The sequence below is a fragment of the Numenius arquata genome, chromosome 7, assembly GCF_964106895.1.
Source record: "Numenius arquata chromosome 7, bNumArq3.hap1.1, whole genome shotgun sequence".
NCBI lineage: Eukaryota > Metazoa > Chordata > Aves > Charadriiformes > Scolopacidae > Numenius > Numenius arquata.
Window position 1 is genome coordinate 39524612 of NC_133582.1, and position 65782 is coordinate 39590393.

General features: G+C 41.4%; 1 protein-coding gene and 1 long non-coding RNA gene across 4 annotated transcripts; one reads left to right on the forward strand and one right to left on the reverse strand.

Moving 5' to 3' along the window:
- Positions 1 to 8639: 8639 nt before the first annotated feature.
- Positions 8640 to 42808, reverse strand: PDCD6IP (programmed cell death 6 interacting protein). 3 transcript variants are annotated; one of them, XM_074150137.1, is made up of 18 exons: positions 42450 to 42808; positions 34956 to 35010; positions 33105 to 33174; positions 29576 to 29703; positions 28844 to 28997; positions 25589 to 25689; positions 23442 to 23558; positions 21262 to 21484; positions 20373 to 20496; positions 19491 to 19668; positions 18968 to 19079; positions 17947 to 18116; positions 16506 to 16754; positions 15178 to 15312; positions 14100 to 14194; positions 12644 to 12776; positions 12062 to 12273; positions 8640 to 11264 (listed from the first exon to the last, which is right to left on the reverse strand). In XM_074150137.1, the coding sequence occupies exons 1-18, from the start codon at positions 42653 to 42655 to the stop codon at positions 11096 to 11098; spliced, it is 2631 nt and encodes an 876-aa protein (XP_074006238.1). In that variant the 5' UTR covers positions 42656 to 42808; the 3' UTR covers positions 8640 to 11095. The 3 variants fall into 3 exon arrangements, with proteins under 3 accessions (XP_074006238.1, XP_074006237.1, XP_074006239.1); XM_074150136.1 differs by having other exon boundaries at positions 23442 to 23573; XM_074150138.1 differs by having other exon boundaries at positions 12647 to 12776; positions 42450 to 42806.
- A 58-nt stretch (positions 42809 to 42866) lies between these two features.
- Positions 42867 to 48992, forward strand: LOC141466732 (uncharacterized). The gene is made up of 3 exons (XR_012463314.1): positions 42867 to 42931; positions 44596 to 44708; positions 46678 to 48992. It is a non-coding gene; the product is annotated as an uncharacterized lncRNA (long non-coding RNA).
- The last annotated feature ends 16790 nt before the right edge of the window (positions 48993 to 65782 follow it).

The following is a 65782-nucleotide window of genomic DNA, read 5'->3' on the forward strand; positions in this document are numbered from 1 at the left end:
ATCAGTGTCTTATGTGCCTTTCTGATACTCCCAGTGCTGGCATGAAGCAGGTGCTTGTTTCCGATTCAAAGACCAAGAACCGCCAGCACAGAGCCTGCTTCGGGCTACCTATTTCAGTGCCGCAGGGGCTGCTTTCTGTGGGATGTGGTTGCAAAGCAATCAACGCAGGTGAAGAATCCTTATGGTGAATTTCTGATCTCATCGAAGTGCTTCAGCAGCACACAGTGATGCAATGCAGCATTTTTCTTCAGAAGGAATAACAACAGGGGCTACTGCTGAGGGTCCTTCTTTGCGTCTAAGAGGAAAAGAGTACCAACAAAACACAATAAAATCCACAGTCTTTCAGAAATCCGTGAAGGCACAGGCAGACAGAGCATATAGATGAGAATAACCTTGTCCAAGATAGAAAAAACTTGTTAGATGAGTCTCTAATTTCCATTATTCAGTATTTTTAGCCTTGTTTCCATGGAAACAGCACTTGTGCGATGATGCTGTCCTGCAAAGGAGTGAGCGAATGCACACATATGTATGTACATCTGTGTATTCTTCTCCTGGCCTCCAGTAACTTTAAACAAATTTGCCAGGAAAGTTGAGATTCTGAGGATAATTAGGCACAAATAGTTTTGTGAAAGCATCCAGGTAAGGGATAACCGATCTTGTAAGCTCTCCAGCCAAAGAAATCTCATTAGACAGTAGAGAGACTACAAGAGAGGAGGATGAGGCCACCCCTGTAACTGCAGCATCTCCAGAAGGTGCTTCAGTAGGAAAGCTCCTGCTTGCTTGGACATCAAACACCATGACACACTGCCTGCCACAAGGCACAGATCCATGGGAAATCTGTTCTTGGGTTTGGAAGTCAAGGCTCCTGTTTAGAAACTGTCAAAACGCAAGACAACCTGCCTGAAGGTTTGGGATGCCAACAGAATAAGCAGCATCTGTCTTGCCTCTTGGCCATCTTTCGGGGTGCCTTGCCCTGCCACCTGCACTTGTCAGAAAAAGAAAATGAAGCAGTCAACCAAGTTTGACCCATACCTTCATTCTTTCAATATGAGCCACCACACTGCCTTTCACAGCCACACATGCAAGAAAAAGGACGGGTCAAATCATCAAGCTAAATTAGAGAGAATCTCTAATTTATAAATTCTAACCATCCATCACTACATTCTGTATTTCAGGAAGAGATGAAATCCTTTAGCATACCTTTATATTCATAGTTTTTATGCCCCTCTGTCACTGTTGCTAATCCAATTACAAGAACTAAGTGACACAAGACTGCACCCTAGTAGGCTGCAAGAGCATGCAAGTGCATAACCCGTACCTTTGTCTTTTACCACACTTTCTAATCTCTAATCCACTCTCTGTGAGACCTGGCAGCCGTCTCTCTGCTGGCTGCGGCAGAGGCTGTCAGCAGAGACACACGCCAGATGCTTTCCCACAGAGCCTGGTTTCGCTCTCGCCCTTACTCTACGGCTCTCAATCAGAATTCAAGGTCATTCCGATCGCAAATTTCTGTTTGTGTTTGGTCTTCCCCACGCACAGCGTTAACGCACAGTATGCAAAGCCATGCTGCCACAACAGGTACCACTCAGAGCACATATGGAGGCAGAAGGATGTGGTCGAATGAGACACCTGCTAGCTGCAGCATTTGCATTTATTCAAAAGCTTGAGGGGCTAGTTGATCACGTAGGATATTTGTGACAAAGCCCCATCAGCCTCTTCTTGAATATGCTTTAAGAAATGATCCATGCTTAAGGTTACCTGCAAAACCACTGTGACCTGTATTAATCAATGCTTCAGAAGAGGAAAATTCTGTTAACACCTGTGGTCATTTTCAAAGTGACCTGTATGACTACTGAGCAGTATTTCAGGATTATCCTCTTTGCAACATAGGCTTTGTACCTCCTGCTACACACACAGACAGGTTTAATAACCTGTATGTAGGTAACTTTCAGTTACAGGTAAAAATCTATTGAGTGTGCTCCAAACACCAGCATGTTTTCTGTGCCACGTGATATGAATATTATTGCAGCGGTGCAGGGAACGGATCTCTCCCCACACCCGCAGAAGACGGCAAGCACAGCTCGAGGGAATAATACACCAAGGCACAAGAAGTTTCTACTTGTATTACCCTGAGTTTCCAGCTCACCTCCTCACTCCCCACAGTGGATGAGAGGCCACACAAAAGACAGTCACAACAAAGCCATAGGAGGTAAAAAAATTAGCCCAGGTAAATTCACCCTGGGCACACACTGTTCCTCTACCATAACCAGCCTATTACAGCGTGTGTAATATTCAAGGTCCTACTCTCAGCTCTACATCATGGCAGAAAACAGTGAGCCTCCAATAGCACCGTCACACCTTTGGGACACTTTGCTTTTGTTACCCAACAGCATAAGCAGTTATCCAAAGTGGTGGCCCTTGTCCAGATGGCAGGAACAGAGGAAGGAGAAGACTCCTGTGTCCACTATTACCTCCTCTTCAGAGATATGGACAAGAATTTTATACTAGCAAAGTTATTAACTGATAATGTAGGTCATTGCTATCGGTATTTCACACCACCTACTGCCCTTCTGCCCCTTAATTAAAAATAATAGGCATGAGGTGTCACTTCACAGAACATTGGGGTGGGGGTAGAGGGGCTCCATTGTTAAGCCCCACTGACAACCCTGTGGTGAAATCAAAGGAGGATCAAAAATCTCTAAATCCAGAAAACTATCTTCTAGAGGTTTGCAGGTGGCGTTTTGATTTCTCTAATATCTTCACAACAACCTCTTTTTTGTAGCACAGCAAAACCTTCTCTTCTCTCAGCTTTGTATCATTTCATCTTGACCCTTAACAACATTGTTCGAAATTTTCCACACAAAGCTGCTGATGCCATTGAGATGCAGGGATTTAACAGCAGTGCAGTTGGGTGTTGGAGGAGTTGGGTTCGTGTTAATGTCTTTCCATATAATGCCACCTAGCGTGCGTTATATGGAAACTGCCAGATACTCTTGGTTAGTTATTTCTTCCTTACGTTTGGGGATTGGGAGTGCACTGCAAAGTTTTGTTTACTTCAAAGCAACAAGAAAAAGTGCTTCAACAAGGCCAATATGACAAGGCTGGAAAACAGCAACACACCGGGCAGGTTTGTTTTCCACCGGATCTACATCTGTTTCTGGGCTAGATCACATATTCCTTTCCTGCTTATGGAAATTAATACTTGCTGGAAACTATTGACTAATTAAAAATTTACTAATAGAATATGAAATGCTCCTTCACTTATGAAATATAACTAGTGGCAGCGAGAGGCTGAATAGAGAAGTCAGTGTACTTATTTTAAAAGAAACTCCATTTCCTTTGAGATACTCCTATCTACCACCAGTTCTTGGGCTCTTGCACCTTGACCCGCTGTCTCCCCTTTCCTTCATAGGCTGCAGGGTTCGTGTTGCCCCTTTTTGTCTCTAACAAAAATGGAGACTGGCGTGTAAGCAACTGCCTTGATTCCTCTATTCAGATTGGTCACTCCATGGATGATCTTACTCATTTCTAAGACCTGACTCCCCATTACAGCCAGCCTGTGCCAACGTTGTCAAATCCACCCAATCCGCTGTGTCTTCCCTCTTCCCTTTTAAAGACTCTCTCTCCCCATCACCAATTCCTAGCGTTCACCCAGCTCTCCAGACCCACTGGAAATCACCTTCTTGATTAACTCCTTTCCTTACCATTATACTTCTCCCCTCATGCAAGGACGAGGGGAAAAAAAATAGGTCCAATCACCTTTAAAATCCTTTTCTTGAACTCTTCCTCCCTGCCTGTACAGCTAAAGCTCCATCTCTTTTTTCCTTCCTCTGACTACCATTGCTCTTTTGTTTCAGTTAATTGTTAGGGCCTTTCAATTTGAATTCTATTTTCCTTCCACTGCCTAAAATGCTAGTTTATGCCTTCACGCTGTCAAAATCCTAGGGCCTTTCTTCCCTGCTCTCTTCTCTTCCTAAACTCATTTGATAAGGCCCCTGTTCCCTCAGCCACCAGCTGTCCCTCACCTTTTCCTCTGCTTTATCCTGGCTCTTTCTCCTCTCTGACCACTTTGGCACCTTCCCTCTCCAAGTGTTTTTCATCCCCCCGGTGCAACATCTGCTGTTAGCGGTGTAGCTGCCCCACAGTGACAAAACTGTTGCTGTCGACAGGCTTTTCTCCCACCAGCAATACATGCTCCTTTTTCTACTCCTGCTCTCAGAATAGGTCACAGTAACACCCTCCGTCCACTTTGCTCCAATGTCACTTCATGGCAGCAGCCGTTTCAACCTAATCAGGTCATTTTGCACTGCACCATGAAAGGTGTGCACACACCATCTTTCACTGACCACCATCAGATGAGGGGGGTGAGTTTAAACCATGCGGTGGGTTCAGAAAGAGACAGTCCAGGTACGCAAACTAAAAGTGGAAAATTCCCCAAAGCTACATAAACCTTGCAGAGCAATAAAGCAGTTTAGGATGACTGTGAAGTCTTACCTATCCCTCCACCTTCACAGAACAGCACTCTTGAGTCCGGTTTGCAGCTGGGCAGGATGGTGGACGTGGGCAGCTGATGTAGTCGTCCCCGCACTTGGCTGGTTCTACAGTCAGGCTCCAGGTCATCAACCAAGGAGTGTGCATGATATCCACATGCACTTAAAATTGCCAATGCTTCATTAAGAGCGATTTGCCTCTCATTCCACCAACATGAACTCAAAAATCTCTTTTTGCATACAGTCGCACCAAAAAAAGAGATGTGTAGAGCATTTCCCAGTTGCGCGATGTCAGCCTGCCCTCTGCTGCAGGTTCCGCACATGGCATCACATCGCCGCACACCCCACTGCCATTTATTTTCTGAGAAGGCCAACAGCATGGGCTGGCTCTATTTTATGTGAATACACAACTCAGAAAAGTTCAGTTTAAATCAGCAAAAATTAAGAGTTCCAACAAGGTGTGACAATGAGACTGTAAAATCATAAGTAGGAAATACAAAGCAGAGAAATGAGAGTTGTGTAGGCACGTTGTCCTGGTTTGAGCTACACAGGACTAATTTCTCTTTCAGTAATTTTTACTTGACAATAAAGTCCCTTCTAATGCTTGTGAAAACTGCACTTTTAGATGACTCTAGTGTCTGAATTTGTGAAAATATTTACTTCATAGCCAGCCATGGTATGTGGGTTACAAGGTCTCAGTGTGCCAGGTGCAGGGATATGGAGGAGCGAGACCCAGGCATTGACCCAGGCCAGCCAATAGTATTATTTCATATCATGAACATTCAATATAAATTAGAAAGTTTGCTGAGGAGTTTCTCTCTTACGTTATGGCTGTGATCCCAAGAACTCCTTGTCCCGGTGCTGGTCCCTGGGCCCTTCCCTTCCTCCCGAAGCCGTAGCACTCGCAGTGTCCGATGTTTGCTGTCCCCTGCTGGGAGTGCACGGCCTCCTGCTGAGAGAATGGGCCAAGTATAATCCTTGCATATTTCGTATTGGTATCAGGATCAATCCTGTTTCTTTAGTATTATTAATGCTTATTATTTAGTCTTATCCTATTAGATCTATTTACATTTCAACACTCCTATTTCCTTGTTTTTCCCCAATTCCCCTTGCCGGATGGGGAGGGGTCATCAGGTGAGAGAATAATTGTCTAAACAACAGTAAGTTGTTGTGGGTTGCTCAAACCCGTAACACCCATCTTCACAGAGACAGCGCTGTTGCCGATTTTCCAGTTGTAAGGTAGCTTCCATTGACACCATCGTCACCCTCACGCACAGAAAAGCGGGCGGACTGAGGGCAAACCCCGGTTAAATCCAAGTACCTGTAACGATTGCAGCGGCCCACACACAGGGTACTTCGGCACAGCCACTGCGAAGACTCACTGTGTTCAGGAGGTTACTGTTTGCCCTGAAAAATCCTTCTTCATTAAACTGCTGCTTGATTTGGAGGTACATTCCGGATACAAGATTTTGCCTGAGGATACTCTTTCACTGACAAACCTCCGCATCTCAGCGCGGTTGCTCCAGCGTCAGACACAGCGAAGCAACGGGCAGTGGGAGTCCCTGTTGCTCTCTGGCAGCCATTCCTTTCTCCCCGCGGCGGTCAGCGGGGGGCAGGCCTGGCCAAACTAACTGCTGCCAGCCCTCCTGCCCTCCGCCTCGGCCCCGGGGTGTCACCTCCCCGGGGGAACCGGCTGCCAGCGCTGAAGGTGGAGCAGGGGAGGCTGGAGCCGGGCCGGGCCGCAGGAAGCCATTTTGTCCCATGTTCCTCGAACGACGGCCCCGACCCCACCCCGGCTCCTCGAACGACGGCCCCGCCCCCCTCCCCTCAGCTCCTCGAACGACGCTGCTTCTCCCCAAAAAAATTCAAAGGTGGATTTTCTGAGCGAGCCCAGGCCAGGCTGTGTCTGTGTCAGGGGGAAACGGTTACTTGAGGTAAAAGGCTACCAGAGGTTAGAGGTCAAAGGTTACTGCCTCAGGCAGAGTTCCAGGGTAAGGCCAGACTGGCCTTTGTCCTAGGTCAAAAGATGCTTGAGGTCAAAGGACAGAGGTGACTTGGGGTCAAAGTTACATATCATTTTAAATCCTTCCCTCAAAAAAAAAAATCCTTCCCTCAAAAAAAAAAATCCTTCCCTCAAAAAAAAATCTTCAAAACGCCTAAAACCTCTAAAAAAATCTTCAAAAAAATAAAAAAACCTTTAAAAATCTAAAAAAAAAATAAAATCATTTTATATATAACCTCCAAAAGTCAAACAAAAATCCAAAAAGCTATCAGGTGGCTAATGCCAGTCAAAAGTAACAACAACAGCAGCCCCAATTCCTCCCCATAAACAATACAAAAAAGCACATTTGAGTGTTGTTCTCTGGTAATAGCTCATCTTTTCAAAGGGTAGAACTTTCAAAATAGTTTCTTTTAACCTAAACCCAGTGAAGTCTTGACAATTCTGGTAGCTTCACCCTGTAGTACACAACCACAGCCACTCAGCTTCATCTATTTTAACGTTCTGTCGGGATAAATACCTGCCAGAAAACACGTGCCGAGATGCAAGTCACTTCAGAACCACAAACAATTTAGTAACAAACAAGTACATCTCTCGGCTAACACCAAGAAAAAAAAATTTCTTTTCTCTTTCCAAAGATTTTTTTTGCCGCTTTCAGCTACCTGGCAACAAGTAACGTCGTTTCAGAAAGTCAAGGTCCAAATACTGCCTCAAGGTAGTTTGAGATAGCAATGGCGTACACCCAGTGTAATTCAGACTAGAGCCCACAGATCAGCCCTAAAAGCACCCAAAATAATCCTACATCCTGTTCAGGAGGATAGTGAAAGAACCATCGGCAATATCAAATTAGTGGTCAGGAAAGAAAACACTTTTTCAAAAAAGGGCTACAAAGATGCTGAGGGGCCTGCAGCATCTCTCTTAGGAGGAAAGGCTGAGAGACTTGGGGCTTTTTAGTCTGGAGAAGAGAAGACTGAAGGGGGATCTGATCAATGCCTATAAATACTTAAAGGATGGGTGTCAAGAGGATGGGGCCAGTCTTTTTTCAGTGGTGCCCAGGGACAGGACAAGAGGGAATGGGCACAAACTTGAACATAAGAAGTTCCACCTAAACATGAGGAGGAACTTCTTCACTTTGAGGGTGGCAGAGCCCTGGAAGAGGCTGCCCAGAGAGGTGGTGGAGTCTCCTTCTCTGGAGACATTCAAACCCCCCTGGACACGTTCCTGTGCAACCTGCTCTGGGTGGACCTGCTTTGGCAGGGGGGTTGGACTAGGTGATCTCCAGAGGTCCCTTCCAACCCCATAGCATTCTGTGATACATACGGGCTGAAACTACATTCAAAAAGGGAAAAAAAAAAAAAAAACACACACAAAAAAACCCCAAACAAAAACACAACAAAAAACCTAACACACCTCAGGAAAGACCTCCTAGCCCCGCAGTAGTTTCGTATTTCAGTGATGAATTGTAATTAGTTTGCTTCATAAGACTTGCTTTTCTCATTAATTGCAGTGAAAGCTTTTATGCAAGACATGATAAATGCTTGACTTCAAAGTCTCTGAGAGGACATACTGTAAACGTTTGTCTCCCCACAGCAACTGCAATAAGCATGGTGTTATACAGCCTTTTTCTGAAAAAAAAAAAAAAAAAAAAAAAAAAATTTAAAAAAATCAAATCAACTTCTCAGGGAGCGATTTATCTGCTGGGAAAAGTTAAGCCTTTAATCACTTTGCCTCCCAAACCCACGCTCCTGCGAGTCACACAAACCCCAGTCGAACGTGAGGGCATGAAAAGAAACTTTGATTCAGAGTTTGTTAAAGCAGCAGGACCTCACCATTTCCTCCTCATATATTTGGAAGGAAACACACTCCCTCAGCTTTGGAAATAAACCCAGCTACAAGGATGTAGACAGAGCTTTGGAAATAAACCCAGCTACAAGGATGTAGACAGAGCTTTGGAAATAAACCCAGCTACAAGGATGTAGACAGAGGGGTCACTGCCGAGCCGTACACACAGAGCAGCCGATGCGCTGAGCGCCTTCTACGCAGCACAAACTTATTTGGGGGCCCGCAACTTATTTCCATCCTTTCCCAAACAACACTCGAGAGAAAAAGCCAGGAAATCATGTTTTCTAACTGATTTTTTTTTTTTTTTTAATAAACTAGAGAAGAACAAGATAACATTTCAACCAAAGTCATGACAGTTGCATGCTTAAAAGCAGATACATACACGTCTCTGGATTTTTCTGTTCTCTTTAGAAAAAAAAAAAGAAAAAGAGAGAAAAATGGTCATGTGAAAGCTCAACATAATGCATAGATTTCTATACATATTCAAATAATAGCAGACTAAAGCAAGCAGTAACACAACTGGGAAAAAAAAAAAAATGTTTCAACCGTGATTCCAGATCTACCAAGTCTTAAAAGGAAATTTCAGTTGTAGGAATCTTTACCTTGAACCAAGTTACATTTTTATACAGCATTAAAGGAAGTTTTATAAATCGAGGCACTAGGAACAAACTTACTTACACAATAACTCAAATGCATCTAATGCACAAACTGAAAAAAAAAAAATCTACAGGCCATAGTGTACTAGAAATTTAGAACTTAAAAGGTTGCATTAGACTTGCACTTGCTCACGTTGACACAGTGAAAATTAATGGAAAACTACTGTTTTTCCAGTTAAAAGTAAAATCAGGTTCTGGTTGTTGGTTCCCAACAGTTACCTTCCTAGCTTTTTCTCACTGTCCTTCCTTGCCTCTTGTGTATTCTCATCGGGGGAAGAATATTGGAGAGGTTCCCGTGCCACCCCGTTCAGCAATTTTTATTAGGAAATGCAAAGCACCCGTGCTTGCGCACACTGGTATCGATGGTGCTGTATTCATCCTGTTCCCCCACATCACTGAGCTTCTACAGGTCTAATAAATTTGTTTAGAATTAGATATTCATGTTCTACAAGGGATGTTTATTTTTACGTTTTTGATCTACTTTTTCTGTTGGGGGGTTGGGGAGTATCGAAGACAAGTCGTGCTTACAAAGTCATAGGAGTGACTGCACAGTAAAGGAGAACTCGAGACAGAAAGAAAGGAGCTCATACGGATACGGATGCTGCTTTCTTTGAGGAAGAGTATTCAAGACCCAGGGAGGTTTCCACCCAGATGCTACAGTAACTGGCACCCTCTAAACCCCTACATTAAAATATACCTCAATATTTTAATCAGGCACTTAAATAGGAAAAAAAAAAACCCAAAGCAGTAACATTTAACATGGGTATTGTGACAACTATTCTGTAAGGCCAGAACATCTTGTACGAAGCACTCGGGAAATTCACCGTCCCATAGAACTAACTCACTCGTGTCAAGGGCTAAAGGAATAGTGAGTGCCTCACTCAACAAACATGTTTAAAAAAAAAAAAAAAAGACTAAAAGATGATTAGTAAATATTTGGTAGAAGCCATTAACCACAAATTATATTCTTCATTATCTATTGTAAAATGTAGTGCAAGGTTATTAATCCCTTGAGAAGATGGATCCAAAAGTAAACATTCAATCTGCTTTAATTTACAAGTTGGTTTTTTTTTTCTCCACCAAAACAAAAAGTTTCTCGACTGATAGCAAGCTCCCTGAGGGAATACATTAATTTTTTTCAAGGGAAAAAAAGCAATCACATAAAAACAATCTGAAAAGCTCCAACAATCAACAGTTGCCCTATTTTGAGCCATAACACATTTCTGATCAACATTTCTTTGGAAAAATGTGGGTTAGACCAACCAGTCCCTGGTCCTGTTAAGAGGGGCCCTGATCTCCCTTCTTTTAAGAAGTTTTCTGGAGATGAGAGTAATCATTCCTTTAAAACTGTAATGAACATATTTTACTCAAATACACTTCAAAGTTACAGGAAAATTCTACCTGCGAGACTTCATCTACCAACATTTAAATGGTTCATTCAAGATTCTGTCATAAAAATAGAGAATCAAGGAAAAGGAGGTGGAAATTCAGTTGTAAGGCTAAATGCTTGAGAAGTCACCTCTATGTTATGCAAGTCAAGGGACAAATGAAAGAATCTACAGCCACACAAAACACATTTTTACGGTAATGAGAATGCCAAGTATTTAAACCATTCTTAAGGAATTTATTTATTTTTTTTTTACTGACAATTTACAAGGCCTTGATTATTAGACAAAATAGCATAATTAACTAAAGTCAAAAAAATACAAACCAATAGAGTATAGAAGGAAACGCTGTATGGTTCTGTAGAATATATCACACCCAGTGCACGCACTGCTTCCCGTTTTCTCATCTGAACCCATTTGTTACTTCTAGGATTTTTGCAAAGAAATATTTTGGTCTAGCCAACACGTAGTGTACAGTTTCAAACCACTGAATTAGGCTCTAATTCTGGCGTTAGTCTACAGCCTAAACCACTGCAGCACATCTTTCCAAGTGTTTAGTGTAATCAAGAACTGATCTAGACATTTTTTGAGTGGTTAACAATAAACTGGAGTTATAGACTGCATACAGTTCAGTGTGGTACGTTAACCGAAGCTAAAACTTTTAGTATGCTTATTGCCAATTTCTCCCCCAATTTTAACAAGCAGAGCTTCTTTGCAGGTACATTATTGCTGAGGGTAAAAAGGCTGTTGAGGAAAAGGGTATCCAGGTTGTTGAGATGCCGGATATGGTGCTTGTCCAGGGTTTTGAAAGACAGGTGAGGGTGCATATGGCAGATTATATTGACCATACATGTATGGATTATAGGCCACTGGCATTGGCATCTGGCAATACCTGTGTGGGGGCGGGAGGGGGAAAAAAAAAAAAAAATCATACTTTTAGTTGCAAAACAATGACTATGTTAATTTGAAAATAACAACTCATTAATAGATACAAAAAGACATACAATCACTGCAAATGCTTTCCTTTCATTTCCCTTTCTGCACAGCAGAAAGCGTCGTAACTTTCAAGGATCAAACATGAAAAAAAACCCACCATAATGCATGGAACAGAAATGGAGACAGAAGGTGGACTGAAGGCAACCAGCCATACCAGAACTGATCTAAATTGATTCTCTTATGTTTAATATTATTGTACATATTTTAACATTTGCTGAGCCTGTTACTGAAGAAGAGAGCAGCTGCCTTCCATTCCTCCTGAGGACTCCAGAAAGATGGAAAAAAAATCAGAAGAAAGCACACTACTCAACTGGATTTTTTCCTGTATTTTTCATCATCTTCAGCAAGATACCAATAGTTGAAAAATGAGATATGCCGACACTTTTGAGATAAGCAACACCAGCTGATTACGAAAGGGCTGGCAATAGTCATAAACCACAGTTCAGAACTGCAGTCCTATCTCCCTTCTCCTCTAAAGAAGCCAAACTCCCAAACCTTAAAACGAACCCTACCACAAATGGTACCAGCAAATGATTCCAACAAGAATCACATGATTAAAACAAACAAACGAAAAAAATCACCTTGTCTCAAACACTAAACACATCTTCAATTATGGTAATAACTGATTTTAAAAAACAAGTGCTTTTAGGTATCAGGATAAGGAAGAAATGCTTAAGTACTCCCATAGCTTACCCTGGGTAACCTGGATAAGTTGGGTATGGAGGTCCCTGTGCCTGTGAAGGTGCAGTGTTTGCTGCAGGGGCACTGGCTCCTGGAGTAGGAGTAGGAGTAGGAGCAGCAGGAGGAGGTGCAGCTGTTCCAGAGGGTGCTGACGCAGAAGAGGAACTGCTCGCTGCAGAAATCACTGGTGGTGGTGGCCGTGCTGGTGGCTGTGGTTTAGTCCCCTAACAAGAGAAAGTGAATTAAGCCGGAGCTTCTTTCTGAAAGTCTCAAAATCAAAAGCTGTGGTTACATGACTAGTTCTTTTTTATTTTTAGTTTAAATGGACGTTCCATATGTAGTCTATACAGATAATAATGCAAAGCATGTAAAAAGCAATAAGCTTTCCATTTCAATTCTATAAATTACAAACACCAAGAGTACATAATACATCTCTCTGCAAAGCCTTTAGACTTTGCCCTCTATTTCACTTCAACGTATTTCCAAATACACCAATATATTAAGGAGCAGTAGACACAAATTACAGATCAGTTTGGAGATCCAAAGCGCGGACCTTCTATTTTTCAACCCACTAATTCCATAGGATGTATTTACCACCATGGTTCTGGGTGCTGGAGTCGGAGCTGACGATGCAGCAGGCTTACTTCCTCCGGCTGGCGTGGTCTGATATGTGGGCAGAGGAATAGAGGGAGCACTGGGTTCCCTAGCAATGCTTTGCTGCAAATCTCTATTAGAAAAACAAACAAGCAAACATACAGCTTAGTTTAAGAATTGTTTGTTACACACTTCAGCAAGCTAAGCTAAAAAAGATGCAACAGAGTAAATCTAGTATTTAAAGCATGGTCACTGAGCTAGCTCAAAATAAATCTGGAGTCCAAATCACTTCCACAGAAACAATCCTCTAGCCAAGCCTCTGATTAACTGTTACAGTTGTTTTCTTAATAATGTCTTTATGTTTCAACTCAATACTGGGTATAGATCACTGAATTAGCCAAAAGCTTTGGGATCAGAAATTATAGAATAATCAGAACATTTAGCAATTTAGAAGCTTTCCTGAGAACATAAGGAAGCTTCAAGGCTATGGAAAAAGTACATTTCAGTAATTTTGACATGTAAACAGATGCTCAAATACAGAAAAAAACCAAATGTTGCTTGTAGATTTCCCTAAATTAAATAATAGTGCATGCAAATACCATACATCTAACAGAACTGTTAAAAAAAAAAAAAAAAAAAGACTCCACTAGATAGTCTGCAATATTATTTATATCTGGATAAGCATAACTAGAAAAAAAAACCAAACCCTGGCAAAAATCTGAATGACTCAGCAAGCATATGAGCTGTCAAGTTCTCTGTTCTGTTACGCCTAGTGGTCAAATTACTCTTGGTAAGATACTTTGATAAGACACAAAGAGGCTTTGGTGTCAGGCTGTACTACGAGCTGCCATTGAACAGCGTAATTTTACAGTCAGCCTGCCATCAAGACTCCAAGGAAGCAGTTTTAAGTTCCATATTCAGAGGTATGTGGTGCATTTCTCAATGCAAGGATTCAATATTTGAGATGGGGCAGATTCTTCAGAGACTTGAGGAAACATTTAAGATTTCAGACAATTTTGCATAAAAATGACAGGCGAGCAATATGTAACAGTTAGAACTTGATACCTGGCGTTCTGAAACAGGAGACAGGGGAGGCTGACGAAGGAATACAGTCTAGTTCACAACAAACTACAGGCTCCTATTACACAGTGTGCAAAGGGGAGCTCCAAAGGAGGAGAACAAGCAAAAGTGGGAACTTTTGCAGAAACTTGGTACAAAAAACCAAGACCGAAACAAAAACTCCCAAGAAAACTGTCCTTGTATTTACCTCTTCAGTAAAAAGGAATGATGGAAAAAAAGCTAGAAATACTGTCTTGATGTTGTTATATATGCATATGTATCTCTCAAACTATTTCTCACAGGTAGTGGAGTAACTATTCATTTCATCAAGTACCATAATAAACATGTCCCCAAAGATTAATTTCTACAATGCTTAAATAAAACATTGAAGTCTTACTTGAGCAATTCATCTCTTTCAGTCTTGCGAGCAAAGACAATGTCACTGCATTTATTTTGGAATTTCAGCAGGATTTCTGTCAGCTCGTTGTAAAACTAGTGAAGGAAAAAACAAATAACACGCTCAATCAAAACCTTCAGAGTCCACACCAGCATATTTTTACATGTCGATCCCATTATAGGTGTTATATTATTAAGGCGCCCAGAACCTGCCATTCCAGTAAAGTTTTCTAGTGTATTTTATTCTGCTTTTCAAAAAAAAAAAAAAAAAAAAATAGTCAGCTGTTGTCCATCCCTTTAATATCCTAAGATTTGGGGGTGTGTGTGTTTTATATATATATATACATTTATACACACACACACAAATATATCTCCCTCTCTCTCCATGTGTATATAAATATAAAAATAGCTTAAGACAACTACAAAATGTATTGCAACCAGAATAAAATAGATCACTTCTGGTGATTAACTGTTTATTACCTAAAGGATAATTTTTTCTGTTTTCACTTTTACTGTCTTCAGTCAGTTCCATCCATTTCATTTGTATAGACGTTTCAGAGTTTTGTTTTCCTTTTTCCCCTCTAGGGAATTATCAATAAACCAGCAAAAAGTACTCAATAAAGATGCAATAAGACACCTTCCAGAAGCCCAGATCAAAAAAAGCAAGCTAAATAAAGCTCTCCTCATCTCTCCTCATGTATGCAGTAGCAGTGTATAAAACACAAATTTGATAAGGTGATTAAATACCATGGGAGAACAGAGGAAAGACTTCCTCAGATAAAATGGCTTATCTGGGTACTTCAGCATCAGTTACTCAGCTGTAATTAACACCTTTTCCTATTTTAATATAAAGCAATGCTCAGAAAAGCTTACTTTTCAGATAGGAACAAAGCAGGCTTTCACAGCTGTCAGAACAATCAAAATCCAAGCAACTCGCTGTCCTCACTTCAGTAGTAAAATCCTCAAAAAATGTACCGCTTACCTAGCAGGTCTGCAAAGTTTATTATGATTTTTGATTCATATCTCGTTGTGTAAATAAATAACAAAAAAGTTCTTCCAATCCCTTAAGCGTACCATACCTTTGTGCCTTCTTTTAAATTGGCTACAAGTTCCACGAAGTTGTCGTTTGCTACAGCTAAGTTCTTCAAAACTTCTTCTCTTAAATTTGATTCGTTGTTCGATTGTTTCATCTTTGAAAAATCCTGATGTGCATTCTTAGAAGGGGAAAAATAAGCATTGAAAATGATGCAAGCTAGTCCCATGTAAGACTGCATATCTTTGGGGTACTTTTCCTCTAACTCGTTGGCTTCTACCCCCTTTTCCCAGTATTTACCTTTCCTCACCTTCCATTGACACATTGTACTTCCCAATACTAGCTGTCTGCCAAGGGCAGTGCCTATTTCAGAACTATACATATATTAACTCGCTGGCAGTAGGTATTAGCTAATTATCTGTTCTGTTGTGGGCTGCCTCCAGCTAATTCTCAAGTTCATACTGCAGACTCTCAGAGGCTGTACTAATTAGGCTCTCTCCATTGATATTCATAAAATCATACTGAAAGTTAGTATTTTTAAGAAGTGCTACCTCAGATTTGGTTGACGTTGGCAAGCTACTAAAAGGACAGGGAAATGGAAAACTTACAGAAGGATCACATAGAGCTCATTTCTTTTGGGAAAATAAACAAGAATACTTAAGAAGATTACTCGCAACTTCTGACTGCAACTTGGATTGCAAGAATAAGACACTTTTCCACATGGAAAAAAACAATTTCTAAATGACCGTATGGCCCGTGTTTGTAAAGGATTTTATACTGAGATATCTTTTAACATAATAGACTTTTAAAATATTGATGGATATTCCTTTGATGTTCAAGTTTGGCTGCTTCTGGGAGCTGAAGTAATCTCGTGCACAAATAGGCCCCATTATTACTCAAGCCACTATTGTCACCTGTCCAAGCACCAAGACTTCCTCTTTTGCCACGTTTTAGGTGCCTATCTCCAGCATTATTGACAAATTAAGGCTGAATTTATAAATAAACTTTGGGAAATTCTCATTCATTTTTACTTTGGTGAGCTTTGTACACGCTGGAAATCAAGCACATTGTAAATAGCAATTAGGAATAAATCAAAACGTACTTCAGGGACCCAAAATGTCTTCTAGTAGAGAGTAAGGACAGGTGTCCTGCTACCCCAGAAAAAAGTATTAAGATGGGATATGGGGAAAAAAACAAGACGAAATCAAAAACTTCTTAACACACCAGTTAAGCTTCTTTCAAGGACAAAGCCATCTTCAGAAATAGGCCAAGAAAAGGTCCAAGAGAATTTACAGTGGAGCTCTGGGAGATTTCTAAAGCACTGGAGAGATCATTGCTCCTTAGTTTAAGAGGAAGACATACAAGCTGTTGTACCTGAATGTTTTTGATAAGTTCTTCCTGCTTTTTTAGGGATTCTTGAACTTTCTGTGTGTAACTTCCATAAATTCTGTCCAACTCTGTCACAGAGATAGCCTCCTCATTTATAGCACCATCCTGTGCAAGTGCGGTTAGGAATTTGCTTGTCATGTCAAAATTTACAGATTTCAGGTCATTTTCCAGTTGTTCTCTCTCCTTCTTAACTTCATCCAGATTGGCCAACAAAGTTCTTAAGACATTAACAACCTGGGTAAGAAAGATTGTCAGAAGTTTGCACGTTTAGAGGAATTATTCCAGAATTATACTCTATTATTTGTTTTCATCTTACACTCCTCACTGGTGCTGACAACACTACTGCATGACTATTTGTTTATAAATGTGTTTAAGATGACAAACCGGGACAAAACTCAACAAAACAAAGACCTTCAAGTATTTCTCATGCTATATTCTCCTTTAAGGATTTTCTTCCACTAATAACACTGAATTAATGCAAAGACTTAAAAGTCTTCTAAAAACTGATCGGATACCTTCTAATAGGATATTCTAAAAATGACAGTCAAAACATGGACTTCAAATGACTCCTATGAGAAAAACAATATTCCTGTAGATGAGACATTACTTTCTTGGAAAGTAAGTTGGTGTAATTGCCTGAAACTTTAAAATACTAGGCCGTGTCTTTTACATTGCCTAATTGCCCCAAGAACCTGAGCCCTACATCCCACCACCCTACACAACAAAAATATTCATCAAGGATTGCTCCTTTTGTAACAGTCAACCAGTCTTGCTGTCCCTGGGAACTGAACTTCCTCACACTAAGTGTAATGAAATATACTCAAGCAGATTTTAAACAAAAAGACAGTCTCTTTTCTAATTGTTAGTTACCTCCTGTATCAATTGTGACAGAAACAAGAGCAGCTAAGGATCAGCCTCCACACCAATTCATGTAAGTTTACTTCGTTAGATGAATTAGGCTGGAGCACCTCTCCTATAAAGACAGGCTGAGAGAGATGGGGTTGTTCAGCCTGGAGAAGAGAAGGCTCCGAGGAGACCTTATAACAGCCTTCCAGTACCTGAAGGGGGGCTACAGGAGAGATGGGGAGGGACTCTTCATCAGAGAGTGCGGCGATAGGATGAGGGGTAATGGTTTTAAATTGGAAGAGGGGAGATTTAGGTTAGATACTAGAAAGAAGTTCTTTCCTGTGAGGGTGGTGAGACACTGGAACAGGTTGCCCAGAGAAGCTGTGGATGCCCCATCCCTGGAGGTGTTCAAGGCCAGGCTGGATGGGGCTTTGAGCAACCTGGTCTGGTGGGAGGTGTCCCAGCCCAGGGCAGGGGGGTTGGAACTGGATGATCTTTAAGGTCCCTTCCAACTCTAACCATTCTATGATTCTATGAATAGCAGTTCTACTCAAAATAGAGACAAATTTCAGTGCTTTACCTCACTTCCTTGTAATGTTTTTGCTGGGTCGGCAGAAGGAATGGCAGCATTGAGTTCTGACTCAGGCTTACACAGAAGTGCAATTGTATCCCGGTGGGACTGATAGCGCTCTTTAACTTGGCCATCTGCTTGCACAGCTTTATTCAAAATATTATGGAAATTGGCTCCCTCTAGTGGTAGGAAGAAGGAAAAAAAAAAAAAAACGGTCGTTTATATCACTTCAAAACTTGTTTTATCCAAGACTTGCACCAGAGCAGCTTTCATGCTTTTCACAAGTCTTCATACATTATGAGCCTGCACATCCTGAAGTTATTAAGACTTACAAATAAAACTTAAGCTTCTAAGTTATGTTTTACATAGCGCATAAACTAGGCATCTATATTAATTCTCCAGAGAAGTATACAGAAGTACATTATATGAATGAACACTGGTTTGAGATACTCCTCAAATTTAAAAACTTTGCCAAACCAAGGCACTGGTATCAGTCCCTTGTTAGCTTCAAAACAACTCATATTACATGCACAGAAACCACGCTAGAGTCATAACCCTCAGTAGTTTGACTAACTGCTGGAGAAAAAAAAAAAAAAAAAAAAAAGAAAAAAAAAACAGTACACCAAATCAAAGAGAAAAGAACACTTTGATGGGAAATACAGATGGGAAAGACAGAATGTTAATTTACAAAAAAAAAAAAAAAATACAGTGAAATTAAGAGGGAATTGCAACCAGATTCTTAGAACAGCCATTTTTCATCACATATGCTTTCTGAAACTTTAGCATGCATGTGCATTCCAGGGGTGCAAAAGCAGCAGCAAGTTCTCTGCTGTGTCACGATGTCACATCATCTCTCAACTCCAAATAATGGTGCAGACTGCATAGGATATTTTGGTATAACCTCTCCTAAACTGAAATTGGTGTCTTTAAAGGTAATATCAGAGCACTGAAAACTACTTTAATTTATGCAATGAGAACGAACATTTGGTAGAGCATCCCCAGAATCCAACGCATGAAACATGAACTTTACCTGCCCTTAAAGGCTTATAGAGTTCGTTGGAGGGTGTTCTCTGCCAGCGCTCTTTGAATTTTGTTCGCAGGTCATTGTCTGTAGTTTCTTCTTCATCCAATAACCGCAGTGACTACAAGAGTAAAGTGTTACACACATTATAAGCCATTCTAAACATGAAATGACTACAAAACAAACAGCTAGTGTAGAAAATATAAAGAATGCTTATACAGCCTTTATAAATTTATTTAATTTGGCAAATAAAAAACAGGCATGAAAGGAACAAATCACACCAGTTTCTTGAGAATGCTTTCGCTCCCCTACCCCCGGCAATGTTAAAAACAAAATACTTGTAAGGGAACATCCACATGTGACAGAACAGTTTTTGTATGGACTAAACACTTAAATGACATATTTTTAAAGTGCTATTAAAGTTCAAAGCATTTTGGATAATAGTGCACTTCTTCTATTGCCGTTTAAAGAGAAAAAGTTCAGTTGTGGTGCATTTTAAGAATATTTGAGTATTAGCAGTTGCTGAGCTTACTTCATCTAAAATTTCTTTATTCCTTTGGAGCAGTTCAGGCAGATCTTTGATCAACTGATCAACAGTCTGAATTCCTCCCTGTTCAATCACGGACTTAGACTTGTTCAAAATAGACTGAGGAACAGTATCACCAGACACATCTTCGATAGCAGCAGGAAGATTGAGGGAAGCCAACACACTGAAAGAGTCAACATGTTAAACAGCAACTTGTTTGGAGCATTAGATGGTTTTATCCTGTAAATAGTGCTGCTATCCAGACAAACAACCACAGAGTCTATTATAATGGAAACAGAGTACAACGTATTCCTGGACAGAAACTGCAAACTGAAAACTCTAAACTTATTCCTAGTGTCTCTCTCACCAAAATAAGTTTCAAAGCTCTTAAAAAGCTAAACAAATCCTAGTTCTTTAGCACTTACAAAATATGGAAAACATTTTCAGTAGTAACTACCTGGCAGATAAAGAACCAACTGCCTTGAGTTACATTCCTATCTTTCAGCTTGATATAAATTTCTTATTTTTAAAGAACAAAACTTGGGGGGAAGAAGTATCACATTATTAAGTCCCTGGTACAATCAAGCTGACTGTTGGAATATGAAGATTAATGGAACTGGAACTTTTTCTGAGCAAGTGTCAGACTCCTAAAAAATGAGGAAATATTGAAGAAAATTAAATACCATTTGTTCTTAATATGGTTTCAGTCTTAACATCTGCAGAAAACTAGTTTGAAATACCCCTGCTATGGCTTAAGTTTGCCAGCCTACCATACAGTAATAAAAAGGTACTGTGATCTGAATGTCTGGAGGCAGAAAGGCAACCAGTGTTTATATATAGGCTGTTCCGTAAGTCCTCTTGATAAGTTTAACAAGAAGCCATACTTACCCATTTGCCAGATTTGTAGCTTCTCTCATCTGGGCTATTGACCTGTTTACTAGATCTGCCCTTCTCTGGTTATAAACACTCACAGATTGCTGAACTTGCAAGGGAACCATCTTCTCAAACAGGTCTGCAATTAAAGTGGCATAAATTACTCAAAGTTGCGCTGTTGAAGGTAAAAGGACACAAACATCTTCACAGCTCTTCTGTACAGGTTGTTCTACAGAGACTGATCTGAACAGTTTAAGATACTCTCCCACACTCCCCAAGATGCCTTAAAAAAAAAAAAACAAAAAAACCACCCAACTATTTCCACAGGTCTTTAGATGAGGTTTCAGTTTTTAAGACTGAAATTGATTTAGAAATAAATCGAAGTCATTACATTTAAAACAATTGTAGGATTACAAATCAGGCTTCATTTCTAATTCTGGTTTTTTAAAAGAGGACAATGAGAAACGGAAGAGGGGATCATTTTTCAGAACTCCTCCATACAGCCAGCAAACTGAAATTTTTCAGCTTTACAGGAAGGTCAGCAACTAGGTTAGTTAAGATTGTACAATTTGATGCTTCTCCCTGATATTAGTGTTTCTTCTGGAATTAAAAAAGTTGGTTTAATATAGAAAATACAGTTGCTGAGAAAATCCAAGAGAATCTTTAAGAGAAGGGCACACTGCAGATAATGATTTTCAACTTGTGGTTTATTCTTTCAGTACTTTTTATGATCAAGAAGTAGAGCAACAAACTGGAAAAGACAAATGGGACTTTCACAAACACTGCTGTACACCGAATACAATTCAAAAGTAAACATTTACTTCTTCATGGTATGAATGAACTTTGGTGGCCATATGTTTCACAAGGTAACAATTACCCTGGGCACTCCACACACTTCACTTACCAGTGAATTTCTGACTCAGGGGAACAGCAACTGGAGTAGACTTCACAAGACTGGCTTTTCCAATTGACTCCAAATCTTTCAGGTCAGGAACCCGGTCATGGTAAATGAAGTCATTGTCTTTTTTGGCAGCTGTAAGCGCACGGTTGATTTTGTCAACCAGATCTTTAACATTTATATATTCATCATAACGAGATGCAACTGTTTTCACCAAGTCTGCTGCATGCTAAAAAAATAAAAATAAAAACACAGTTAAAATTACAATAACTTTTCTTTCTTCCTTTCACAAATACTTAGGAAAACAGATGAGCTTCCCAGTTTGCCAAGTAACTACTGCCAATGCATATGACCAATAGTATTATTTCCTTAAGAAAATATTCTTCCCTCTTATGTATCAAAAAGGGAAAAGCAGATTGTACTCATTAAAATAATTCATTGGGGAAAAAAGATTAAAACAAACAAACAAAAAACAGTAACCAAGTTCATCTCTCAACATAGCTTCACTATGACCCCAAAATCCAAAAGTGATCATGAGTTAAATGCAATTAAAAAAAAAAAAGTAAGAAAGAAAGAAAGAAAGTGCCACCGTGTCGTTTTCATGTTGTTTCCTAAAACCCAGAGCTTGCAGTTGCAGGTATTGCAACTTGTTTCTTAAGCCTCGCTCACATTCATGAAGGAAGAAGCCAGAGTCCTGCACATCCGCCACTAGCACCCATCTAGCCTTGAGCTCAGAAGCTACAGAAATTATGCTGGAATCTTATTGCAAATTAAAATAAAATACAAGGTCTGCCGTCTCTTCACTTTTTTCTGCTTCGCCTAGATGATGCAACCCTGAGGTATCAGGTTTTCCAACATCCAATTTACTGCAGGAGAGATGCAAGACAAAATGTTGTCCTTTGATTGTATCTCTTTCAATCCTGATCACATTTGTTTTGTCAAAGTGTAAAAACAAAATACTAAGCAGCGATGCCAGTCGAGGTTTACATAAAGCCACAACAACTCAAAACCTCAGACTTCTTGGGATAGTGAAGTGGAACCCTGAGCTACGTTAGACGGAAAGTCTATTTGAAATTTGCTGGGATTTTTTTTGACACTTTCCATTGTGCCATAAATCACAAACGAGTAGTTTTGGTTTGATCCGGTTCTACAGTCTAACCAGCATTTGCCAGAAACAGAAAGCGAGAGGAGAAGAAACAGGGGTGCGCATATATACTTTAATTTGGAGAAATTTACATTATCATCCCCCCCCCCCCCAATTTAATCCATCTTTGTTCTAGCTTTTAAAAAGGGAAATAAAAAGAGAATACTAGTTTATAGCAACTGCATTTTTCAAAAACTCATCAAAAAGGATACTAAACCTCTAATTTAGATTAATTATGGAAGCAGTATTTTAGTAACAATGTAAAACAGGATTAAGTTTCATCTTACTAAATGCATTAAATAAGAAGCTACAGGATTTTAACTTCTGACTACATGCTGTTCACAAAGCAGCGCTAAAATAAGTAATATTGGAGTATTTCCCCTCAGACTCCCCTACAAAAAAACCAAACCAAAACAAAACCCAAAACATCAAAGCAACAAAAACAAAAAAACCACACACACAACACAAACCACCAAAACTTTTAACTACTCAGCATGAAGGGATATTTCCTGCAACACAACATGAAGAAAAAATCACAGACACAAGCTAATTTACTATACAACTTCACAATGATAGTAAATTTGATATAGCCAGACCTGCCAAGGGCGAGCACTAACCAGAAGACATTAGTATTCTATTGCAGAACAGTCCTAGAAAAGGAGATCTGCTAGGCAGATTTTTTTTTTTTAATAACATTATGGGATTCTTTTTTTTAATAACATTACTTAGGAAGATTTATTAACAGATCTGTTAGATTAGCTATATTGAGATAAGAAGCCTATACAAACATAAAGGTACGGACTTAATATGTCAAGCAGTAACAAACTGCCCAAAAATCATCAAAATACATCTTAATAAAAGCTACAGCGATACCTCTCGTCTTTGCAGCTGCTAATTATTTGATTCATGTGATAAACATGCTCTGTAATTTTTTAATACATTTTCATTCTGAAGTTACTTGAATTTTAGATCTCTGAGCTAGCTTTTCAGAGTTTAAAGGTTTCCCATATTTTTCAGAGGAAAAAAAAAAATAGTTACCCACCTGCAACCTTCCAATTTCTTCACCAAATTTCTTCTGCTGTTTTGCCAGGATAGATTGATGATACTCTGCATTGGCCTGCATAATGCAGTGCTTTGCAGCCAGAACAGGAAACACCTCCTGGAAATAAAAATACTGACCAGGGGAAAGTCCAACCACATTAACCACCACCACAGACAACATGGGATGCAGGAAGAAAAAGGAAGAAGAAAAGGAAATTAGAATCACCCAATTAATGGTTTAGATAGGTTAAAACATTAGAGGTAAATGTCAGAGACCACGTGACTTTGCATGTATTGAATCCAGTCTTTTTTTTTTTAATCTGTCGTTGCAAAATTCTTAGTACTCATTATTTTAGATGAACTACAATTTAAATTCAAGCCATGAAGTCGCAACATTTACTTCAAAGATTAGAAATGCATGCATATGTTAGAAAGGATAGTTGCAAGAACACACCCAAACGCTCCCAAGACAAAGTGTTCTTAAAAGAAGGGGAAGGGGAGAAGACAGGCCACTTTTTTCTTTTCTTTTAATTTAACGAAACGATTACACTTAAAACAGCAGCAGGCCTATCATGAAAGTAGCTCTAAAATTATGAAAGCAAAGAACAAATAAAGAGGACCAATAACTATGGACATAGAAAGCAATTTAAAAGATTTAAGTCCTTTTCAGACTCATACATATGCACTTATCTTTGCAGTTGTACCAACCAAGACATGAAGAAAACCTTATGCTGCAGCCCACAGTATAGGCATGGTCTTTGATCAAGGATTTGGTCTTAGAGATTTATTTCTTAAATCAAGGAGCACTGGAAAACCAGAGTGATGTTTTAAAGACCTCAGTATATAAAGACCTGCTTCTTCACATTTGTGCAAATTTGCTGCCCCCACAGAGACGGGAAAAAAAAGGAGGAGGGTAAATTTGGAAGAAAAAGTTGTCTGGGAGGCCTTGCAACTGGAACGTGACCCATCGGGTCAACCTCTACTTCACGGTCCTAAACACGTAACTGTTCTCAGAGTTGGTGTTAATTCATAGAACCAGCAAACCTTGTTATGTTCTTTCAGATAATCAATTGACAGATCACTGTGCAACTGCAACAGGGAGCAGATCTATGGCTTAGAAAGGTCCACAACAACAAAAGACAAAGCAATGGCTTTATTATATCACATTGCCTCTCAGAAATTCATCATAAGCATAATACCTAGAGGGAGAAATTACCCTATATTTAAAATCTAACTTTTACAAAGTGTTGGGTTTTTTTCAAAAATATATATAAAAAGTCACTGACTGGCCTACAAAGGCATTCGTGCAATTTATTGATTAAGAATAGAAATGCATACTTTTACTTTAATATAGCAGCCCTTACCCATACAGTTCCTATCATCAAGATTCTATTCTGCACTAGAAACCTATTATAAACCTAGCACTGCACAAAAGGGTTTGTACTATTTTATGATTCGAACATAATTGACACACTTGATACATTGAAAACCTGCTCATTTTTAAAGTACTTGTTATGCAGTATATATTCAAAGAGCATGAAAAAATAGCCTTCTGCATCTTCCAAAACCAACAGCACTTAAATGAACAGTCAAGTCTAATTTGAGATAGTTCACAAGTATCGAGAAAGTTTTAGGGTGGAGGAAGAGGAGAAGGCAGGCAGAAGGACAAAGGACACACACTGACTTTCAGTCATGTTTTTCATGACCAGGTAACTGAACGGTACCACTGTATTCATGCTGGACACAAGAGCAAGTTTCACATGAAAACATTAAGACTAGAAACCAATTAAGCCCCATTAGAAAGTGTTAGATTTAGAGACAGATTTAGTAAGGCATTAAGTACAAGAAGCCATACCTAAATGCTATCAGAAACATTTCACTTTCACTTTAAATGAAATAAGTTGCAAGTAAACACTTCACGTAATAGGATTTTACTTCTTAAAAACAACAAAAAAACCCACACGCTATCTTTTGCCTCCTAGATTCTTCACTGCTTTTCAAATTACAGGTTCATTTCTTTTAAATGTAGCAATACGTCAGCTTTTCTTAAGGATACATTTGAAGTGTATTTCATCAACTACATTATAAACAATAACAGTTATTCCCAATAACAGCAGATCCCAGATTATTTCCAGGGGAGGTACTAACCTTGGGCAAAGTATCTTTATATTGACACTGTTTGTAAGCATCACCATAGTAATCAGCAGCTTGATTAGCTAGTTTAGCTATGATACCATCTTTCATTTTATCTGGGAGAAAGGGGAGAAAAAACAAAGAACAGCGATGGTTATCATCAGTTTTTACAAGTGAACAGGTAAATGACTTCATCTTCAATCAGCAACAACCACATTCTAAGGGTATAGCTTTACATTATAGCTCAAAGGTGGGATCCCATTCTTCTCCCTTGACATCCAGCAGCAGTTCCCAGATTTCCTACTTCAATCGGGACACCGAAGGTTCGGTCAGTCGTACGAGAAATCTTTTGGCAGCTGCTGGCATTTACGGAGGATGAAGAATGATGCTCTACCTCAGAGGAATGGCAAGCTGCCAGCAAAAGCTGCTCTCCCACCCTGACGCCGGCAGCTTGTTCCAGCCCTGTGGCAGCACAAGCATTTGTGCAGCCATAGTCAAAGAATTTAGCTGGCATCTAGTTAGCAAAAAATAGTTAATTTTCAGTTAATTTCAGGATCTGTTCTCTAACACAACTCCATGACGGGACTCTCAAAAATTTGCAGAAGTGCAACCGAAGAGAAGGGGCTGGTCCCTTCCATGGCAGTCCACACCACTGTTAACTTACAGCAAGTACAGAAACGCCATTCCTAGACATAAATAACCGCAGTTCCTTCCAAGCGCTATGGAATACTCGGTATCGGAGCCGCATGTGCCTAGCGGCAGTGGTATTCCCTGCCTCACGTCCTCACCCTGTTCCTGAAGCCAAAGCTGTTAAAATAGGAACACGCATCTATCTTTATCCGCTTTTATAATCACCCCTGGCCTGCACTAGCCATTCAGCCTTCCAAAAGAAGGCAGGCAATCGATGCAAACTTTTACCGTCCCCTCTAAATAGCTGCCCTTACAAAGAAGTATCCTCTGACTCAGGTGATTCCTATGTACTGCCAGACTGGTAGGGTGGGGGTATAGGGAGATTAGGAAGTCTGCAGAGTACGCTTAATTGCCAAAATTAAATCAAAGGGATTCCCAAGCCGCCTGCTCATTCCAGCATATTCACACATCTATCTGCAACACTTCAGGCATGAGTTATGACGTAATATATTTACCTTCTATGAGGCAAATGCATTTAAGCTATGCCGGAAAGATCTTTTCACTGTGGAAGAGGATTTAGATGACAAACGGAGAAAAAGGAGCTTGATGAGATCTAGCAACTTACTTCTTTGCTAAAATGTTTCTGTCCCGTGCACTAAATATTTCAACAAAATAAAACAAATAAAATCTAAATAGACTGTTCTTCTAGCCCCACCTAGTGTGTGGTAGTTGTACCTTCCTTCATAGAGCTTGAGCCCCAAGAAAAGAAAATTTAAAAAATATTGGCACATTAACTACATTTCCATTAACAAAGGAAACGTTAGAGGAGACTCATTTGTCCATGCAGACAGCTCGGAATAGATCTTTCGCCATCAGAAGCTTTATTTTTTACTAACATATCTTTAAAATATTGCAGCGACAATGCAAGCCTTGAGATGGAATGCAGAATTAAAGACACTTAAAGAAAACACTAAGAAAGGCTCACAAATTAAAGAACTGATCTGTAGTTACGCAGTGGAGTTAGGTTTGACTGACCAATTTGGGTTTTGCCACACACGTGCTTTCAACTTGTGAATAAACTCAGTTCTATCAGAAATAATGTTATCAGCTGGTAAGCGGATCAATGGACTGTCTCACATGAGAGAAAAACAGAAAATTGCAATTAAGGTAAAGAGTCAATGCAGCAAGAAGCTAAATTTAAGTTCTAAGATCAAACTTAAAGGCATTTCCACTTGAAAAACAGGTTTCTGAAGTTAATCATGTTGTCAAGCATGATTCTTCACAGAAGAACCTTTCCATATCTGGCAAAATCTACAGCCTCCATAGTCAGAGGATAATTAACTTTACTTTCCTTCTAACACTGGCAGACTTGTGGGCTTGGGAGCAGTCACAAAAAATCTTCAGTTCACTGGTTACACATGGGGTTTGGATCATCCCTGCTTTATCTTTTTCACGTTTTTGAATAAGAAATCAGGTGAAGAAGAAAGAGGTGACAGAAAGATCTATTCCCCATGCGAAATGAGGTATCTGCTCCCGCTCTGAAGAAAAGTTTCAGGAGTTTGTTATACAAACTTATTTCAAAGCAACATCCAAATAGCCCGAGACTAAAATATTGCTAACAGCACGGCAAAGAACCTAAACATAATTTATCAGTTGGCTGAAGGACATCGGTTTCTCTTTGAGGTCCTCCTAAAGGCAGTGAAGCTACAAGAACGTTCAGAGATCTTCCCCGTTAAGAAAAGAAACAGAGATCCCAGTTAAGATAACCCCTGTCTTCCTCCATTGTATTCCAAACGTCAGGAGAGAGAAGAGTTGGTGGGCAATCACATATGATCTCTATGTCCTTAGTTCTACTTTAAGATATCTGTAACTTCTAGACAGACAACTTCTTGTAAATACAGACAGAAGAGCAGATTAGCGAAGAGTAAGAGATCTGTTCTACTGAAGACAGTACTGTTCCACAGGAAAATTCTTTGAAGCATATGTTCTTTAATAGTTGTATTAAAATATGCAGCCTCTGAATCAGTATTTCACAATCAGCCTTTAACAGTTAGAGACATAATTCTTTGTTCCACCTGCAGAATTTCACTTTCCAAGATAAACAGGGCATTCTCAAAGTTAGACTGGGTCAAAGAATTCCTCTCTTAGTAATAGGAGCAAACGGAACTTGTTTCCCCTAAACTCTTAGGAAATTTCCTTTGTTTCCTAGCACAGTTGTACCTTTCTTTCTAAATTCTCATGAAATCTTTCCACAAGCAGAGAAGGAGGGGAGTAATGGTAAAACCCTATGCACCACTTTTAGCACTCTCAGTTCTTTTAGAGAATTACTTTTATTCTCAAGGGGGAAAAGGAGAAAATAAAAACCAGCAAAATCCCTTGTAGAGATGAAGACTAATTGTTTTGGACATAAGAAGAAAGAAAAGGCAAATGGGACAACTGCATTGTCAGGTAAACCTCAGACAAGTTCTTAGGTGGCACCTGTGCTTAATGACCTGCAAGGGCGGGGGAGAAAACTAGTAAAGGCAAAAATGAAAACTTCTGAAAGGCCATTTACAAGCTCTTAATAACTTAAAACACTTGTAAGTTTTTGTGGAAATCGTAATGAGCACACAAATATACAAGCTGAAAATTAAGATATACCTCTTGTAGCTTTCAAAAAGAAGACTTCTTGGGCTTGAGCCAACATAATAAGACTGAGGGTTCCAACTGTGTCTGGAGAGATGTCCACTGTAGGTTCTCGATTCAAGGCTGACAAAACCGTGTCTTTAATGTGTTGGAAAGCACCACTTGCAAACTAAGTAAAACGAAATAATATATTACCATTCATGTTTCCAACAAGTTGTTTTCTCTTACAAATATAATGCATACAAGTATTTCAAAAAAACAGATGGTTTTGGGTATACAGTCTCCCATTTATTGTTTAGCCACTAAAACCAATTCCTTGTGACTTCTTGTTCTTGAAGCCACTTACACCAAACCATTTATCAACACGGTATACTGGCTATACCTAACGGCATCAGAACATGGAAATTTGAATGCATTCCACAAAGAAGAAAGTGATTATTACTGTATAACTTGTTAAAACTGAAATTTATACTAGCTAAAATTATTAAATCTTGAGCTGAAGGTTACTAGTTGCCAACATGCTTTGGGGAAGGGGTATGAGGAACTGTATGGAATTAAATCCTTCAAAGCTGGTAAATATGAGCCAGGACCAGGAACTTAGCCAATCCACCTTCGCAAGTAAGAGGGGGGAAATATGTGTATATATTTATGTATGTGTATATTTAGCTTTAAAATTGAGAGATATTTATTTGAGGTTCTGAGACGGATAATTCTGAATTCCTAAGCATAAGGAGGGAGCCTCTGTACCTGATAGTGCTTTGCTGCAGCTTTCAGTCCTTCATCATTATCTAGATTCTGTTCTGCTGCAATCTGGCTTGCCAATGCTCCACAGTTGAACAAAACACAGGTCTTCTCATAACCCAAACTTGCCAGAGCTGCAATCAAGACAGAGAGTTACCCATACTGTTAAAAAACAAACTTCAGTACTCTAGCATCCTACAGATGAGGCCAACACTACTAATATCTGTATTTAAAGGTATCAACGCTTTCAAATCCACCCCCCCCCAAAAAAAAAACAAACCAAACAAAAAAAAAACCAAAAAAAAACCAAAAAAAAAAAACCCAACAGACTGAACTTTTAAAGTCAGTCATTTTCATTCTGAAGGCTTTATATAGTTTAATTTAGTACTGCCACAAAATGTTTTGAAGTGGAACTATGGAGTGTGGCATTAAGCATAAAAGCAGTATGAAAATCTACACAATACATAAAATAGTTTGAAAGTCTTTCTAACTACAGTGCAGCTTTTTGGCTCCTAAAGATACAGAAACACGCACATTACTGAAGGATAATCTGAAATAGGAACTTCCATGGGTTAATCAGTCTGCAATAACCGCTTGATTACGTGGTCTTACTCTCTCAGGAATGCAGGATTAATTACCCTTCTCTCGTTGAGGCCAAAGGTTTTTGCATGCTCTGTCTTACTATCTATTGAAATGCAGGGAATTTTTCACCTCTGAAACCTACTGTTTCCAACTGAAAGTGCTGCCAAATTTCTCGGTTATGCATGTACTGAAACAGCTAAGGATTTACTTAATTAAAACTTGTGCTCACTAGACAGCAATGTGGCCTGTCCAGACTCAACTCCTGTAGTACTTCTCAGTCCCAGAGGATGGAGCCCACACTTCTAGAAACGTTAATACCTGAACAGGAACCATTTTGAATCTATCAACTGCTTTCAAAAGGTTATTGGCCATATACAAGCATTGGAAAAATCTAAAGACTGCAGATACTTGTTTCCTATTACTGTTAAAAAAAGTACACTCCTCTTGGGGAATACAGAAAACTCAACTAGTGAATTTTCAATTTCATAAACCCAGGTACAATTCCTTAGTTATCCTTAAAACATAAAGGTACTAAAGAGGCACAGTTTCATTTCACTAACATTCCGCCTCCTTACACAGCTACATATCTATCTAACACATCTCTGAAGTTTCTATGTTAGTGCTCCTTGACCTGCAGTAAATTTTCAGACAAGCGGCCACAAATTCAACATGCTGTTTTTCCCATTTTGTTTCCCTGAGTGAAAAGTGAGTTACAGTCACTGTATTTCATCCAGATAATAGTAATTTGTCTCGATCATCTCTCTTACGTAGTTTATTTTCCAGAATTCTTCTAAAGAGATGATTGTGTATAACTTACACATCATTGAACAGACTAAAAGAAACACAAGAAAGGAACGAAACTATGGCTTTAAAAGTTTCTGAAGTGCAAAATTACTTTATATGCAGAATTACTTTATACTCTGGATCACATCTCAAGTGTGATTTACTACAGTGAGAACAGCTGTTTAGCAATATAGATTTTCCTCAGACTCATCTGTTTATAGCTCTACCTATTAACTTAAGCCAACATATTTCAGATAACATGCAGTGCTGTGAAGAGGGTCACTTTTCAAGCAGCCGCAGTATCTGTTAGCCACCCCTGTGATATAGACTTTGGATTCAGGGGAAGATGGGAGGAAAACATCACCACAGCAAGAGCCAGAACTCTCAAGTCACACCCCTGCACTTTGGCCCCATGGAAGTCAAAGGAGTTTTACATTGAATTTCCATCTCGAGAGAGAATCGCCTCCTCTTAGAAGTCAACAGAAATATTGCTTCTTCAGTAACAGAAAACTTTGCTTTACACTGAGAAATCCCACTGCTAGTTCCGGGCTGAAGTAGATACACACACGCTATAGTTAATCTGGGGAGCAGCACCTGGATAAACTGCGATACAGCACTGTTAAGATACATACTTAAAGACTCCTTTTGTTAATTTCTTTCCATTAAGATCTGCTTTATAGTTTCAAAGTAAAATTTATTCCATTGCTTGTTAACTAGGCATTACTCACATCTCAGTTAAGAATGTCTTTGATATTTCACATGGACTGTTGCATAAATCTCTAGCCATCTGCCTCACAGATTATTTAGACTAGTATATAATTAACCTGCAGACAAGCAAGCTGTCTCAAGATGCTGTAACATCACATTTATTCAAATTCCCAGGGTAATCATCATTATGATTACTGATTCTTTTTCTCACAATTATTATAAATCTCTGGCGATCCACAGATTATGTTTAAGTCATAATGAAACATTCTGGACTTTACTATGAAACCGTTTCAATCATTGTGAAAAGCTAGCCCCAAAGACGACAGAACCAACCAAATTCTGAGAAAAAACCACAGCATATTCAGGAAGGTCTCCAGTTATCCAGAAAGACTTCTTAGAACAGTTAGGGAAAAAAAAGAGCAACAAAAGGTGTGCATCACCTGCTTACACATAGGAATATTGTTACACATATAGTTCACGCAAGCACAACTGTAGCACGTGTATTCAGCACATGGAAAATTGCAAAGACTTTCCGTAGTTGCTAGCAGAGAACTCTATAAAAGACATAAAAACTTGAAAAAAACCTGAAGAGATAAGTACTGTAAAATTTTTTCAAGCTTTGTCTGGAGCTTCAAAGTTGCAATCGTCATCCTGCAATGCTAGCCATGAAGAACACTTAGGTATAAATAGAAACACTAAAGAATGATGACACGTGACTGAAGAGCTCCTTGCTTAAATCAAAAGGATTTAATCTTAGTTTCTCTATTGGCGAGTGTTCCAAATCCATTTAATGATCTTGGATTTGCAGTGCAGAATTGTCCCTATATGACTAAAATGTATAATAGACTCAAACTCCTTACGTTTGCAGGAAACAAAAACAATTTTCTTTTTCTTTCCAAGTGTTCAAATCGGTAAGAAAATGTTTTTTAAAAAAGCAATAGGAGAATCATTTCAGGGCACAGGAAGATCCTTCTATTCTCTTGAACAAAATGTGGTATCAGATTAGGCCACTCAAGCCATCTACTATCACTTCCCTTCTTCTGGAGGGGACTCGCTCACTCACAAGCACATCTCAAGAGGATCTTATTCATTTAGAACAGTAAGAGCTGGATTACCAAAAACCTACTACTGAAATGTTAACTTGAACAATTGTGATTAATGTCAGTTGTGGTTGCTCCCAGAAAAAAGTCTGAGGAGCAGACAACACAGTTATTATCATCAGATTGCACATCTATTTGTGCCTCTGGAAAACTAGTATTAAATCTCCATTTTATTAAAATTCTTTGCATGGTGCCCATGTATTCATTACCACTGTTGAAGTGATTAATCTATTACCAATACAGTTGAACTCATTTAAAAGCTATGTTGAGAATACTAGAAAGACTATTAACAATTCAGCTATATAAAAATATTATCAGAATTTAATATCATTAATACTTGCACTTTTGATACATTCACATACCCAGTTTGGCAGATCCTCCAAAAAGTGATCCTTTATCAAAAGCATCCTTCCATGTAAATGTTACACAGACCTGAAAGTTGTGAAAAAGAAAGATCTTTATCTCTAAAATTAAATATGAGATCTTCAGAAAATATCCCAAATTTGCATGTTTATCCTTTTATATTTTAAATGCATAAAACAATTAAGTGACTTGTAACATTACAAACATCCTGGAAGTTTCAGGACATCATCAAGAGTTATTTAAAAAAAAAATTATTCTACCTTTTTTCTTTCTTGTTGGTTTGCTCAAAACATTTCAAGCAGACAAGACAGAAATTCTCAAAACAATCTTTCAGCTCTGCTCATATTCTGATTGACAGAAATTTATTTCCAAAATAAGGTATTTCTCTCCAAGGAAATCTGACAGTCTAGTAGAGTCACAGAACTACTCAATCAAGCAGTTTCCACTGTTCCAAATTACTAGCACATTTGGAACTGGTTTGTAATACCAAAATTCACCTGTTTTTATGAGTGAATCCAATAGCAGCATTATCAGGAAACGCACTCAGGAAAGAGAATGCAAGTGGAAACAGCGTGTTTCACATTACACTTCCAGCATATATTTCATAGACAACGTAAATACTACACAGAATCTATATTGAAATTCCACAATCCGATTCCTTATTCAGCTGATCACGCTAGCTGTAGGCAACTAGTGTTAAACTAGAAGTCAGCAAAATTCCTCCTTTTAAAGTAGTTGGGAAGAATAACTTCAGAAAGAGCACAGTACTGTTTGATAACGTGTTTTCCTCTAGCAGCAACGCTAGTTCAGGAAGTTCTGGTCCCCAGCAGTTCATTGCTGTTTCCACTGACTGCTTCTTCCCTTTGATGGAACAGTTTACAAATCCACAGAATTTGCTCTGGAAAGTTTTCCATGTCTCAGGATTTGCAGATCACAGTATCAAAACATTTGCACACTAAAAACCAAAGTGCAATTCCTGGCTACAAGTGAACACAGCCACATCCAAAACTCAAATCAATTTGAACTGCATTAAAACTATTCCCTTACTTGTATCCTGTAAGTCTGAAAGAAAAACTTTTTAATCATAACACTACCATCCAAATGGGATTTGATCAGCAAAAGAACGTAAATTCTGTCCTATTTGTAAACACATCCAAAGAAAACCTACATCTTTTTCCACCAAAATACAGGAGCCTAAAGATCTATTCCAGTCTCCACCTGGGGAAGGCTTCAGTAGGCAGAAGTTAAGCTGAACTTCTCAGAGACAGGATTCTAAAGAAATACAGCAGAAGAACAAACCCAAAACCACCTTAATGAACACCGTAGCTATATAAAAATGACGCAATTTGTAGATGCGGAGGCAGGAATAAAGTGGCACGCTCTGAAGTAGCTTATTCTGTTAGCTGTTGCGAATGAAACAGCTGTTCTACTTCAAAAACCAAAGATCATATTCCATCCATTACTAAAGGTTTTGTCATAGAAATTACATTTTTAAAAAGACTTTTTAACATAGTCTGAAACAACACTTCTTGGAAAAAGGAGAGTTGAAGAGGAATCAGCACAGTGCAACTCTTTCTGACCTAGAGAGCAGTGACCACTAGCCAAAGCTAAAATGTTTCTGAATCTGTGAAATAAAGGCAATTATGGCCACTAGAGGTGAAGCTCCAGCTTAGACTATATGTGAGCACTGACTAGAAAATAAATAGAGATTAGGAAAATAAGAGATTAAAACTCAAAGAGATTAAATGCCTTGCCCGAAATAAGTACTGTTTAACGGATTAGGTATAGGCTTGAAAGTCGTACATCGTAGTTGCCATGATTCAGTTTAATGGTTTGATAATTCTTCTTACCTGATTTTCAGAGAATGGAAACTTTGGTTCAATCGCACACAGCTGATCATAGTATCTACACAAAAAAAAAAAAAAAAAAGGCAGAAGCAGCTATTAGATGAATCAAATTAAGAGCTTTGTTTCCTACACTGGCATGCAAGGAAAAGGTGCAAGAATCCCCCCCACAAAAAAGTTGTGAAGCTCATTCGTAACAATGGAGGATTTGCCTGGACAAATATAAATTCTGCATAAAGGCATTTTTTTCAGTAGAGGAACAAGTGCAATATGAGGTAGTCTTCCACAGATGATGTGGAAACCCTTTCTCAGCTAGAAGTGGAAGAGTATCACGGATGAAAGGTGACGCATTCCACTTTCTGATGGGAGGATGGATTAGAAAAGAACATCACGTAAAGGAGCCCCTGTATACATACAGGAAGGCAAAGAGTACATTAGACATTAAGTCATGCTGCAAAAGTAAATTAAATACAGCATTTACCGTAGCATTAACAAGCTACACTGCACTTTCTTGATCCGAACATTACATCCCGCTCCCCTACAATTTATGACTCATCTGTTTAAACTTCAACGTCTTTGAAACAGATGCCATTTGCCTTTGCACAGTATCAACGGGAGAGCCTAATGCTTGATAAAATTATTTAGTTGTAAGCTAAGTTTTCATTAGAATATATTGTAGCAGTCAGTGAATTAAAACCAAAATTTTCTCTGTGCCAATATTTTGTCTACTCACAGCGGAAGATATTTAGGAAAGAATGCCAAAAAGATAATAGAGCAAGTATAGCACAGTCCCTCAGACAACAGTCAGCGATTCAAAGTTTCCCCGAGTTGTACCCTACGCTTGCCCCACTCATTAAGCATGACAGGCTGGATGCAGAACAGAGAAACTTTAAGCTCCCAACTGCCTAAAACACATAACATGTGAAACCCATTTCCTATACTCTTCCTGTAGCACTTGCCATATGGGCGTACGCCCAACGTCATATTGGTTAAATTCTTTTTTTAACAATTTCTATTCCCACTATACAAAACAACTTCCAGCGAGGAGTTTCAAGGTCTGTGAAATAGGGTTAACATTGTATGTGTATGTGAACAGTATAGTTCAAAGAAAAAAAAAACACAAACACAAAAACCAAACCTTAATGTAGATTTTAAAGCTAATGCCAATTTTTTTTCACTGTCTACACAGATCTATGGATGTGCATTCTACCTCCCCATACTTGAGCATTAAGGTTGCCAGCACAAGAGCCGCCATTATCAAGTCAGATTTCAAATACACCCCCACTGAGAGACTTAACTTTATACATCAAAGGTGTTTTTCAGAAAGCACTAAGATATAGGCAATAACAGGGTCTGATCATTTTAAACTATGTGATAGTAGTTTAATACAGTAACTAATATCTTCCAACTTTTATGAAGCTAGCACATAAAAGGCACTGGCTTTAAAAGAATCTATATTTATTTTTTGTAGAAGATTTTCATGTCTGTTTTCTTCATCTTTCATTTGATGGTCATACCTAAAAAGCGCTTACCACTTGAAATGAAGCAATAGTTAAATACAATTTAGTTAGAATTTTATATTTTTTTTTAAGTGACCTTACATCCAAGCCTTGATCTATAAAAATCATAGAGAACAACATCCCTTCTGTAGTTAAAGAAATTCAGCTTTGCATGTGGATGCTCTCTCACTCGTTTGGTCCGATTTATCACGCAATCACACTTTCCCCCCCCCCCCCCCATTTCCTAACCTAATTGGTTTAACTGATACAGATTAACACACGCAGTACAAAAATTAATTCAATACTAGCACTGAAGATCACTTTAACCAAGGTATATTTAAATGTATTTCCTTCACTGCCTTCAGCTGGTCTCAACACAGTCGTTTTCTTGTAGTATCACAAAGAAAATGAAACTTTCCAGGATGTCTCCTCCTGCATCAATTTAATTTGTTAACCAGAAGCCACCAGGAAAGCCGAGTTGTCTTCCCACGTCCCACGATTACTCTGTCTTCATCTGCCATGAGGGCAGCCAAGAAGTAAAGCTTGTTACACGGCCTTGTGAAGCCTGGTGCATTTGCAAACAGGCTATTCTTTGTACATCAAAAGAACCCCAAAGAAGAAGAAAAATAAGCCAAGGAGGTGTATTTTCCTCCCAAATATGCACATTGCTGCATTTAGCATCAATGAATACCAACAACACAGGACTACTTCTTTGGTTGGTTTTAAACAAGTTCAGAACTTAGGTTAGCATTTTCTTTACTATTTTAAGCATGTAGTATCATTGCTTTTTATTGAAGAACTTGAAATTCCACTCAAGATTTAAGAGCTCTTTAAAAGTCTGCAGACCAAAAAAAAACCCCAACATGTAAAATAATTTAGTTTGTTTAGCAGTAGCTGAACTTATATAAATACAATGGTATTTATAAACTAAACACATATAAATAAAATGGTAAATGAAGACGTTAACCACAAAACAGTGCAAAACTAGCACTACAAAGACAGAAAATAAATGTCAAAGGAATGGCCACATCTGATGCACAAGTCAGTTACACACTGAAAGATGAGGGTAAACATAAAGTTGTTATTTAAAACAAAATTTACAGTAATCTAACTATCAAGACACAAAGAACAGAAGTTGCTGCCCAACACAGATGAGTATTGTGTGTTTGGCTGTGCCAGAGTGATGAACTACAGAAAACCACACAAACATGCCTGAGTTCCAACCACAGTGATGAAAGGGAGGGCCGATGGCAGCAACACAGATCTGGTTCTCAAAGTACAGCTGTCTCCACCAAAACAGGCTTTACACACTCCTAAACGCTAGTAAAAATGAGTTACGGCAGTCAAACGAGTTGGAAGTCATGGTTTATATTTTAATTAAATTAAAATATATGTATTGCATTAGGAACCTTAAATCCTGTTCCTCCTTCAAAGAATCACAAAGAAAAATCTCCTTCAAAAGAACATAAAAGGGACCAAGATCTGCCTTCGCTCTCCTAGATAAGAACTGGAGTCCTGAACTCACAGCTGGAAACCAGAACTGCAACTTCCATCCCCCAGAGAATTTGACCATTCAGAATAAAACCACGCACCTCCTCTTCTCCCCTCTTCCCTTTTTGTATATTTTTTTTAAAAGAACTGCAAGAGTTGTTAGCAAAATTAAACCAATTAAACTTGCACCACCACCCCATCCCTCCAGAAAACGGAAATGAAGCCCAGGCTATCTTTAATATTAAGAAAGGAAGCCCTTGAAGCTATAATTATACTTGGAAGAAAAGAAAGAAAAATAAATTTAAAAAAAAAAACCAAACCACTAAATCAAATGTGCTATGACAGAATTTAAGGGGAAACATCTGTACCAAGCTCACCTACATCACCTTCAGAACACTCAGATTCTCAGAAAACAAAGAAAGCTTGGAAGCAGGCTGAGGTCCTTCCCAGTTACACTGTGCCCCTTTTCACTTAGTCCCTCAAATACTTCTCCAGGAGAAGCATTTGTGTTTAGCAGTCAAACAACACACTTCCAAAGCTTTACCGGGAAGCGTTCGCCTAGGAAATAGGGCTGCAACTCAGTTCATTATTTTTTTTCCCTAAAAGAAAAAATTCTGCAGTAACTATTCAGCAAAACAAGGCTTGTAAAGATTACAAAACCGGGGGCAAATCCTAGATTAATTAGCAGAAGATTAAGCCCTTGTTTCTTAACAGTTAAATGGTCTACAGTGCTCTACTAGGTATTATGGTCTATAAAAAGCTGCAAAGAAGTAAATGTATGCAAAGGGTATCCACATTATAATTAGCTCTTCCAACCTTACTTCTTTAAGAAATCTGTTTTAAACTCCAACTTTAATGAAAATCTTGCTAAAGTTGTTACTTAAACATAAGACTGAGTACAATTCTTAAACAGCAACAGAAAAATCCTGGAAGTTGGAGAGAGAAGGGAATTTTCAGAGGAAACGCATGGAAACACTTGTGCTCTTTCAATTATAAACTCAGCTGGATACTTCAAACTTCTGGGTGTACAGTCAGTCTGACTAAAGTAACTGTGCCTTACAGTATATCAACAGAATATATTGCAGAATACTCTTACTACAGAGTAAGAACAAAGTTATTTTCCAGCAACTGTAATGAATATAAACATTTGGTCACAGGGACAAACCACTCGTAACTTGTCACAGATAGGGTAAAACATACATCTCATTGGTTTATTTTCTCTAATTTACAGTTAATTCAGACCTTCATCTTATCTCACCTCCACTGAAAAGGGAACAAATACTCTCAAATGATACAATTTAAAACACAGGTGTTTTATGAGAGGAGCTTCTGTGGGCAGGGACATCACTTCTTGTTCACACATAAGGTGACACCAGCACGGAGCCACATTCAACAACTCCGGACTACTGCAACAGCACCTGGGCCAGCTGAAGACATCCGCTGATCAACAGCAGAGAGAACAGATCACTGCATATGGAATTGACTCAAAAGCAAAACCCTTAATTATGCAATTGCAAGTGGTTTCCCTTCATTATTCAGAGAGAAAACCTGAGGTGAAGTTACATACTATGGCTTGAATTACTTTAATGACCTATGAGCACTAAGAGAGGGGGGTCCCGCTTCGCCCCGTGGCTTTCAAGCAACACTATTTTTGTCCACTTTTGCCCCTGTTCCGGTGTTCATCCGACCTTCCACTAAACTCATTCAAGTTGCTCACACGTCACAAGCCTTTTGCCTTCCAGAAATGGTGTAAGGGAAGGACCAGAAATGAAGAGAGGGCTTCTTCCTTTTGGCAGCATACAGCTGTTAGACGGGGTAAAGTCATCCAGCATGGCTGGGCCAAACAGGGATTTCAGACAGAAACTAATCACAAACCTGAGTGGCACCATCAGAAAAAGCAGCTCAATTCCAGCATCCTGGGGTGCATCAGGAGGAGTGTGACCAGCAGGTCGAGGGAAGTTATCCTCCTCCTCTACTCTGCCCTGGGGAGGCCCCATCTGGAGCACTGTGTCCAATTCTGGGCTCCCCAGTTCAAGAAGGACAAGGAACTGCTGGAGAGGGTACAGCTATGAATACGTTCAGGGGCCAGGAGCATCTCTCCTATGAGGGGCTTGGGTCTTTTTAGTCTGGAGAAGAGAAGACTGAGGGGGGATCTGATCAACACCTATAAATACTTAAAGGGTGGGCGTCAGGAGAATGGGGCCAGTCTTTTTTCAGTGGTGCCCAGGGACAGGACAAGAGGGAACAGGCACAAACTTGAACATAAGAAGTTCCACCTAAACACAAGGAGGAACTTCTTTCCTGTGAGCATGGCAGAGCCCTGGAAGAGGCTGCCCAGAGAGGTGGTGGAGCCTCCATCTCTGGAGACATTCCAAACCCGCCTGGACATGTTCCTGTGCAACCTGCTGTGCGTGGACCTGCTTTGGCAGGGGGGTTGGACTAGGTGATCTCTAGAGGTCCCTTCCAACCCCATGTGATTCTGTGTGTGATTCAAGGGAAGGCAGTAATATGCCTTTCCATTTCCCTAGCAGAGTCCCTCTTTCAGCTTAGAGATGCTCATTATTTCCCTGACCTTCAAAAGGCACACGCAGCAGTACCTTCAAAAGCATACACAGTAACAAACAGGACTAGAACAGGAAGCCAGGAAGATAGTGCAAAATGTGACCAGTACAGTCATAGCTTTTATAGCCCAAACACCCAGCGAAGGGTTGATAACCTCAAAAAAACATCGGTAATTCATTTTACAAATCTTGCCTTCTTTTTAATATCACTTGTTTATTTTCCATTCCTCTTCATTTTTTTTAAGTTTAGAAATAAGACACTCTAGTGAACATCAGCGTATTCCTACTTGTTCATGATATAACAGAAACGTGTCGTGTCTACAAGCACCATTTCTTCCTATACTAGAAAATCCCTCTATCCTTCTTTCTGTCTTTAAAAAAGAATAAACTTGCTGCCACTATTTAAGAACTTACATTAAGAACTCGTATTAAGAACTGCAGATCTTTGATCCCAGCCTTGCAAATAGAAGTGTGTACTTAGTATTAACCTAGTGAATGAATCACAGTGACCTCAGTGAGTAGACGAGCTACAAACTGGGCTCAAAATGTTTCCAACAGAGGAACAGAACAACAGAATTACCTCAGTAAGTCAATAGTTCTAGAGAAATAGGAAAGAGCGAGTGCTTTTGTAGATGATGGAGCAGTCAGTCCTGAAGCAGGCTTTATGCAATTTACTGGGCAAAAGGCACAGGTCAATCTTTTGCTCACCTAAACTGTAATTCCAGCACAACAGAGGCACCAGTAAACTCTCTGATAGCAAACTTAGGTGTGTTAACCTAAGTGGTTAACACACCTACAGGCCCCTTCCCACAAAAAAGACATTGAGGGGCTGGAGCGGGTCCAGAGAAGGGCAACGGAGCTGGCAAGGGGTCTGGAGAACAAGTCTTGTGAGGAGAGGCTGAGGGAGCTGGGGGTGTTCAGCCTGGAGAAAAGGAGGCTGAGGGGAGACCTTCTCACTCTCTCCAACTCCCTGAAAGGAGGGTGTAGCCAGGGGGGCGTCGGTCTCTTCTCCCAAGTCCCAGGCCATGGGACAAGAGGAAATGGCCTCAAGTTGTGCCAGGGAAGGTTCAGATTGGATATTAGGAGAAATGTTTCCACGGAAAGGGTTATTGCACATTGGAATGGGCTGTCCAGGGAAGCAGTTGAGGCCCCATCCCTGGAGGGATTTCAAAGCCAGGTTGACATAGGGCTTAGAGACATGGTTTAGTGATGGTTTTGATCAGAGTTAGGTTGATGGTTGGACTAGATGATCCGAAAGGTCCCTTCCAACCTGGACAATTCTATGATTCTATGACTCTATATGTTAATTAGAAAATAAGGATGTGACTTTGTAAATACATTAAGAAGCTGCTAAATATAGAAGGAAAACACGACGGTGAAAAAAAAACAACAAACAAACAAAAAACCACCACTATTTAAAATTGAAAAGAAAGGTGTCAGCCCTAACAGCAAAACGTAAAACTGAAATAAGACAGGCCTGCTCTCCTCTAAGAAAACAAAACAGTCTGTCGCTCCTGCCAGGCTCCAGCTGTGACCGGCATGTCAGGGCCGCTCGGAAAGGGAAGTTGGTCGGGACAAGGCCTCCTCTCTCCGCCTCCCCCGCCGGCCCTGCGCTGCCATCATACGACGCCCCAGGCCGCGCCGTGAGGGGGACCTCGGGATGCCGCAGAGCCACCTGAGACGCTGGGGACGTGGGCCGGCGGCGGGGAGGCGGGCGCGCAACGCACAGGCCGCCGGAGCCGGCCCGGCAGCCTCGGCCGCTTCCTCACGGCGAACCGTCCGCCCCGCCCCGCCCACACCTGGCTCCGGCTCCGCCGCGCCCAAGACCTGGGCCCGGAGCGCCCGTCGGGGCCCCGCGGGGCACCGGGGAGTGTGTGTGGGGGGTTAAGCGGAGAAAGGGGAGAGGCGGCAGAGGGGCCGCTGAAGGGCCTGCACCGGCCCGGCCCTACCTGAGGAGGGTTTCCAGCGCGCTCTCGTGCTTGTCGAGCGGGCGGCCGAGCGCGCTCTTGCGGAGCTTGCTGAGCTCCTCGGCGGCGCGGCAGTGCTCGGCCTGGGCGTCGCCGCCCGGGTAGCTCTGCTGGATGAACTTGCACAGCGGCTTGGCCAAGTCCACCTCCGAGGCCTTCTTCAGCTGCACCGAGATGAAGTTCGTCATGGCGGCGTCCGCCGCCGCCGGTCAGCCGCAGCTCCGCGCCTCCCCTTCCCCTCTCCGGAGCGGTGCGGCCCAGCCCGGCCCGACCCGACCCGCCGCCTTCCCACACCGCGGCCGTCGCTCCACGCTTCCGGGATCGCCGCGCCCGGTGTCCCCGCCCCCCTCGCGCAGCCTCGCCGCGGCCGTTGCCGCCTGAGGGAGGCGCCGGCCTGACGGGAGGGCCGGGCCCGGCCTGACGGGAGGGCCAGGGCCCGGCCCCGGCGGCCGCCCCGAAGGGAGGTGGGTACGGCGCTGCTCGGATCAACCCCTTGGCCGGCTGCCGGAGGGTCAGCAGGGCGTTTGCACCGAGGGGAGCGGGCTCGGCGGCCGCGGGGCGGGCGGGTGGTGGAGGGGAAGGGGGCGCTTGGAGGCCGGGGTAGGCCGGGAGGTTGAGCGCTGCCTCTGGAGAAGGGCCGTTTAGGGAGAGACGTGATCGCGGAGCTCGGCTGTGGTGAGGGAAACTTGGCTAAGGCGGTAGCGCAGCCTGCGACACGCCGGTAAAAGTATCGGGTAGCGGGAAGTTGGTGAGACGTCGGGCTTGGAGTGCGTTAGGGGGGAGCAAGGGGTCCCGTGGAATCATAGAACCGTCTAGGTTGGAAAAGACCCTTAAGATCACCGAGTCAAACCATCACCAGAACACTGCCAGAACCATCACTAAACCATATCCCTAAGCACCACTTCTCCCCGTCTTTTACAAACCTCCAGGGGTGGCAGTTCAGCCACTTCCCTGGGCAGCCCATTCCAATGTGCAGTAACCCTTTCTGTGAAAACATTTTTTCCTAATACCCCATGTGAACCTCCCCTGGCTCCACTTGAGGCCGTTTCTTCTTGTCCTAGCTCAACCCACCCTAAGAATAGACGTTTTACATAAAAGGTTAAATGTTATTTCTCCGTAGCAAATGTTGGAATGTCTCTATTGGCAGTAAAAGGCACAGATTCCCGTGTTGCTGTAATTACAGATCTGGCATCCACATCACACTTGCTTTCTGCTGACTCAGCCCAGCATAGCTCAAACAGGCAAAACGGGCAATCTGTGAGGCTGGCTTCTCTGAAGACTGAAAAGGAATATTCAACCCATGTCCTCGTTTCTCCCTTTCTTCTGCCGCTTGTTCTAGGCAGCTAAGGCTGTAAGCCTGCTATTTTCTTATTACATAAGGCACGAGGTGATGATATCATAAAAAGGAGTGGTAGTGGTGCTTTTAAAATGATGCAAAAGGGTTTGGTCTCATGTTGCAGCAGACCACGAGTTTTGCTGTAAAGTAAAGCCAGCGATCCCTTCCTACTGAAAGTGTACTATGCTATGTATATATACCATGCTATCTTCTTCGTCATCTGTTTAATGTCTGAAGTGATGGCATAAGAGGAAAAAGGTAGAAAGAGCCTGGGAAATCAGTATTAACTGCTCCTGTCGCCGCTGGGAGGGGCAACTCCTCCAGTATTAACTGTCCCTGTATCCAATCCAGAGATGCTGTGGCAACAGCAGCCGAGCCCTCCTGGGCACTGGGCATAGGGAACGAGTTGTCCTCGTTCTGCTGCTTCCAGTCACTTTCGGTGAGGCCCAAGTGATTAGGCTTCAGAGCCTTGCCGGGTTGCTTCTGTTACAAATCTTTGTTATATTCACAGAAAAGTGAATACATTCACAGAAAGTTGTGTTCACAGAAAGTGAATATATATGTTAACAGTTCCTTGGTGCACTCCTGCCTCCCTGCACCGAGTCAACACACAGCCCAATTTCTCATAGCTTAATCAAAACCAAATAGTAGCTGCCTTAATTTTACAATTAAAAAAAACGGGGGGGGGGGGGGGGAGATTTTTATTGTACACTGAATTACAGCAAGTAAGCTGTCCTGCCTTACTCATACCTGGGTATGTGAGTTCCTCACTGCTTTTTTTTTTTTTCCCAGGTTGCACTTTCCTGTCCCAGGGAAAACCTCCACCCTTGCAAGCTTGGATTCTGATCAAGCTACAGTCAGCTGGGCAGTTGCCTCCCTTTGTTTCCAACACCAAGACTTTATGGGTAGGTACCCTACACACCATTACAAGATACGTGGGTGTCTATATGTGGAAGATGGAAGCCATCAATACCTTCCAGCGTAACACTCATAAACACGGAAAGGGTGTGAACAGGGAAGGGCAAAAACTGCAGCTATGAGATCATAGTTCTACTTTGGAGCCATAGTGACCTTTAGATGGCTGTTGCTTAACAAATGCAATGACTGATACTTTGCATTCCTAAACCCTCCACCAACACAGCACAAAAATTTCACTTTGTCTTAGAATAAGTTACCAGAACTTCAAACATACAGGTGATTTGCTTCTTTACCACTGATTTCTTAATAAATCCGTACTGCTCTAAAGGCTTTGTTCTGATTATTAAAATTATAATATTATAAGCCCTAATGACTTGTCTCCTTGTTACCTCTTACTAGTTAAGTGCTATTTCCCAATTTAGAGATGAGGAAGCCACAAAGTCAGCAGTTATCAGTGCAGGGGACATAATCTACATCTTCTGACTCAGAGTCCTGTGCTTTAAACAACAGACCATACTTCTTCAACAAAGTTATGATAGTATCTACGGGAACCACTTTAAAACAGGTTTCCCCTAAAATGTTTGAAGTAATGCCACATAAACAAGTTATAGCCATATTTAAGCATTACCAAGGTCACTAATACATTTAATTTTAGTATAGACAGATCATTAGATGTCCCCAGTTTTCATCTTTTTCCTAAACAACCATTATGTATATGTAGAGCACCACAGTTTTACAAAAGCATTTCTAAAAGTCAGATTTGCTTTCAGTATGCAAACTGGCTTTTCTGCGTGCTTCATGGGGCTTGCCTATGGTTTTTAGACAGGAAACTTTACACTGCATTCTGTTGTTCTGTTTTATGCTTGCTTTCTATTCACAAATTCTGTGTACGGATATTTCATTGAAGAAAGATTTTATTCTGGTGTACTTTATTCTATAGATTTTGATCATGCTGCTTTATCCATAGTGCCCTGTAGCAATTGCACTAATTGACAAACAGATGCTATACTAAACAAATAAAAAATCAGCAAAAGGAAGAGATAATACAGTTAGTTGTTCATTTCATTAAATTTGGTGGTCCTTTTGCTTAAAGCTTCATTTAATTGTAAGAATCATAGAATAATAGAATGGTTTAGGTTGGAAGGGACCTTAAAGATCATCAAGTTCCAACCCCCCTGTCATGGACAGGGACACCTCCCACCAGACCAGGTTGCTCAAAGCCCCATCCAGCCTGGCCTTGAACACTTCCAGCGATGGCGCATCCACAGCTTTTCTGGGCAAGCTGTTCCAGTGTCTCACCACCCTCACAGCAAAGAATTTATTCCTAAGATCTAACCTAAATCTCTCCTTTTTCTGTTTAAAACCATTACTCCTCGTCCAATGGCTCCACTCCCTGATAAAGAGTCCCTCCCCATCTCTCCTGGAGCCCCCTTCAGATACTGGAAGGCCGTTATAAGGTCCCCTCGGAGCCTTCTCTTCTCCAGGCTGAAGAACCCCAACTCTCTCAGCCTGTCCTCACAGAAGAGGTTCTCCAGCCCTCTAATCACTAAGATCCAACCCCATTTTCATACTCCTAACATCATCTTTTGGTGACAAAGGCTAAGGACCAAGTCTTTTATCACCATTATCTTTTGACCATGAGCTTCAGAAGTGATTTTCATCAGTTGCCAAAATGAGGGAACGCAGAGAACAAGTTGTATGTCAGAAGAAGCTCTGATTGGGTCTGAATAACCCATCTAGTCTCCTACTGCCCGTTTAGAAGAAAATGTGAAATCCTCACGACCTGTGAATGGAATTTTTCCTTAACAGCCCATAATCACAAGCACAAGGAACAATTCCTACCATTTCCTTCAAAGTTGACACTCCTTTACCTTTTCTTTCAAAATTTAGAGGAACTATTAATCCTGTTTTTCTCAACTTTCATTTGTGTTTATTAAAGTTTTATATTTCTCATAGGTGGGGAGAGACCTGAACCAGAAGATACGTTGATAGCAAACTCAGCTGGGCAGGGGCCATGCTTATCTTTGTGCGTGTAGAGCCACGTTTACAAGAATGCTTGATATATACCATTCTCCCACTGTTCCAATGCTAAATAAAAACCCCACATCTTCAATCTAAATTCAAGATATGATACAGGTCAGGATGAAGAAATGAGAGGCTGGAGAAGGAGGAAAACAGGTCTAAACACTGTGGGTACACTTACTTAGGGTAGAAACTTGTGTATAATGGCAATTATAACAAAGTTGCTTTTCAACCACAAGCTAAGGGCATCGCAGGCATAGCTAGCGGCACAGAAAAGTACCTTGTAGGTGAAATAAATGGCAAGCAGGAGCAGAAGTGGGGATCAGAGAAGGCTAAAGAGAAGATAGAGGTGCAGTAATACAAACTTAGATGACATATGAAAGAGAGAGAGATAATGCAAGGCCTGGAAACTGTTGACCAAGTTAAATAATTTTACCTGCTGCATTACAGATGGACAAACAGGGAATCCAACCAGCGTTAGTGCAATATTTTCCAGAAATGGTTACAATATTAGCTATTAGGCCAATTAGAGTGCAGCTTAGAATTTTCCTGAAGTCTCATCAGGCTTTGGAAATATGCCATATTACTGATCACATAATGATAGTGCTTCTGCTTGTTGCTGAAATACACCACATTACACAGGAAGAAACAGCTCTTCACAGTCCCACATCATGATTTGTAGTAGTGGGTCTTGACAATAAGCACCAAGAGCATTGCTAAAGTTTTTTCATATATCCTGTTAAAAATCTGTGGTAAAATTATGTCCCACTCAAAAGGATATGTAAGATTTTTTTAAATGTTATTATTTTTACTGCCTATACTATCCACATCACCGTGGTTTTAGAAGATTTACAAAGCAGAACAGCTTGCAGAAGCCAGCACCAACTTTCAGTTCAGTAAGAAATAGCTGAGAGGCTATTAAAACATGTTTCCCAAAAGCTGATGGTCAGGATTAGTGCAAGATGTACAAGTACAGATATATAAAATGCTTAATTACAATGCATTGAATAAAACTGCTTGCTATTTAGCTTTTATTACTGTAGTCCCGTGTACTGTATATTAAGGTACAATCCCATTCTGCCTCCAGATACACACTCTCTACTTAAAAAGAAGCAATGTTTACATAATTATCCTGATACAAGGCAAAGCATAAATAGATATACTGATACAAGTCAGGTGACTGGTAACCCACAAAATGGGCACTTTACGCTGAGTGAGAGTGTAAGGATATATACATTTCCATCCCGTTCCCGGTCTATTGGTAATGGGGCAACTATGCATAAAAAGAGGAGGACGGAATAGAGAATATCGTTGTCATTTGATGCTGGGCAGATTGCACAGCTATTTACTGAATTCAACGTTCCGTATAAGTTTCTGAAAAAATCCAAAGTCATGCATGAGTATTTGACTTAGGTTTTGGTACAAAAACTATGTAATCGACACATTTTTGGTGCGATGTTTATGGTGTGCAGTTTAAAAAAAGTTCTGATCCTTCCTCTGAAAGTTTGTTGAAAGAAGGAAAAAGGTTTGATCTATTTTTGTTCAGTGCTGAACCGTTGATGTTACTTACTAAATCATTAATTCCGCTTTACATATGTAAATTATGGAGTTTAAAATAATTTTTACTCTTAGGAATGGAAAACAAAGTACCCGTCATATTGCATTGAGAGCACATGAAAAATCAGGTATCCGCTTTTTGTGATAACGGAATACATTTTGCACTTACTCTTGCTATGAACATTTCCTTGAACTGTCCTAGGATTTCAGAAGCCCCAACAGGAGATGGATAGCATTCTAATGTTGTGACATCTTCAATTAAAAGAAGAAATGATTCATGACCTTGAAACACAAGTTCTTGCAATATAGCCTTCCCTTAACTATGCTGTGCTTTTACTGCTTCTAATTTTAAAATAATAAACAACTGAAACTTAAGTATGGGATTCTTTATTCATTCCAGAAGAGAGAAGAGGTTTTTAATTTTACAAATTGCTCTTACAAGCTTGGCTAATTAAGCTACCCCTTAAGATTTGAAAATTAGAAAGTTTTCACTTAAATTCTGTAATATTAAATAATTCAAATATATAAGCAATGAAAAGTATCAAAATAGATGAAAGATAACTGGGAAAGATAACTGCGTAACTTTGAATCTCCTAATTATTGCAATATGGGATACAACTAAAGCTATGGCTTTATTTTATTCACTTAAAAACATTGCTTTTTTAAATAAAGAATTGTATTTCACATTTTACAAAGAATTTTGTCCAAATATGTCATCAATTCAACGCAAGTATTTTTTGCACCAAAGGACAGAGTAGCCTTTAAAGAAGCAGAAATTAATATTTTTCCTTTGTTGGCATTTCACAGTATGTAATTCAATTTTGTATTGGTTTTGCCTGTATATTCAGTGCAAGAAAAATACCTTTTCCTGTTCGTTACATTACAATGACAAGGCTTGACTAGAAAACTCCATATGTAATTTGAAGAGTACAAGGTTTATTACATTTAAGATATAAAAGAAATTCAATCTGGTTAATTGAAGAAGATCCTTTATAAATCATTGTTGACTTTTAGCATTTATTTCAGCAGTATTTTCAAGTATTTTCAAGTTGGAGTATTTCTTATCAGGAAATATACAGGTAGAGAGACATCATTTCTTGCTATGTGGAATAAGGACAGTAAATAAGATTCCGACAGAGATACCTTCACTTGGTAAAGTTCACTAAAAAACACTGCTGAAATTCAGTTTTGTCATTCAACTGACTCTTTTTGTGGCGAGTGAGAGGTTTACACCACTAAGCGATCCTCTCTGTGGACAGTGCAGTATTTTATTTGCAACATTTCAGGCAGAGAAAAGCCTGTAATAAGTTGCAGTTCAAATATCTAAAACTCCTTCATTGCACGAAGCAGTCTTGTTTATTGAGAAGATGATAGTTTAAACAAAGAGTTTATTGAAACAAACTTTGTCCCTTGGGAGGCACTGGTGCCCCTCTTGCAGGGGCTGCCCCAAAGCGCAGCGCGGCTCCCGGCTTGTTGCTGGGTTATTTGCCTCCTACTCACTCATTCAGATGGACAATGAGACACTGTGTTCTACCTACGCACTGAAGTGACGGTGAGGGGTTTTGAACCAAGGTGAATCGAAAGCCAGCCATGGCCAATCCTCCTTATAGAATCATCGAATGCTTAGAGTTGGAAGGGACCTTAAAGATCATCGAGCTCCAACCCCCCTGCCATGGGCAGGGACACCTCCCACCAGACCAGGTTGCTCAAAGCCCCATCCAGCCTGGCCTTGAACACCTCCAGGGATGGCGCATCCACAGCTTTTCTGGGCAACCTGTTCCAGTGTCTCACCACCCTCACAGCAAAGAATTTCTTCCCAGTATCTAACCTAAATCTCCCCTCTTTCAGTTTAAAACCATTACCCCTTGTCCTATGGCTCCACCCCCTGACAAAGAGTCCCTCCCCAGCTCTCCTGTAGGCTCCCTTCAGGTACTGGAAGGCCGTTAAAATGTCTCCCCGGAGCCTTCTCTTCTCCAGGCTGAACAACCCCAGCTCTCTCAGCCTGTCTTCATAGGGGAGGTGCTCCAGCCCTCTGATCATCTTTGTGGCCCTCTGCTGGACCCATTCCATCAGGTCCATGTCCTTCCTGTGTTGAGGACTCCAGAGCTGGACACAGTACTCCAGGTGGGGTCTCAGCAGAATAGAGGGGCAGAATCACCTCCCGTGACCTGCTGGCCACGCTTCTTTTGATGCAGCCCAGGATGCGGTTGGCTTTCTGGGCTGCCAGCGCACATTGCTGGCTCATGTCGAGCTTCTCATCCACCAACACCCCCAAGTCCTTCTCCTCAGGGCTGCTCTCCAGCCATTCTCCACCCAACCTGTATTTGTGCCTGGGATTGCCATGTCCCAGGTGCAGGACCCTGCGCTTGGCCTGGTTGAACTTCATGTGATTTGCACGGGCCCACCTCTCAAGGGCCCACCTTATCCCCATCTGTGCGTCTGTATTGTCACTATGGGGATGGGATCTATTACCTGAAAGGGTCTTACAGTTGGGGGGGAAGAATTTGCCATTATGTGCCGGACACAGCAGAATCACACTGCTGGAATGGTCTTAGGAGACAACAGCAGGGGACAATGACTAATTTTAGGTCCAAGCAGGGTGACAAGCCTGTCAGGAAGAAAGCAAGGACCTGATTTAAAAGCTGTAAATTCAAGGTTTCTCCTAATGTTGGAATCGAATGAATCGTCCCCCAGGAATGCAGTCCAAGAAGGACAGCTGTGGTCCTTGTTCTGTGGAAACAACCCACTCTGGTGAACGATGGTCTGAGACCTTACAAGAAATGAAAAGATCAAACAAAGGGTAGAAGACTCTGAGATCAGGGTTGTTCCATGGCCCACGCAGGGAGGGGTTTATGACTCTTGCCAGTTCAAAACATCTCCCTAAACCAGGTACTGATGGGTTTACAGAGAGCCACCTCTGGTAACAACAGAGGGAATGCAATTGTGAAGGCAGTGAAGATCCTCACGTCCTGCTGTTAAACTTCTCCATAATATGAGGGTTTTATCTTACACATTCCAAACATAGTGAATCAGAACAGAGTTTCCCTGTTACATCATGTAACGAGTGCCAGTACAGGCAGATCTTTTGCAAAGTTTGGTCCCACCACAAACATTTCTGGATAAAGAAATGGCGACAGGATTTGCCGACAACACTGCCATAGGATGCCTCCTAGAAATGCTTGCTTTGCGGTGTTCAAAGGAGAAAGGACAGACAAACTTGCACTGGCGCAGTCTGCAAAAAGTGAGATGCAAGAAATGTGGTTTAACCTTCTATTTCATCATATTACTACCTCTATATGGCCGAACGTGGTGCAAACAGGCAACAAAATCCAGCTAATTAGCAGTGTGCTTTTGCACAGAAAAGGGGAGGATGATTTGATCAAAGGCGTTTTTTACAATATATACTTTTTTCCTATTTTTTTTTTTTTTCCATCAAAGGAGGTAACTGTGGTTGAAGCTGCTTCTAATTGTGGTAGGACATCCAGAGGACGTCACAGAGTCTGACTCAGACGTTAAAGGGAAGAGTTTGAGAGGCACTGGACGAGCCAGTTTATGCTACGAGACTGCACGTCAGTCAACACCTTTGCAAAAGTTCCATAAATTAGGGCAGATTTCAGCGTGCTATTTCTCATATATGATTCATCCTGGCATGAAGTACCTGGACATGGCCTGACTAATGCCGGTACCGAAAATGCTGCTGTAAGGAATTTAGCATGCAAATGAAGTCCTGCAAGCTCAGGAGATTATCCCTAATACTTACTTCATCAATTCTGAGGTTGTTCTGCCCGACGTTCCCTCTGAAATTCCAGGAAGTCCTTGTTGTCTATATAGGCAGGCTGAAATTTTTGTAATGAGTCACCTTGTGGGGGCGGAGGGGGAAAATCCATTTTTTTTTAACTGGTGTTTTCTCCCATGGAATCAGACATCCAGCTGATTTGTACGTGCTGTATTTCTGCCATTCACACTGACTGGTATAAGCTGTAATGTCGCGTTCCTTTCAAACTAGTGCGCCGAGGAACTTAGCCCTGTATCCTCTCACATACAGAGGTGTTGACATACACCAATGGGATGTTTCAAGGAACGTGAGACGGTATATTCCTGCTTCAAATATTATGTTTAAATGAATGCTTAATTACTCTTCGTCCTCCACGCAAGCATTGACAGGCTTATCAGCCGTCACTTTTGCAATCAGCTGGCACAACCCACAAACTACTCAGGGCAGGAGTCTGACGATGACTGGGCACGACTGGCATGAAATTGTCCTTGGAATCACTCTAGGCCAGCCAGTGAATTTAAGTAAAGCAGTGAATGAAAGTAAAAAGCAAAGACTAACCGCTTCTTTGCCCATTGGATCCTTCATGCTTCCGTAACTCTGGTAACACCGCATGCGTGGGTGACTGTCCACTTGCAGGCTCGTGGGTTTGTGTACCCTTTCTGTACCCCTATATCTACATTTGTTTCTGGCATCTGCTTCCTCCATTGTTCCCAGGGTTCAAAGCATAGGCTCTGGATTGGTTAGGTAGATGTGAGTCAGCGTAGCAGGGCAATTCATTTTCCCCTGGCATGTTTCGTTCCACCTCATGACTGTCATTTGTTCCATTTTGCTCTTACCAGTATTACCTGCTTGGCATGGCAGTTTATCAGTGACTAATTAGGTACCTATTTTCAGGGATGAAGCGGCTAAAGAATTTTTTTTTCTTTACTGTCTAGATGAATCAATACGACTTTTCATTCAACATACCTAGTGTTTATCTGCTAACTATTTAAACTTTCTGTTTTATTACCCAGAAATATATGCAGTGATTCAACGGTAACCATCTCTGTTTGTATAAAACTCACATAAGCTCTAAGTACAGGCACATCAAAATACACGCCCCAAAAGCAGCTCAGTGAGAGGTGGGAAATTTCACTTGTGATACATTATTCGTTAAGAGCAAAGATAAAAATCAAAGATGAAAACTTAAAGCTCACCAGAAGCGGGTCCAGAGAATGGCAACGGAGCTGGTGAGGGGTCTGGAGAACAAGTCTTGTGAGGAGAGGCTGAGGGAGCTGGGGGTGTTCAGCCTGGAGAAAAGGAGGCTGAGGGGAGACCTTCTCGCTCTCTCCAACTCCCTGAAAGGAGGGTGTAGCCAGGGGGGGTCGGTCTCTTCTCCCAAGTCCCAGGCCATGGGACAAGAGGAAACGGCCTCAAGTTGCGCCAGGGGAGGTTCAGATTGGATATTAGGAGAAATGTTTCCATGGAAAGGGTTATAAAGCATTGGAATGGGCTGCCCAGGGCAGTGGTTGAGGCCCCATCCCTGGAGGTATTTCAAAGCCGGGTTGACATAGTGCTTAGAGACATGGTTTAGTGATGGTTTTGATCAGAGTTAGGTTGATGGTTGGACTAGATGATCCGAAAGGTCCCTTCCAACCTGGACAATTCTATGATTCTATGATTCTAAGTGCGATATTTGTACCCAGTAATTGGCACTCTTGAGCTGTGACAGGATAACGACTCTGTATCTCATCACAGGCAAGGAAAAACTTTGCTCCAACTCATTTTGCCTCCTGTTTTCTGATACACTCACGTGGAATAACAAACCATGTTTGAGAATGGCATGTTAGCCAGATTATACACAGGGAAACAGGGGAATTAAGAACGGTGACTCTCTAGGAAATGGAAAAGGGAATGCTGTAGAGAATGGAGGACTGGGGGCGATTATTGCAATCTGAGGTGATGTCTCAGAATACTTGTTGTGAAAAGTATCAAGTTCAGGGTGTCCTGATTTAAGTTGAGTGCAAAATTTTTAGGGCTTTTACATCTTCAATGAGGAACGTTGGGAGTGTGGGTTTATTTGCTGTAATATCTAGTAAGTAATTATAGGTGCCTGCAAGGGTCTTTGCAAAGGTTTAGGAAGGCTTTTTAAATGTTAATTGTTAGACAATAATTGAAACAATTATATATTAATAGACCTATCTTTAATATAGCAGAGAAGTTGTTTGCCAGAAGAATTCCCATGCCAGGCCCGGGAGAAGAACCAGGCATTTCTGTTTTAGTAGAATTCATTAACATATTGTGGCCATTAGCTGTCCCTGTCTCTCCCTTCTCTTCAAATTCCCAAGAACACCTGTACCAGAAGAGGTCTTCCCATAAAATGAAAAAAATTACTAGACTGGTAGTATTTGCTAAAGATCCTTTTGTGTGTGCGAGGCAGCATGGAAGCGCTCTGAGGTGTGGCCGAGATGTTCTTTAGTACTTGTCATGCACAGCGCTGAAAAGTCCGATGGGAAACAGCAATTACAGTACAAGTTAGGACAACTCTTTGGGGAGCTGGAATTTTTCCAGGGACCAGACTGGCCTGTGGCAACTTCAGAATGGAGATAAATACATATTTCTTCCATTCGCTTTCTGCTCTGTACTGCACCTGTGTCCTGGGTTGAGAGACACAGGACTAACTTTTCTTCTAATGCTGGGGAAAATTGCACTTTTAGAAGACTCTAGTGTCTGAATTTGGGAAAATATTTACTTTATAGCCAGCCAGGCTCCGTGGGATTCAAGGTTCGTGTTTTTGAGCCTTGCCAGGGGCAGGGACAAGGAGGAGCAAGGCCTGGGCATTTGACCCAGGCTGGCCAACAGGAGTATTTCATACCATGAACGGCACATCCAATATAAATTAGAAGAGTTTGCTGCGTAGCTCTCTCTCTCCCTTGATGGCGGCGGGTCCAGACAACTCCTTGCCCCGGTGCCGGAGCCCTGAGCCCTTCCCTTCCTCCTGAAGCCATTGCGCTCCCAGTGTCCGCCATTTGCTGTCCCTGCTGGGAGTGCACAGCTTCTGCTGACAGAATGGGCTGAGTATCATTCCTGTATAGCTTATATCAGTATCGGCATTAATACTGGTTCTTTAGTATTATTGTTAATTATTTAGTCTTAGTCTGTTAAATCTATTTATATTTCAACCCTTGTGTTTCTTTGTGTTCCCCGATTCCCCTTTCCGGGTGGGGAGGGATCATCGGGTGATAGAATAATTGTCTAATGACGATAGATTGTTATGGGAATAATTGTCTAATGGCAATAGATTGTTATGGGTTCTCTCAGACCCTAACAGCCTGAAAGGAACTAACCTGTCTGACATTGTCTCAATTCCGTAGTGGTGTTGGTATCGCTGTGCTGCAGAGGAAGAACACAACTGCATGAACTACTGTACACACAAATAAAAAGATGCTGTCTGAAACAACACACAGTTGTAAAGAGCCAGCAGATGAAGACAGATGGAAATGTACAGGGTGACTTATCTAACGGGCAGTGCAGAGATTCCTGATGTAGCCCCACCAGCACCAGTTCTCAAAGCAGAGGCTTCTAGAAGCACTGCCCCAAGCCAGCGAGCTCTGTGTCACAGTGCAGAGGGAGCTCTCTTGCCGTACTGTACAACTGTGGGAAAGTAACGGAAGATGGGCGAGGAGGACTGTAAACACGCTCAAGTGACTCCCATGTGGGGTGCTGGAAAACACATCTATCACACTCATTGTTGCTTAGTTCTGTGCGCTCAACAAGTAGGACACCTGCCCTTAGATAACACAGGCCTGGGATGGACTCGGGGGCACCTTATCGAACACGCCTGAGATTCCTGCCCTGCTGGTGAGGAGATCAAAGCACAGCGGAAAACTCTGCCTGCCGGAATCCTGGAAATACAGGCCCAAACAGCAAGTGGGAGCTCTCTCTCTCGCTCTCGCACTCCCTCGCTAACAAGGGCTCTCTTGCTAATAAGGACTCTGGCTCCACGGTGCCTGCGTCCCCTGCTTGCCTGCCTCTGCCCGGGGCTGCTTCAGAGGTTCCCCGATCCATGAGGTATCAAGATTAAATTTGTTCTTTGCCCTTAATCCATGGTTTTGTGGTTGTTCCTGCGTCCTGCCTGCATCGGCTCACGCAGCAACCCACCACATTGTTACCATCAAGGAACAAAATGCACTTTTCTCCCTTCTATCTTAAAAATTCACTTATAGAAGGGAATGAAAAAACTTCTGAAAACGATTCCCTTGTAAATCACGTTTCCACCTTTACTCTCAGCCCTGCCTAGATAAATAGGGGATCCTGAGAGAAGTGACAGGGAGCTCATTTTTTCTAGCCACAAGATAAAGGTAAAATTAATTATATTCATGCCACGCTTTTGACTTATTTCCTGAGAGGAGTAGTGAGTGTATCTCTTGAGTCTACTACCGACTGCAAATGCCTTGCTGACAAAATTCATCTCTCAGTGTCAAAAGATTACACTGTACAAAGCTATTATCTTAATACTGGATTTTCTTCTCGTTGCAGGATCAGCTCTCTACTTTATGACTACTGGCACCTGAAATAAAAGACAGCGACCAGAACACATCTGAAATTAAGCCAGATTTTATTGCATAATGGACTTTTATCAGAGTGGGGAAAAAAATAGGGTTCATAAAACCAACTGCTAGTTAGTGGTTATGGAAAGAAAGTCAATCTGCAATTAAACTGTAATGGTGGTACATTAAATAGGAGTGAGTAATGGCAGCTAAACTTACTTAATTAAAGCTGGAAATATTGAAAGTATCAGTAACAGTTTTATATTGAAACCATATGATGAGTTCTGGTTTGATTACTCTCAGAAGGCCCGCTGCTGTAGAGCCCTTCAGGCAAATCACCTGCTGAGATCTATACGCTCATAAAGAGAAGTTACAGGCACATTTTAAACTGAGAAGGACTGTCTGGATTCAGGCACTGATTGCGTAGCTGCTGCCCAGTTCTGTGAGATACAGCGCGCGTTATCTTGTGATGGAGTGTGCCTCTTCGTGGAAAAAATAGTGTTTGGATTAAATACTCATTTACATGGGACTACTGGATGTAATTATGGCTCAGGAAAACTTTTTGTGGTAACTATGCTCTTGGATTTTCATGTAATGATCATGTCTTGGCATGAAGGTCCAGAGTATACTTGAAACTGGATTTTGTGATACAAGTCCTGGGATCTCAGCTCTATCACCTCAGACTGTACACTGCTTGAGGCCAGAAACCCTGACTGTCCACTGTCAGTTATTTATGCACGTTGCGAGGCACTGGGAGAGTAACCTAGTTAACTAGCAGAGAATCCTCCTCACATGTCCACCAGGATGTGTAATGAGGAGGTCTGAACTGATATGCCCTCAAGCACTGCTACAGGGCCACACCACAGCCTGCACCACCAGCAGTTACCTTCACCTGTGACGTGCTTCTTCAGATATTAGAATAGAATCAGAATCATACAATTGTCCAGGTTGGAAGGGACCTTTCAGATCATCTATTCCAACCATCAACCTAACTCTGATAAAAACCATCACTAAACCATGTCTCTAAGCACTATGTCAACCCGGCTTTTAAATACCTCCAGGGATGGGGCCTCAACCACTGCCCTGGGCAGCCCAGTCCAATGTGCAATAACCCTTTCCGTGGAAACATTTCTCCTAATATCCAATCTGAACCTCCCCTGGGGCAACTTGAGGCCATTTCCTCTTGTGCCATGGCCTGGGACTTGGGAGAAGAGACCGACCCCCCTGGCTACACCCTCCTTTCAGGGAGTTGGAGAGAGCGAGAAGGTCTCCCCTCAGCCTCCTTTTCTCCAGGCTGAACACCCCCAGCTCCCTCAGCCTCTCCTCACAAGACTTGTTCTCCAGACCCCTCACCAGCTCCGTTGCCCTTCTCTGGACCCGCTCCAGCCCCTCAATGTCTTTTTTGTGGGAAGGGCCCCAAAGCTGGACACAGCACTTGAAGTATTCTTCAGCACAGGTGGGATATTCAGCTGTCCTGTTTGCTTCGCCGACTACACCGTCACACCGATGAGGCACACGAGAGGACATCACACCACACTCCAGCTCCAGAAGGGCTAAGCGCTTGGTGACTGTTGAAGCCAGAGACTTCCTTGCAGCTACAGTGACAAGCAAAAAGCAAAGTTGGTGGTAGACAAGCACAGACACAGCAGCTATACCTGTGTCTTCACTTTGGCTTTCACCTGCAGCTGCAGACCTTTCTCCAGCCGAACGCCAAACCCTGGTGTGTCAGCCGATGCAGGCAGGACGCAGGAACAACCACAAGACCATGGATTAAGGGCAAAGAACAAATTTAATCTTGATACCTCATGGATCAGGGAACCTCTGAAGCAGCCCCGGGCAGAGGCAGGCAAGCAGGGGACGCAGGCACCGTGGAGCCAGAGTCCTTATTAGCAAGAGAGCCCTTGTTAGCGAGGGAGTGCGAGAGCGAGAGAGAGAGCTCCCACTTGCTGTTTGGGCCTGTATTTCCAGGATTCCGGCAGGCAGAGTTTTCCGCTGTGCTTTGATCTCCTCACCAGCAGGGCAGGAATCTCAGGCGTGTTCGATAAGGTGCCCCCGAGTCCATCCCAGGCCTGTGTTATCTAAGGGCAGGTGTCCTACTTGTTGAGCGCACAGAACTAAGCAACAATGAGTGTGATAGATGTGTTTTCCAGCACCCCACATGGGAGTCACTTGAGCGTGTTTACAGTCCTCCTCGCCCATCTTCCATTACTTTCCCACACCTGGGATGCCAGGCACTGACTAGCAAGACACTCTGGAGCTGACTGTGACAGACTGTTTGGCTACAACTTACACTAATAAGGACAGCAAAAGTTTTTTTATCTTGAATAATATTCCTTGAGTAAAATTCCCGGCCTGACCGGGAATCTAGTCACATAACCATAAAAATACCACCCTTCCTGAAGCGACGTCTGTGTCCTGGGTTGAGAGACACAGGACTAACTTTTCTTCTAATGCTGGGGAAAATTGCACTTTTAGAAGACTCTAGTGTCTGAATTTGGGAAAATATTTACTTTATAGCCAGCCAGGCTCTGTGGGATTCAAGGTTCGTGTTTTCGAGCCTTGCCAGGGGCAGGGACGAGGAGGAGCAAGGCCTGGGCATTTGACCCAGGCTGGCCAACAGGGTTATTTCATACCATGAACGGCACATCCAATATAAATTAGAAAAGTTTGCTGCGTAGCTCTCTCTCCCTTGATGGTGGCGGGTCCAGACAACTCCTTGTCCCGGTGCCGGAGCCCTGAGCCCTTCCCTTCCTCCTGAAGCCATTGCGCTCCCAGTGTCTGCCATTTGCTGTCCCTGCTGGGAGTGCACAGCTTCTGCTGACAGAATGGGCTGAGTATCATTCCTGTATAGCTTATATCAGTATCGGGATTAATACTGGTTCTTTAGTATTATTGTTAATTATTTAGTCTTAGTCTGTTAAATCTATTTATATTTCAACCCTTGTGTTTCTTTGTGTTCCCCGATTCCCCTTTCCGGGTGGGGAGGGGTCATCGGGTGATAGAATAATTGTCTAACGACAATAGATTGTTATGGGTTCTCTCAAACCATAACATTCTGGGAGGCAGCTTTTGGTTCCCACAAACCCCCATCTTTGAGCACATAAGCTTGCACAAATACGCGCACAAAAAATCCTTTCAAAGCCAAAAAGTCTGATTTCTTTTTCTGACATAACTATAGCGTATCCCTACGTACGGATATCCCTGTAATAGTCTGGAAGCATCCTGCGGTCTGCAGCATGAACGTGGATCGAATAACCTCAAACGCCGCATAGACATTTCCGGCGCATCTGCTTCACTCTCTAGGCTCAGGTGAGCATTTCTTGAAGCAGCATCAAGGTATGGATTACCTTGCCTTGAAGAGGGAAAACGTTGCCGGTCTCATCTGTCCCACTGAAACCCCGAGAGAGCACAATCCCTGTGACACTTTCAGGTTCCCAGGGAAAAGAAAGCAGTGCTATAAAATGCCAGGAATGTCGCAACTTCTCTAAAAGCCTTCTCAGTCAGCAAAATCTGACAGACTGCGGTGTTTGCTTGAAGAAATAACATGGATGATCCGGATGCGCTTTCCTTTCATCAGGCATGAAAATGAGATTCAGGAAAATGAGATTGGGGGAATAATACGTTCTTATTCTCTGTTGAAGTATGTCTCAATTTTTTTTCCCAAAAATACATATAACTGGATGCTAGTTTTGAAAATGTCATCATGCCCCAGGATTGCTTTCATAAATATGAGGAATTGTAGCCCTTGCCAAGATGTGCTTCATTCCTATTTTTGGGCATACTTCAGAAGTTCATACTGAAGCAACACTCTCTGCACTCAAGGGAAGTTGTGCTTAGGTAAGGACTGACACGGAGCCTCATCATAACAGGATTTTCTGGATTTCTGAATCTCAACCCAAGTCTACAGCTAAAGTTTTGAAACCAGTCCTTAGACTAGTCCACAGCAAAACCACAGAGATGAACAGAAGTGAACCGTGGGTGGAAAATCAAACTCTGTGTTGAAATTTTAGATGCTGTCACTCAGGTCCATCTCAAATTTAAATCCGTGGTTCGGATGGACTGGTTCTGCTGCTCTTACTCCTCCTTTACCACGTCGCTTTGTGACAGAAGTGGGATACCAGTTCTCCTACGTTCAGTTGTTGAAAGCATCTCAGACAAAGGAACGCTGCCATTCTCGTACACATAAAGCAGCCTGTATTTTTACACTTCAGAAAATGAGAGAGTCTATAGGCAGGTAAGAAACTCGCTTATTGGAATTGCAACCAACAAACCAGAGACCACAGATACACCATTAAACCCACAGAAGGAGTACCCCGGGTGCAGTCCCCCAGCAGAGGGCTGATTGCCTGTGCTGGAGGTTGGCGCTGATGTGGAGGAGCTGCGTAACCTTGGATCAGATGGCTTTGAAAAGCCGGTGGGCGGGAATGAGCTGGGGAAAGCCCTGCTGGAGGCCTCCCTGCTTTGCTTGGGAGCTGCATTTAAGCTCCAGCTCTCGCCCTGGGCCCCTGCCCGAGGTACACTGTGGCTGTGCCCAAGTCATGTACTCCGCTGAGTCAGACACCTGGCTTGACCCGGGACCTGCCTTGTGACTGCAGACCTGCCTGGCAGCCACTGGGCACTGCTGGGGGACCCCTCTGCTCGCCTCGCTGCAGTACGGGGCACAGTGAGGTCTCTGCCCTGGCTTGCCTTCTCGTCACCCTTGGCTGGTGGCTTGCTCTGGCTGCAGTCATCGCTGCAGAGATCCCCCTGAGGTTCACAGGATCCAATGTGAACCTGGAAGAACATCTGTTGGATACCAGGAACCTTGAATAAAAGTTACGTAGTTGGGATCTCGGGATGAGGAATGCCGTTTTATTAAACTAAACAATCTACCGGCCCCCAGATTGATACTGTTTTAGCTGAGGTTGTACAGTCTTTTCCATCCCAAAGGATCAGGCTATAGATTGGCATTTAAACTAGTTTAAAAATCAGCCAACGTGTTTATGATAAGCAGGTATCTAAACTGAACGAACTTAAGCTCTGGTCATAGATGATGATTGGCCAATCACTCTCACTTTTTTACAGTCTCAATTTCCTCTGAGTGTCTATTGTGACATCCATCAGAGGGAATGCAGGGGGGGTTCAGACATGCCCTGCAAAGACGGCCATGTACCATGCCGGGGACAGGGCTCTGCCTCTGTTGTCACTTGGAGCACACATACCATCCATGCACCGGGCACACATCCTGGAAAATCCGTAGCACAGGAGACATTTCTATGCGGAAATACCCTTACGCAGAAATTTTTATTTCAAGAGGAATTTACTTCTAAATAGGCCACTTATTGTCTTTAAGTGCTGGCAATGAATAGAAGAATGCTTCTGCTCTGAGTCATACAATATTAAAAAAAAAAAAAGGGAATTCATAATTGAGGCATCACAGACACTATGGTTACTCAGTTAAAAGCAGATTAAAAAGAGTCTACTTCTGCTGCCACAAATTTCCATGATACTACTTGGGATTTTAATGAAAAAAGTGACATTATATTGTTGCCTATATTATGACATATTTTTCTTGATTTGTCTACAGTGAAATAGTCCCCCAGACCCGCAACGTGGGTGAGTGAGTTCTCAGTGGAAAGACAGAGGCTCCAAAAGGGGAACAATCCCCCTATTCACGATTGGACCCTAAGAAATGTTGTCTGTTCAACGTGCCTGTGTATCAAATCCGTATGTTCCCTTCTCTAACCATTTACATTCTAGGATTTAGAAATGGTGAAGTACCTACGATTTTTATTAAAATACTGTGAAATTGGCACCAAAACTTGTTTTATGAAAGTCCTAACTGCAACTTTGTGGATTAGGGTAAATGAGTATCAAATTCCTTCTATATGTGTGTCAAAGGGTATCTGCAAACATCAAATAAATTAGTGGCTATAGAGTTTGTTGGGAAGTAAACTGAAGATCTACATGGGTTCAATAAATATGAAAGAAAAGTTAGAAGTTGTTCGGAATAATTCTTTGAAACAGGTTGTTTTTTTAATTAAATTTGTGCATATATGTTTATATAACTATTTATCATTTACATTCTGACAATTCTATTACATTTTAATTATAAGGAACTTTTACTCATTTTTATTACTTCAATTAATTATTGTTTCCACATACTTTCTTCGAAAGATCCCATCAGTAGACATTGCGTCAGTACCTCAGCCTCTTCCTGCAAATAAACCCAGCAAAACAGCAAGCCCAGTCCCTGATACTGCTCGGAGCCACTGCATCTGAATCCAACCTTAGTTTTCAAAAATTGCCTGAATTAGAGTTGCTTGGATTTATGTGGGTTTGTTACTTGTTTCCCAGTTAGGTAACGATATGTGACTAAAGGCTTTATTTTCTTAACAGTGAGCTATCTGTTGATCATTAAAACACTATGAATTCAATTCCATTTAATTTAAACAGTCCGCTTCGGAACCCACACGATACACGTACACAAACCCAACCTTGCTGTCTTCCTCCATAATCTACCTTACTTTTCCCACTCTTTTAACTTGCTTTACAGTGCTCTTATGTTCAGAGCTGTATTTATGGCTATTATTTCAATTTTCGTTCTAAAATGGGATAATTCACTCTTGCTTGGAAGATCTGGACAAGCCATCATTTAACCATAGGAAAAGAGGGAGAATAGGTGCACACTCTGTATTAGAAGCAACCTTTGTGCTCCCTTGTCTTGGCTGGTGCAGTTACCAAACAGCGTGACTCAGCCTCTCTCCCAAGAGACATAAAGAGCCAGTTGCAGTGACTCCACCACGCTGCACAAGAGCTTTGCAGGATTTGCGGCTCCCGCTTTAGTCCCTGAGGCTACAGATACTCATCTTTTCCCAGGTGAGGCCCAGGAGGGCAAGACTAGGGGGAGGGAGAAGGGAGAGTGTTCGAACTTCTTTTTCCAAACTCCTCCTGTACAGAGTGGGCAGCAAACTGAGTTCTGAACTGCAAAGGGATTTGGTAAAAACACATCCCTGTACAGCACAGACCCGTAATAGTGGGTATTTGGTCAAAGCTCCTGACGGCTGTAATAAGCACAGCCTGCTTTAAACTGCACGTTCAGCAGCGCCAACCCAGACATAAGAGATTCTAAACTATTCTAGACAAGGACAGCATTTTCTTCGGTTTAGGGTAGAAAATAAAATCATCCATGACTTCTTTTTTTTTTTTCTAGAACACAAATGAATATGTACAGTTTTGTTCATCTGCACACTTATTTACAGAAATTCCCCCCCAAATACCAATTCCTACTTGTATCCATACCAAACCAGTGGGTTTCTGTGTGAGAAGAGCAGGCAGACAAGCAAAAACATATGATCTGTAACAACTGCCAGCTCGGCTTCTTTCTTCTGCTGCACAGCGTTATCAGAACAGATATGATAGGTTTCAACTACTTGCCTTCGGACGGGAATACTTGCGAAGATCTTCCTGGAATTTTACCACGAGAGGGAGCTCTCAAGCAGCCAGACATTTTTTTTTTTTTTCAAACTACGGAAAGCATGTCAAATTCAGGCAGCAGCCAAAAAAAAAAAAAAAAAAAAAAATCAGTCAGCTTACATTAATTAAAAAATGTAAATACATACAATTCTTTATAAAAAAAAATTAAGCTATATATATTCAACTTTATGTATGCATTAAACTATATGTATATAAGGAAAACCTTTTCTCTTTTCGAAGAACCCTGTAGCTTCTACTCACCTGAGAAAACCTTTCTTGATCAATACCGGTAATGTAGGAATTACCCAAGTAATAAACGATTGCTGAACCTGGTCCTATTTATAGCAGGGTTTGCATTACAGAAAAAAAGCAAGCCAAAGCAGAGGCCAACAAATCAGCTCCTGCCTTCCCTTTCCCTTCTGCTTGCCACGCAACGAGGAGTGGGTTGCTCTGTGTAGGCGTGGGCAGGCTCTGCCCCTGCATTAGTGTTACCAGGATGAGTATCAACACACCGCCTGGCCTGGAAACTTGTTTCTCTGTAAAGTTTCTGCATGGTTTTTTTCACATTCTTCAGTGCATTCCCTGTCTTGCAAGCTTCCTGCTGATAGTAAGAATGCCATGACTTGTTTTGCAAGAGCAGAGATTTTGCCAGTCCAAGGCCAAAATACACCCTGCGCCACGTCCCTTGGTAGTGCTGTGCAGTACACTCTGTGCTCACCAGTTTTCACTTTCCAGGTCAGACGCATCGAGTATTTTAGTTCCTCTTCTAGTTCTTTCCTACTGCTGTTAGGAACAGTCGCGTGGCAATACAAAGGTAGTTGCATCTATATTAAAATAGTTGTCATAGCTATTTTAACTAAAAGCTTCATCAATTTCTTAAGTTTAACAAATTAGAACATTTTGAATCGATGGACTTTTATGTTGAGCTATTGCATTGCAAATTTTTCCAGCAAGATACAAAATCCTGATACAGCAACATTACACAAAGGTATTGCACACAACACAGGCATATCATATTCCAGTACAGAGATTTAAAGATAGAAAAGGTCTAGCAAACTAACCTGTTGGCACAAAGCAGATACAATCATTCTCATAACAGAGAACAGGTATATATCTCTGCCACTAGAGACAAATACTTGTCAAATATATGTCATAAAGAATACTAAGCTCTGTAGCAGTGCTTTGAGTAACTATCGAAGAGAGGGTAGACTACCATGGTAAAAGCGGCCACTTAGACCTTAATTCTGATGCTATTTTCTCGATCTGTTGTTTTCATTACCCATAGTTTGTCATTTGTTCTTCCTTCTCTGCATCACACACATCAAGAAAATTAGCACATGAATCATAAAGGATTTATCAGGATGAATTATTTAATCGCAGTATCTACATGTTAAAACATATTTGACAATAAGGAGCAAATTAATGCCTTGGAGCAATCCTGGCGTCAGGCATCAGTCTGACCCCCACCTCGCACCCCATTTCTGTAACCAAATTGACTTAGTAGGTACAAGAAAAACACCAGACTATTAGTTTCAACTTCTGACTGCTTTATAAACAAGCATATGAAAGCCATCTAGATTAAACATGTAATTTCAAGACCATCCATGGCACAAGCCAAAACATAGCGGAGTTCACGGGGCACATTTTTAATACAGTTACATCTAATTTCATCTTTAAGGCCTTGTGAGAAAAAACAGGCAACGCTTTAACTAGCTTTGTGCAT

Coding starts and splice junctions, on each gene's coding strand:
- PDCD6IP (XM_074150136.1), bottom strand. CDS start 42,655: ATGACGAACTTCATCTCGGTGCAGCTGAAGAAGGCCTCGGAGGTGGAC. Junction 29,704..33,104: donor TGGAGGATCTGCCAAACTGG/GTATGTGAATGT, acceptor TCTTGATTGCAG/CTCTGGCAAGTTTGGGTTAT. Junction 11,265..12,061: donor ACTTATCCAGGTTACCCAGG/GTAAGCTATGGG, acceptor GCCCCCACACAG/GTATTGCCAGATGCCAATGC.